Source organism: Ovis canadensis, chromosome 14, assembly GCF_042477335.2.
Source record: "Ovis canadensis isolate MfBH-ARS-UI-01 breed Bighorn chromosome 14, ARS-UI_OviCan_v2, whole genome shotgun sequence".
NCBI lineage: Eukaryota > Metazoa > Chordata > Mammalia > Artiodactyla > Bovidae > Ovis > Ovis canadensis.
Window position 1 is genome coordinate 77,220,566 of NC_091258.1, and position 71,742 is coordinate 77,292,307.

The window sequence follows — 71,742 nt, forward strand, 5'->3', positions numbered from 1 at the left end:
CTCAAATCCTTGGCTTTGGTGAAAAGAAGCAAAAAAGACAAAACATGCAATTATCGATGGATTAACACAACACGTGCAAAGCCTCCCTGGGGCAAGTATTCCCCTGCAGCCCTCAGTGATCTGGAGTGGAATGTCCTGTAGAATTCTCTGTGGTGACGGGACATTTTTAACATCTGTTCTGTCCAGCACCATGGCACCTGGCCTCATGACTCTACTGTTCACGTGAAATGTGGTGGGTGTGACTGAAGAACTGAATGCTTCACTTCATATACGTGTAGAATCATTGTCTGTACCGCGTGGCTGGGTGAGTACTTTATCAGTCAGTGAGGATCCAGACTGAGGGGGATCTTGTTGTCGTATTTCTACCCCTGGAACCACAGCACCCTCACTGCACATGGCTGGGAAAAGGATGAGGGGCTTTCCCTGATGGCTCAGTGGAAAGAATCCACCTGCCGATGCAAGAGACATGAGAGATGAGGGTTCGGTCCCTGGGTCTAGAAGATCCCCTCGAGAAGGGAATGGCAACCCACTTCAGGACCTTGACTGGAGAATCTCATGCGCAGAGGGGCCTTGCGAGCTACACAGCATCCATGGGGTCACAAAGAGTCGAACATGACTGAATCGCCGTAGCATGCAGACACGCCACATGTGGCAAGTGGCACCACACTGGATATCTCAAACAGAATATACTTCATCTTTTTATTTGGCCAACGTGCATTGCTTTTATTATTGTTTCATGGAAAGCATTTTGTTTTAAATATAGCAGTGTGCACATATCACTATTAAACTTCCAATCTATCTCTCCTCTCATCCTTCCCCTCTGTAACTCTGTTTGTTCTCTAAGTCTACAAGTCTGTTTCTGTCTTGTAAACAAGTTTATCCTTGTAAACTATTACTGAACCAGAGGTTTTTTTTTTTTATGGCTTTCTTTTATTTTAAACTGAATAATTTGAAGAATCAACTTGCAAATTTTTATGCTTTACTGGAATTTTCAAAACAGTAGGGTGATCATGGTAACCTACCCTGTATGTGCAATTGATCAGAATACATTCTCCCAAAAGGTTACATAGTTAAAATAGAGTATTAGAATAGCCAGGGGATTACTAAGAGGTCATGGGATTTTTGAAGATGATCCTATAATTCTTGGACTCCACTCTTTTTTTTTTACTTTAATTTACTTTACAATACTGTATTGGTTTTGCCATACATTGACATGAATCCACCACGGGTGTACATGCATTCCCAAACATGAACCCCCCCTCCCACCTCCCTCCCCAGAACATCTCTCTGGGTCATCCCCGTGCACCAGCCCCAAGCATGCTGTATCCTGCATCGGACATAGACTGGCGATTCAATTCTTACATGATAGTATACATGTTACAATGCCATTCTCCCAAATCATCCCACCCTCGCCCTCTCCCTCTGAGTGCAAAGGTCCGCTATACACATCTGTGTCTTTTTTGCTGTCTTGCATACAGGGTCGTCATTGCCATCTTTCTAAATTCCATATATATGTGTTAATATACTGTATTGGTGTTTTTCTTTCTGGCTTACTTCACTCTGTATAATCGGCTCCAGTTTCATCCATCTCATCAGAACTGATTCAAATGTATTCTTTTTAATGGCTGAGTAATACTCCATTGTGTATATGTACCACAGCTTTCTTATCCATGCATCTGCTGATGGACATCTAGGTTGTTTCCATGTCCTGGCGATTATAAACAGTGCTGTGATGAACATTGGGTACATGTGTCTCTTTCTATTCTGGTTGGACTCCACTCTTAACCTCAGAGCTGCTGGGCTGCTTTGGAGGAGGAGAAGGAGTGCCCACGGAGGAACCCCTTTAAAAAGAGATGGAGCTCTTCAATTTATAACTCTATGTGCTCAAAGGATGCAGCCAGGTCGGGGTCAGCATGGTCTCGATTTACATCGAATTCCTCATAGATACTGGGCTTGGTGGAGAGGTGCATGGGACTCAGGGGAGTGAGAGTGAACAGGCTCTCAGAGAGGGTCCCATGGTTCAAGTGAGCGAATATCACATCCTCTGCTGATGGATCCTGAAAGGAAGGAGATGTGAAAGATGGAATGAGATGCGATCTTCAAAACCTGGAGCATTGGGCATTGAAGGGGCTCAGGCTATGGCAAGGGTTTGGGCTGGGAGGATCCACCTCGCTGTTCACTATTCTGTCCTCCTTGGGCTCTCCTTCTGTGATGGCAACATCTGAGAAAGGAAGAGAGTCAAGGCTCTTGGGGTGGGGGCGATTCTCCTAGACTTCCATATCTTTGGTGGGGACATCAAAGCCAAAAAAGCAGGTGTATGCCCCAGGTTGCTGAGTCTGTCTACTCCACTAAATTTAAAAAAAAAAAAATTCCCGTATATAAGCCCAGCCACTGACAGACTGTCTCAGGAATTTGTGCAAACTCACAAAGCCCATCCTACATCTTCTGTTATAGACCATCCTCTAATGTGTATCAGCAGATTCCCAAGATCATAAAGGGGAGAAGCACAGATGGCTGTGGTTGAGGGGAAGAACAGGGCTTGGAATGTCCCTGGTGGCTCAGGGATTAAGGGTCAAGCTTCCAGTTCAGGGAGCGTGGGTTCTATCCTTGGTGGGAGAACTGAGACCCCACATGCCTTGAAGCAACTATCCTCAATGCTGCAACTGCTGGTCTCACAAGCTCTGGAGACTTGAACTTCACCCCAGCACCACAACGAGGATCCCCCATGCTGCAGCTGAGATTTGATGCAGCTAAGAATAAATTAACACATATTTTCATAAAAAGAACAGGGTTCCATGGTTCTCTGGAAGATCTTTCCTCAGGGATTACAGCAATGGAAATCAGTTTTTAACCTACAGGAAGTGAAAACGCCATTCCCTGCTATAAGCCCACCTCCCCCTGGGTCAGATGATGCTGTGCTTTCCTCCTTCAAACTTAACGATTGTGGGTAGAGCACCAGTGACAGTTTGGCTCTTCATACTTACTTTATGGGTAACCAGTGATAGACAAGAACAGCGAGGAAGATGCTGGTATAGATGAAGGCTATGGAGAGCCTAAGGAGAAGGTGCAGCTGGCTGGAGTGGCCTTGAGGAAGCCGTGCTTCTGCCAACAAGCCAAAGGAAGAAGGTCTGGTTATCCGTTGCTTACACCCTGCCCCTACACACAGGAGTTCTTGTATCCTTGTGTCAAAGTGTGTCAGCAGCTCTCAACCTGATCAGTATGATCTCCACTTTCCAGGAGGCACCAAAGCATCCAGGAGAGATGCTTGCAGCAGATGAAGTAAAGAGGTCATGCAAGACCAGCAGTGGTCTGAAACCAGGTCCCCCAGGCACCGATGCAGTTTTCCCCTGTGCCCGTATGACAAGGCATGGTGTTTTTGCATGAATGGGGACTGCTTTAATCGTCCATACATTTCCATCTCCATCCACATATGTCTGGAATGGAATCCTCATGAAGACACGACACTTCTATTTCTGAACTGTGGAATGTTCAGTTCATAAACACTAGCGGAGGAATAGCACATATGAATGTGCTCCCTAAAATCCTCCCCTCGCCCCTGATCCTTCCCCAAAGATGCTCGTGGAGGGAGGGTGAGCAGCTCCCTTAGCATGGGGTCAAGTCACTCTGTCTCGCTTTGTTCAATGTAGAAATTCCCAGTCCTATAGAATGAGAAACTCAGTGGCCTCTCTGGTTCTAATACAGACCATGATCTCAAATGCTGACATGACAAGGAGGTTGAGGAGCCCTAAATCACAGAACTGGGAAGTGGTAGAACCAATGCTCACACAGGAACCCTCTGTCTTCTCAGAAACTTGCTGAGATAGGAGACCGTCTTGCTTACCTTCTGTGGTGTGTGGATCCATGGTTGATGGGCAAGTGCTTGTAGTGGATCCTAGGGGAGAAAAGCCAGAAGGGGTGAACAGGAACCTTCCTCACCCCACCAAAGGAAGACTGTTGTTTCTGGAAGGTTGATCTCCTGCCTGTCCTTGACTCTGTCATCCCTCAGAGCACTGATGGGGGAGGGGAGAGCTTCTGGCCCCTCCCCGTGAATGCACTGAGTAGACCCTCCATCCTGGAGAAGGGATGGTGGAAGGAGGGGGGAACGATATGTCTCGTGGTGAAAGACAGCTGTAAGCTAGAGACATCCTCTCTGCTCTGAGAAGGAGTGTCTGCGCTCTTTAATTGGGAATCACCTGTATGTCAGAGCTGCTTCTGGGAGAATACTAAGAGCAAGGAACCAAGGCAATCTCTGATATTCCCAAATCAGTCCAGCCTCTCCTCCTCCTGGGTCTACCCCGACCCTTTTCTGTATTTGCCTGGGTAGACAGGACCCTGCTGTGGAGCATCCATACAGGAGGTGGAAGAGGGATGAGATGCCATCTACCATCTCTCTCCCTCTCTGGTTCTCATTGCCTCCATTTCCCAGAAATGCTATGGTTCCCCTGACACCAACACGGAGCCCTTGAGATAGAGCTCATGATACAGTAAGATGTTATGCAAAAACACAAATGGACTTTTTGCCTGGTGCAATCTCATTTACTATAATGTAAAGCATGGGACTCATCATCAGTTCTCAATGCAAGAATGCTGGAGTGGGCTGCCATTTTCTCCTCCAGGGGACCACCTTTAGTCAGGACTCTTCACTATGACCCGTCAGCTTGTGTGGCCCTGCACGACTGGCTCATAGGTTCCCTGAGGTATGAAGGCCCCTTCACCACTACAAGGCTGTGATCCACGAGGAGGAGATCGTGAAGGACAGAGGAGTCTGTCGTCCTGCAGTCCATGGGGTCGCAAAGAATTGGACACAGCATAGCAACTGAACAGAAACAACAGAGGATGGGCCAGGAAGAGGTGCCTCACCTGTGACAGACAGGAACAGTGGGTCGCTGGAGTCTGACCACGAATAGGGAGAGTGAGTGAAGGAGCCGTAGCACCTGTAGACCCCGCTGTGGGCTGGGGTCCCAGGACCCAGAGGGAACTCTGCCTGGAGTGCTCCGCGGGGGCCCCACACTTCAGCGAGCGGGCGCCCAAGGTTCTCACCCTCCTTGAGAAGATGGAACTGGTCAAAGGCGCTTTTGGAGCTGCAGACCAAGGTCATATTCTCCCCTGATGTCACCACGGGGCCCCCCTGCGCTGAGAGAGAGGGTTTCCTGGACCGACCTGCAAGGAAGAGACCTTGATCTCAGAGCACAAAGTAACTCTAGTCCTAAATAGACGACTAAAGCCGGAAGTGTGCAACAAGAGAGGCACTGCAGTGAGAAGGCCGCCCACCACCAGGAGAGAAAACCCCACAGCAAGGGATACCTGGCACAGGGAAAACTTCAGAAATAACTGTAAAAATGGAGTGTCATTTATGTTCGATACAGGATACAGAATGCTTGGGGCTGGTGCATGGGGATGATCCAGAGAGATGATATGGAGTGGGAGGTGGGAGGGGGATTCAGGATTGGAAGCTTGTATACCCTGTGGTGGATTTATCTCAATGTATGGCAAAACCAATAAAATATTGTAAAGTAAAATAAAGTAAAAAAATTTTTTTTAATAAAATAAAAATAAAATCCTTTTGAACAAATTAATAATTTTTAAAATGGATTGTCACTTAATGTCCTTTTTTAAAGAAAGAGTATATGTGTATATATATGAATAACTGAACCACTCTGTTGTACAACAGGAATTAACAACATCTTAAATCAACTAGAATTCAACAAACATAAATAAAAAATAAAGTAAAAAAATCAAACGTGCGCTTCTCTTGAAATAAATGGAACTTACTAGCTACTGCTGGGAATATCAGAAAACGTGGCATTGACCCAGAAGAACAGATTATGGAGTAGAAATTGTCAGAATCTCATTTGATCTTTGACCATCTCATTCTTGGGGGGGGGGGTGGGTTCAGGGCTACCATGCCCACCCCCAGGTGCTGGAAGGGACTCCTCAGTGGGAGGGTTGGAGGGACCACTCCCCCCTCTTTGTGCAGAAGGATGCGTAAAACCAAGAGCCTGAGCAACTTCAGAGTATCGACCTCCATCTCGATCACCCAGGGGTTGGACTGCAGGGCGTCTGGTACCACATGTGCTGCTGACAGAGGAAGGGAGCTCTGACATGAAAGCAGAAACCCAACACCTTAAGCAACCATCATTGGCTTCCTGAGCGGGGAATTTCCCGTGTCTCTGCTCTGATACATTTTTCTCCATTGGTCGATCTTTCACGTTCTTGCTGCTTCCCTCTGTCACCAGCTGTGTCTTCCCCTTAGCACACGGCAGGGACTCTGTTCTCTTCTCCCTTCCGTGTTCACACCTCCTCTCTCTGCTCTGTTCCCTCTCCCGAGTTTGTGAGAGTCTCTGCACGCCTGTCATTCTCTCCTGGTACTGATGCTGGACTGGACACCAGACCTGTGACACAGAGAGCAGAAGGGACTGATCTAGTCACACTCACCTGTGATGATGATGTCCACGGGGTCACTGGGCGCTGACCACTCATAGGGGGAGTGGCTGAGAGAGCCGTAGCATCTGTAGCTGCCCACACTCGCCAAAGTCATGGAGCCAATGACGAAGTCAGCTGGGGCATGCCCACCAGTGAGCGTCTCTTCACATCTCTGGAAATGCCCTGTGCTGCTTTTTTTGTGCAGGATAAATTTGTCAAGCAGCATCGATGAGTTACAGCGGAAGGTCACATTCTCTCCCTCATGCACGAGGGGGCCTGGGTGGGCTGAGATGGAGGGTTTTGGGAACACACCTAGGAGCAAAGAGGGTGTGAGCTTCAGTGAGTCACCTCACCTCGGCGCTTCCCCTGACATCTGAAGGTGTTAAAAACCTCCCCATGAAGCAGCAAAGCCAATTACCCTTCCTGTCTGTTCTTTTGCATTTTCTTCAGCCTTGTTCTCGGGCCCTGGCTCATGCTTTTCTGTTTCTCTTTTCTCAAGACCTCCAGCCTCCTCTGTGTTTATTCTAAGCTCTTTAGCTGCTGGATCTGCTCTCAGACTCATTCATGCGTACTCAGTCCCTTCATTGTGTCTGACTCTGTGGGGCCCCATGGACTCTAGGACGCCATGCTCCTCTGTCCATGGGATACTCCTAGTTGAGAATACTGGAGTAGGTTGCAGTGCTCTTAACTTCATCCCATCCCTGTTATGTGTGGTGGGGACTGGGGTGGGTCTCGTTCTCTGGTTGAATACATACCAGGTATAATACATACACTGGGTCCCTTCACACTTGTCTCCGAGAATATGGGTGATGATTGGCAGGAGACTGGGGAGGAGGTGGAGAAAAAAGTGAACACTTCCCCACCTGTGACCCCCACTTCATGTCTCTGGAGACATTCCTGAACTGACAGCTCCCTACTGGCTGGCAGGTGCTGGATCAGGGTCCCCCCTTGGCCTCCCAGTTGACAAGCAGTGGCAGCATCCTGTCTAATTAATGCCTAGGGAGGCTCCTCCTTCCTGAGCCAGGGGAATGCATCCCTCTATTCAACACCCTGAGTTTAAACTCTCAGACTTGGTTCTCTTTCCTTGGTTTGGTTCTGGCTGGGAATCCTGAGGATGTCTTTGGATGCATGGGCACGTGGACCTATAGTAGGATTGCCTGCAGGCACGGGCATGCCGAGCTGGACTTGACCCCTCCTACCTGTGACCACAATCGGCAGGGGATCACTGACATCAGACCACACAAAGCGAGACCTGCTGGCAGAACATGTGTAGGACCCGGCATGTTTTCTGGTCACCGGGCCAAGGGTGAAGTTCTTGGAATGTCCCTGGAGCTTGGGCAAACTTGTCCCATCTCTTTTGAACAGTCTGAATATCACAAATGGACGACTGGAGTGACACCAAAGAGTCACGGTCTGTCCTAATGGAATCACGGGGCTTGGCCAGGCTGACAAAGAGGGCTTCTCATATTCACCTAGGAGAGAAGGAGACATAGGCTTTGAGAGAAAAATAGGAATAATCACCTCTTCCCACTACCCTCGTGGGCGCGTCCCCTTTAATTCTTCCAACTCTCCTCCCCTAAAGTGCACCACCCTGATGCTCAGGGCCACCTGGGGCCTGGGGACAGACAGAGACACAGTCAATACAGGACGGACATCATGAGGTTCTAAGAATACGATTCTTGGAACTGATTCTTCTCCTTGGGTTGACAAAATGTTGAGAAACTTTCTCTCAAAACACAAAACACTGGGGATTCCCTGGCGGTCCAGTGGTTAGGACTCAGCACTTTCTCTGCTGAGGGCCCGAGTTGAATCCCTGATCAGGGAACTACCGATCCTGCAAGCTGCACAATGCAGGCAAAAGAAAACATCACCAAAAAAATTGATGCCTGGACAAGAAGGGAAAGGACTTCCGTGTTGCCTTTGTTGTAGCTCAAATGGTAAAGAATCTTCCTGCAATGCAGGAGAGCAGGGTTCAGTCTCTGAGTTGGCGAGATCCCCTGGTCAAGGAAATGGCAACCCACTCCTGCATTCCTGCCTGGAGAATCCCATGCATAGAGGAGCCTGGTGAGCTACAGTCCATGGGGTCGCAGAGAGTTGGACTCGACAGAGCGACTAACACTAACACAACTAAGCAGTGAGAAAGCCACTTGCCTGCAAAGAAGGAAGTAAACCTTGATCCTGGCTCCTTTGTTAGCTAACCTACATCAGATCTGTGACAAGGTCCAGGTGGCCCTGCCTGAGGTCCAGACCCTTCCCTGGGGTCAGCTCTAGTGGGTGCTCCTGCAGATCCTGTTGTTAAGGCTGGATGGAGAGGCCAGGAGCCACCTTGTTGTGGGAGTGGGGATCTGTGGGGTGTAGCATCTTGCTTCCCTCTCATGTTTGAAATGGCACTCAGTGGGCCCAGCTCCCAGCTCCCAGACTTCATACTGTGCCTTCAGGTCCAGAGTCCAGAGCTGGGCTAACCTCTGGGGAGAGTGAAGATGAATATCAAGGCCAAAGGGGGACCTGGGATCCACAGGGCACACGGTTCTCACTGTACTGACAGGGGGCTCTCCCGGCCCCCAGTGTCATCTGCATCAGCAGGAACTGCTCTGCTCAACAGAGAAATAAGGGATGGGGAGGACTCACCCACAGCTGCCCAGATCCTCAGACTCACACAGAATCCTAGGAGGAAAACTCCGTCAGAGATGGCTTGTTCTGATGGACCCCACGCTCCTTGCACCCACACCAGGAATCTGGTCTGTGGTGCGAGAACCCCCCGATTTCCACCATAAGCCTTTCTGACTCTGTCTTTCCGAACTCACCGAGACTCAGGAGGCTGAGGAGTGTGGGGCACATGGCTCTGCTTCTGTGAGACGGGAGGCAGAACTGAGCAAAGCTGACTGAGTGACAGGATGCGGAAGCGGTCAGTGCTGTTGGTACAGTCAGCCTGGTTCATGTCACATGGGAAGATGGCCAGCCTCTTCTCACGTCAGGGATGAAAGTCTGACCTGAGACGCATCACTGAGCACACCTCATGGTCCGATCTTCACATTTGTTTCCCTAAACACTATAAACCTAAGAGATTCGAACAGATCTTGCTGCCTTTAGGAAGTAGTAACTGTGCTTCAGTGTATACCATGCAGGATGCTTTTCCCAAGCTCATGATAAATCTCATTAACCTTAACTCTTTGCAGAAGAGAAATCACAGGTACTCACATCATAATTCAGGCTCAGTGCATGTTGGCAATTAAAGACTCATTAATAGAGACTTTGATTCTGCATTTTATGAGAAGACCAGACATGTGTATTATGGCTTTTTGAAAATATTACAGTATTCTGCACTGTAATATATGTGATTAAGAAACTAACTGTGTTAGTTTCAGGTGTAGAGCAAAGTGATTCAGTTATACATATGCATGCATCTATTGCTTCTCAAATTCGTTTCCCACTTAGGTAGTTACAGAATGTTAAGTAGAATTCTCTCTTTTATACAGTAAGTCCTTCTTGGTCATCCACGAAAATATAGCCGTGTGTATTTGTCAATCCCAAACTTCAAATCTAACCTCACCCTGAGACTATCTCCTCTGGTAACGATAAGTTCATTCTCTCTGAGTCTGTTTTGTAATAAGTTCACTTTTTCAGACATCACAAGTAAGCGATATCATGTGATATTTGTGTTTCTCTGACTCTTCTTCACCTGAAATTATTTCGTGACTGTGAGTGCAGACTTTGCACACAGACACTCTCTCTGTCTCTCTCTCTTCCTCCCTTTCCAATCCAAGGACTGCACGTGTACACAAAGATAACATGTGTAAAGATGACGGTGGTGTTTTTTTGGGAGGGGGATATGTTCTGCCTAAACACATGGACCACCTTGCTTCCTAGATATTCAGATGAACACAAAATATGTCAAGTAGAGACTTCCAAGCTCTGGAATGCTTGAGTAAGGGGCGTGTCCACAACAATCAACTCCAAACTGGGACACAATGGCCCAGCTGCTTCAGAACTCCAAGGGCAGACATACACCCAGTTCAGCTGTTGTTCATAGACAGGGAAGAACCTCACTAAGGGCAGCGATTCCACACCATTGTGCTGGGGGTGGGGGTTGTTGACATTAGTGATGCTCCCTAAGTAATAAATCAGGTCTCCTCTTGATCATTATGTATGCAATGGAGTAACAGTACAGTCACCCTTCTTAAAATCTCCTTTTATTTACTTAATATCATGTCTCAGAATTGATCTGTATTCTTGTAATTTCAGTTTGTGCATTTTTACTGCCATGTAATGTTTCATTGCAGATATTTAAACCACAAAATTTTTAAATATAAATTTATTTATTTTAATTGGAGGTTAATTACTTTACAATATTGTATTGGTTTTGCCATACATCAACATGAATCTGCCACAGGTATACACGTGTTCCCCATCCTGAACACCCATCCCTCCTCCCTCCCTGTACCATACCTCTAGGGAGTCCCAGTGCACCAGCCCCAAGCATCCAGTATCATGCATGGAACCTGGACTGGCGATTCGTTTCATATATGATATTATACATGTTTCAACAGCATTCTCCCAAATCATCCCACCCTCTACGTCTCCCACAGAGTCCAAAAGCCTGTTCTACACATCTCTTTTGCTGTCTCACATACATATTTTTAAAAATTAAAAAAATGTATTGAAGTATAGTTCATTTCTGCCATACAGCAAATTGATTCAGCTCGACATGTGATTTATGCCAAGATACTGAATAAATTTCCCTGTGCCATACTGTAGGACCTCATTCTTTATCCATTCTCTGTATAAAGAGATTTCATCTGCTCATCCCAAGCTCCCAGTCCTTCCCTCCTTGGCAACCACAAGCCTGTTCTCTATGTGTGTAAGTCTGTTCCTGTTTCATTGATATGTTCCTTTTAGATTCCACATACGGGTGATATCACAGGAATATTGTCTTTCTCTTTCTGTCTACTTCACTTAATATGTTAATCTCCAGGTTCATCCATGCTGCTGCAAATGGAATGATTTCGTTTTTAAAATGTCTGAGTGGCATTCCATTTTCTCTGTGTGTATAATCATATACATCTTCTTTATCTATTCACCTCTCGATGGACAATTAGGCTGTTCTCATGTCTTGGCTATTGTAAGTTTTGCTGCTATGAACATAGGGGTGCATCAATCTTTTCAAGGTATAGTTTTTTACCAGACGTATGCTGAGGACTGGAATTGTTGGATCATATGGAAACTCTGTTTTTACAATTTTGAGGAATAGTCGTACTGTTTTCCACAGTGGCTGCACCAGCTTACACTCCCCCAACAGTGTAAGAGGGTTTCCCTCTTCTCCACACCCTCTCCAGCATCTGTTATTCGTCAAGTGTCTAATGATGGCCATTTTGATCAGTATGAGGTGGTACCTCCTTGCAGTGTCGATTTCCTTTCTCTACTAATTAGCAATGCTGAGCATCTTTTCATATGCCTATTGGCCATCTGTGTATCTTCTTTTAAACCACAGATATCAGTTGTGAGAGTGACCTCTATGGATTTTGTCTAAAATGAATGACACCTCGGTAAATGGCTCATGAATGTGCTCTGAGTCCAACTTCACGTTGCTTGTCAAGGGACAGAGTGATGAGGTCTTCAGGAAAGGAATAGTGACTTTATTTGGAAAGCAGGCAGACCAATGACATCGTGTACTTGTGCCCCAAAGAATCATCGTACCTGACTTAGATGGGCTTTTGGGGAAAGAGAGGGATGGTCCAACACTGTTTACTGAATGTAAAATAACCCTAGACCATTGGGAAGAAAATTCCAAGAAGAGAGAAAAATACAGATTAAACACCCATGTGTGAACTCACACACACACACACACACACACAGAAACACACACTAAAAGAGATGGGGAGGTGTGGCTGGTTGTTGCAGAGTTTTAATTCACTAATTAATGTCTGTGCTGGCTCTTCGTCGCTGTGCACAGGCTTTCTCTAGTTGTGGGAAGGGGCCTGCTCTTTGCTGTGGTGCAGGAGGGTCTCTCATCACCGGGGATTCCCTTGTTGTGTCACACCTGTGCCAGGAGCCAGCGTGAGGAACTCCGCCCATGGCAAAGGTCATGAGGAAGGAGGCTTGGCATACGCAAAGGCGTGATCAAGCCTCAGGAAACCCCCTGTTCCCGAGCATCTAACCCCAAAACCAGAGTCTGTTTTATGCTCTCCTCCATAACCATTTTTCTTGGAGAAGGAGTAAACATGCAGCTCCAAGGCAATAAAAATTCTTGGGCGTGACAAGAGTGTTTCAGCTTACGGACTGCTCTGAAGGTTATCTAGCCCGCCTGTATAGGTTCGTCCGGCGACATGTGATTGTTTACAGCCTCCAAATCTGAGAGGCACAAAATGTTTTAGACTTGCTAAAGGCAAATTCTTTTGGGGAGTTAGAAATTATTAGTATAATGGGTTGGTTAGGAATTATATTGGTGAAGGGTTTTTCATTTGTTGTGTCAATAATTGCTGCTAATTCCCTGCTCTGGGTGGGACAAGGATGTCTCAGGTCAAACCTCTCTGCTGACAGACTAGCTTGTGTGACAGGATTATCCATACTCCTGCCACATGATTGTTTACTACCTCTTAACCATAAATAGCACAGAGAGTTTGGAGTATTTTGAGAGTCTTGACTAGCATAGGGCCTTTTCTTCTTGTTGAGTCAATGATGGCCACCAGGCCTCCATATCCTTAGGCACCTGGGAATATATTAATCAATGTATTTGGAATATAGAAAAGGAAATACAGTAGTTTTTAAGGTTAGCAATACTAGACTTTTTGAGTTAATGGATTTTCTCTTTTGTAATAGATCACTGTACTTTGTTATAAATCACTGTGTCCTTGCTATGTAAAAATGTAACTTTATCATATCTTAAGACTAAATAGATCTTAAGGGAAACATTGGTGAAAGGATTTTCATTTGTTGGGCTGATGTTTGCTGCTAAATCTCCATGTTCCCTACCCTTATAATGAATATAACTAGCGTATAGGAAGAAATAAGTATTAACCTTTAAGCATATAGGAGAAATAAGTATTAACCTTTAAGACTAATCATGTTAACCTTGGGTTAAATAAATTCCTTTCTTGATTGTAACTCACTACACCCTCACCTTATAGGAATGTAACTTTATTTGGAGGGTGGTGCCTGGTTTAAGAAAAAACACCCTTGGAAGAAATAAGTTTTTTGGTTATCAGAAAGAAAGGATCATAAAATGTCAGCAGGTCTCACTCATGGCCAGAAGATGATGTACCTTTTTTATACATTTATGTGAAGCACCTGATTTTGATAAAGGTCAGGCCTGCTGACTCCCGCGTGACTCTGTATTCATCCCTATGTGTAACAAAAGGTATATAAGCAAACCCCAAAATAAAGAAATCGGATCAGTTTCCGGAAAGACTAATTCCCCCATGTGGCTTCTTTCTTGCTCCCGTTTTTCTGGCTGAATTCCCATCTGGAGCATGGATGCTATTCCACATAATCCAAGTTATTCAGCCTCTTTTTCTCCACTAATCTTCCTACTACACTCTCCGTTTCTAATCTCTCTCTATATCTGTAATTAAATATGTATTTTTCCAAAGATGCTGACTCCGTCCCCCCACCTTCGAATCACCCTGGATCCACCGGGCCTGGACCCCGGCACACCTGCTCTAGGCACATGGGCTTGTGGCCCACGAGCTTACCTGCCCCGAGGCATGTGGAATTTTCTCGGTCCTGGGATCAGGCCTGTGTCCTCCACATGGGGAAGCAGATTCCCAATGCCTGGACCTCCAGGGAAGCACTTTTGCAAGCTTTTTTTCCACTTAATTTATTTATTTTTATTATTATCATTATTATTATTATTATTTTTATTTTTACTTTATTTTACTTTACAATACTCTATTGGTTTTGCCATACATTGACATGAATCCACCACGGGTGTACATGCATTCCCAAACATGAACCCCACTCCCACCTCCCTCCCCATAACATCTCTCTGGGTCATCCCTGTGCACCAGCCCCAAGCATGCTGTATCCTGCATCAGACATAGACTGGCGATTCGTTTCTTACATGATAGTATACATGTTTCAATGCCATTCTCCCCAATCATCCCACCCTCTCCCTCTCCCTCAGAGTCCAAAAGTCCGCTATACACATCTGTGTCTCTTTTGCTGTATCGCATACAGGGTCATCATTGCCATCTTTCTAAATTCCATATTGGTGTTTTTCTTTCTGGCTCACTTCACTCTGTATGATTGGCTCCAGTTTCATCCATCTCATTAGAACTGATTCAAATGTATTCTTTTTAATGGCTGAGTAATACTCCATTGTGTATATGTACCACAGCTTTCTTACCCATTCATCTGCTGATGGACATCTAGGTTGCTTCCATGTCCTGGCTATTATAAACAGTGCTGCGATGAACATCGGGGTACACGTGTCTCTTTCAGTTCTGGTTTCCTTGGTGTGTATGCCCAGCAGTGGGATTGCTGAGTCAAAAGGCAGTTCTATTTGCAAATTTTTAAGGAATCTCCACACTGTTCTCCAGCGTGGCTGTACTAGTTTGCATTCCCACCAACAGGGTAGGAGGGTTCCCTTTTCTATTTATTTTTAATTAAAGGACATTGCAGCACTGTGATGGCTTCTGCCACACATCAGCATGCATCAGCCATAGCTATACTTATGTCCCCTCCACTGTGGAAATCTTTTAATCCTGGAATCCTTTGTTCCTGAAGCTGTCCATGCAGGTCTGCTCATAATGTCCCTTTAAGCCCCTGACAAGACAGAAGGTTCTGTCTGTTCTGCCACTTTTTATCTCTATATGAATGGGAAAGTGCTATACCTTTCTAGTTCAGAGCCTTGAGAATAGTTTAGGCCCTCAGTCGTGTCTGACTCTTTGTGTTCCCATGGGCTGCGACCTGCCAGGCTCCTCTGCCATGTGGGTTCTCCAGGCAAGAATGCTGGGGTGGGTTGCCATTTCCTTCTCCAGGAGATCTTCCCAACCAAGGGATCGACTCAGGTCTCCTGCATTGCAGGCAGATTCTTTATCATCTGAGTCACCAGGATAGCTGACCAGTAACATAATGTGATTCAATATTTCCTCCCTCAATTAACATTGGTATTGTTTTCCATTTACTTTTCTCATGGACATGGTGGGATTTTGGCATCATGCTTTCACTCTGTGTAGCATAACACTGACGTGGAATATACCATAAATTTAAAAATAGAAGTGTGAATACAATGCTAGACTTCTAATTAAAAAAAAGACATGCAACAAGCAACGAAGATTTACTGTATAGCATGGGGAGCAATAGTCAATATCTTGTAATAAGCTAAAATGGAAAATAATCTGAAAAATAATGTATGTGTGTTTGTATAACTGAAAACCACCTTGCTGTGCATTGGAAACATTGTAACTCACCTACACTTCAATAAAATATGTATATGATGAAATTAAAAATAGAACCAGTAAAATAAAAAAATTTTAAAAGAAAATGAAAGAAAATGAAGTCACTCAGTCATATCTGAATCTTGGCAACGCTATGGACTGTAGGCTGGCAGGCTCCAATGTCCATGGGATTTTCCAGGAAAGAATACTGGAATGCATTGCCATTTCCTTCTCCAAAGAGTGAAGGCCAGCTTCAGCATACTCCCTGATGGTCTGTGTACTCACTCTCACATTCCAGCTCTGCATATGGTCAATGCATGTGGGCAACCTGAGCTGCCCAAGTGTCTCAGCCCAGATGGTGAGTTTGTGGAAGGTCCCTGGAAGGAAGTCAGAGGCTGAGTCCCAGGAAGTCCCCACCCCTCACTCCCCAGCTCAGCTCAGGAGCCCTTCCAGGTTTCACCAGCATCACTCTAGAATCCAGTGCCCCGACCTTGCCCCCCACTAAGTTCATGGAACTCAAGTGAGATATGGGTCCCAGGAGACCTGAGAGAACCCACCTGCAGGGTTCAGGGGCCTCTGGCCCAGACTCAGCCCTGCAAGTGAAAGATTTGCCATGAAATGCTTGGGCTGATTCTCTCCCCATCAGCATCGCTGGCCCTCAAGTTGTCTGAGCCCTGTGGTTCCCATGAACTGGGGGTAGCGTGGGCGTCCTGTGCCCACCTATGGTCCCCTCCCTGCCCTGCACATCTGTCCTAGGAGGAGAAGCTCAGAGAGGATGGAAGGCATGTCTGTAGCTCTGAGTGCCCAGTCACCCCCATCCCCACCCTGTACAGATGAGGAGACCACGGGGCCCTAGAGGACAAACAGGATGTGGTCCCTGGGGGGGCTGCCGCTGCCCCTCAGGGTTCCCACGGCCATGGACCTGCAGAGGGGGGCGGCACCTCCGTGGACCCAGTGCCGATGTCTCCAGGCAAGGCTCAGGAGGCATCTCAGCCCAGACCTGAGGTCTCAGCTGTTTCTCTTTCTGCCCATTCTGATCACCTACTCTAGAAGTTGGGACCCAGTTTCTTGTCCTGAATCAGCCCTGGACAGTCTGGCTCCAACTATGACTCAGAACTTTATTTTCTCAGTCCACTCCAGAAATGGAATTTACTTCTCATCTTCAGTCCGTTCATAAATTATTGCAGAGCACCTACTCTGTACCAGGCATTGGTGCCACATAGCAGATATGCACCCATGACCCAGTAAACCCATCTTCTGTAGGTGCTTGAAGATTTCAGATTCTGCTGAATGTGGGCATCAAATGGTAACATTCAAATATTTTTTAAAAAGAACATATATGAAAGTAACTGGGGTTCATGTCTACACTGTGAACATTCAGAAAAATGAAGATTATGACATCTGGTCCCTGCACCTAGAAGCCAAAAGAAAAAAAGGATAATTAGGAGAAAAATGGAAACAGCGACAGTAGCAACATGGAGCCTCAGAATGTCTTCACTTTAAGTGATCCTGACATTTCTTGGTAAAAGAGTTCTTGGGCGGTTTAGTTCTAAGCCAGGAGAGACATCACACAGACAGCTCAATGAGCATAAGTCTCTGAGGAGCTTGATTTTCACCCCATTTGCCACCTCACTTCACACCAGGGTCCTCATGGTGTTATCCTGTTCAGCCCTCCGCTTGGTTGAGCCAAGCCAAATTGTGCCACCAGTTGATAACTTAAAAGGCACGAGATTCTCAAATCCTTCGCTTCAGTGAAAAGAAGAAAAAAAGACAAAACATATAAATATCGATGGATGAACACAACACATGCAAAGCCTCCCTGGGTCAAGTGTTCCCTCTGCAGCCCTCAGTGATCTGGAGGGGAATGTCCACTAGAATTCTCCGTGATGACGGGACTTTTTAAACATCTGCTCTGTCCACACCATGGCGCCTGGCCACATGATCCTACTGAGCACTTGAAATGCGGTGGGGGTGACTGAAGAACTGAATGCTTTACTTCATATATGTGTAGAGTCATTGTCTGTACCGCGAGGCTGGGTGAGTACTTTATCGGCCAGTGCAGATCCAGACTGAGGGGGATATTGTCCTGTTTCTACCCCTGGAACCCCAGCACCCTCAGGGCACATGGCTGGGAAAAGTCCGAGGTTCCTTTCCCGATAGCTCAATGGTAAAGTATCTGCCTGCCAATGCAAGAGGCATGAGAGACGTGGGTTCGATCCCTGGGTCAAGATCCCCTCAAGAAGGGAATGGCAACCCGCTCCAGGATTCTTGCTTGGAGAATCCCATGCACAGAGGGGTCTAGTGAGCTACACAATGTCATGGCTTCACAAAGAGTCGGACATGACTGAATCGCCATAGCACGCAGACATGCAGCCTCATGTGGCAAGTGGCACCACACTGGATATCTCAAAGAGAGTATACTTCATCTTTTTATTTGGCCAACTTGCATTGCTCTGATTATTGTTTCATGGAAAGCGTTTTGTTTTAAATAGAGCAGGGTGCACATGTCAGTCTTAAACTTCCACTCTATCTCTCCCCCGTCCTTTCCCTCTGTAACTCTAAGTTCTTTCCTAAGTCCAGAAGTGTGTTTCTGTCTTGTAAACGAATTCATCCTTGAAAACTGTTACTAAACAGAGGTTTTTTTAAAAAATGGCTTTCTTTTATTTTAAACTGAATAATTTGAAGACTCAACTTGCAAGTTTTTACGCTTTACTGGAATTTTCAAAAAAGTAGGATGACTATTGTAACCTACCTTGCATGTGCAATTGATTAGAATACCTTCTCCCTAAAGGTTAGATAGTTAAAATAGAGTGTTAGAATAGCCAGGGTATTACTAAGAGGTGGTGGGTTTTTTGAAGATGATCCTATAATTCTTGGACTCCACCGTTCACCTCAGAGCTGCTGGGCGGCTTTGGAGGAGGAGAATGAGTGCCCACGGAGGAACCCCTTTAGAAAGAGATGTAGCTCTTCAATGTGTAACACTCTGTGTGCTCAAAGGATGGGGCCAGGTCAGGGTCAGCATGGTCTTGGTTTACATAGAATTCCTCATAGATACTGGTCTCAGCGAGGAGGTGCAAGGGGCTCAGGGGAGTGGGAGTGAACAGTCCCTCAGAGAGGGTCCTGTGGTCCAAGTGGACGAATATCACATCCTCTGCTGCTGGGTCCTGAGAGGAAGGAGATGTGAAAGACGGAATGAGATGCGATCTTTGAGGCTGGAGCACTGGGCATTGGAGGGGCTCGGGCTGTGGCAAGGGTTTGGGCTGGGAGGACCCACCTTGCCGTTCACTGTTCTGTCTTCCTTGGGCTCTCCTTCCGTGACGGCAACATCTGCGAATGGAAGAGAGTAAGGCACTTGGGGTGGGGGCGATTCTTCTAGACCTCCATATCTTTGGTAGGGACATGAAAGCCAAAAATGCAGGGGTGTGCCCCTGGTTGCTGAATCTGTCTACTCCACTAAATTAAATAAATAAATAAATAAATAACAAAAACAACAACAACAACAACAAAACCATCTCATATATAAGCCCAGCTACTGACGGGCTCCCTCAGGAATCTGTGCAAACCCACAGAGCCCATCCTACATCTTCCGTTATGGACCATCCTCTAATGCGTATCAGCAGATTCCCAGATCATAAAGGGGAGAACAGAGGACTGTGGTTGAAGGAAAGAACAGGGCTTGAAATGTCCCTTGTGGCCCAGGTACTAAGAGTTAACTTTCCAGTTCAGAGAGTGTGGTTTCTATCACTGGTAGGAGAACTGAGATCCCACATGCCTTGAAGCAACTATCCTCAATGCTGCAACTGCTGAGCCCACGAGCTCTGGAGCCTTAAACTGCACCCCTGCACCACAATGAGGATTCATCATGCTGCAGCTGAGGCCTGATGCAGCTGGTAAGGGGAGGGAGGAGGCAGGGTGGTTCAGGATGGGGAACATGTGTATACCTGTGGCAGATTCATGTTGATGTATGGCAAAACAAATACAATATTGTAAAGTAAACAATTAATTAACACATTCATAAAATGAACATAGTTCCATTGTCCTCTGGTAGATATTCCCTCAGGGATTTCAACAATGTCAATCAGTTTTTAACCTACAGGAAGTAAAAATGCCATTCTCTGCTATGAGCCCACCTCCCCCTGGGTCAGAGGATGCTGAGCTCACCTCTTCAGACTTACGATTTGGGGTAGAACACCAGTGACAGTGGCTCTTCATACTTACTTTATGGGTAACCAGTGACAGACAAGAACAGTGAAGAAGATGCTGGTATAGATGAAGGCTACAGAGAGCCTAAGGAGAAGGTGCAGCTGGCTGGAGTGGCCTTGAGGAAGCCGTGCTTCTGCCAACAAGCCAAAGGAAGAAGGTTTGCTTTCGTTGCATACACCCTGCCCCTACAGACAGGAGTTATTGTATCCTTGTGTCAAAGTGTGTCAGCATTTCTGAACCTGATCAGCATGGTCTCCACTTCCCAGGAGGCACCAAAGCATCCAGGAGAGATGCTAGCAGTGGGTGGAGTAAGGAGCCCATGCAAGACCAGCAGTGGTCTGAAACCAGGTCCCCCAGGCTCCCATGAAGTTTTTCTCTGCTGCCCGTATGACAAGGCATGGTGCTTTTGCATGAATGGGGACTGCTTTAATCATCGATATATTTCCCGCCTTATCCACAAGGACCTGGAATGGAATCCTCAAGAAGACATGACACTTCTATTTCTGAACATTGGAATGTTTCGTTCAGAAAACACTAGCAGAGGAATAGCACATACTGAAGGTGCTCCCTAAAATCCTCCCCTTTCCCCCGATCCTTCCCCAAAGATGCTCATGGAGCGAGTGTGAGCATTTCCTTAAGCATGTGAGCATTTCCTCAAGTCACTCTGTCTCGCTTTGTTCAATGTAGAAATTCCCAGTCCCAGAGTATCAGAAAGTCAGTGCCCTCTCTGGTTCTAGTACAGACCATGATCTCAAATGCTGACATTACAGGGATGTTGAGGAGCCCAAAGTCACAGAGCTGGGAGGTGGTAGCACCGACACTCAAACAGGAGCCCTCTGTCTTCTCAGAAATGTGCTGAGATAGGACACCGTCTTGCTTACCTTCTGTGGTGTGTGGATCCATTGTTGATGGGCAAGTACTTGTAGTGGATCCTAGGGGAGAAAAGCCAGAAGGGGTGAACAGGAACCTTCCTCACCCCACGAAAGGAGGACTGTTTTTTCTGGACGATTGACCTCCTGCCTGTCCTGAACTCTCTCATCCTTCAGAGCACTGATGGGGGAGGGGAGAGCTTCTGGTCCCTCACCGTGAATATGTTGAATAGACCCTCCATTCCAGAGAAGAGATGGCGGAAGGAGGTACGAAGGATATGCCTGGTGATGAAAGACAGCTGTAAGCAAGAGATATCCTCTCTGTTCCTGGAATGAGTATCAGTGCTCTTTCATTGGAAAATCACCTGTATGTCAGAGGTGCTCCTGGGAAAACACTAAGAGCAAGGGGCCAAGGCAAACTCGGATCCTCCTGAATGAGCCCAGCCTCTCCTCCTCATGGGTTTACCCTGACCCTTTTCTTTATCTGTCTGTATAGACAGGACTCTGCTATGGAGCATCGATACAGGAGGTGGAAGAGGGTAGAGATGCCATCTACCATCTGTCTTCCTCTCTCATTCTCATTTCCTCCATTTCTCCTGAAGCCCTAAGGTCCCCTGACGCCAGCATGGAGACCTTGAGAAGGAGCTCAGTGATACAGTAAGATATCATGGGAAAAGCCAAACGGTCTCCTTGACACCACAATGTGATTTAGTGTATTGTAAAGCATGGGACTCTTCGTGGGTTCTCCAGGCAAGAATGCTTGAATGTGTTGCCATTTCCTCCTCCAGAGGACCACGTTTTGTCAGGACTCTTCACTATGGCCCGTCACGCTTGGGTGACCTGCACGATTGGCTCATAGCTTCCCTGAGGTACGAAGGCCCCTTCACCACTACAAGGCTGTGATCCATGAGGAGGAGATAGTGAAGGACAGAGGAGTCTGTCGTCCTGCAGTCCATGGGGTCGGAAAGAGTTGGACACAACGTAGCGACTGAACAGGAACAACAAAGCATGGGCCAGGAAGAGGTGCCTCACCTGTGACAGACAGGAACAGTGGGTCGCTGGAGTCTGACCACCGGGAGAGCGAGTGAAGGAGCCGTAGCACCTGTAGACCCCGCTGTGGGCTGGGGTCCCAGGACCCAGAGGGAACTTTGCCTGGAGTGCTCCCCAGGGACCCTGCCCTCCAGCGAGCCGGTGCACAACATTCTCCCCCTCCCTGAGCAGATGGAACTGGTCATAGGTGCTCTCTGGAGCTGTAGACCAAGGTCACGTTCTCCCCAGACCTCACTACTGGGCTCCCCTTGGGCTGGGAGAGAGGGTTTCTTGGACAGACCTGGAAGGAGGAGAGGCAGTTTCATGAGACAGGCTCTTCCCGAATCCCATGTCTTTCACACCTGAACTGAGAATTCACACCCACGGTTCCTCTCAACTCTCTCTCTCTCTTGCTCTCACTCTCCTATTCTCCCCTGCCTCTCTCCTACTTTCTCTCTCTAGGTCTCTGAAATTGCCTCCCTCCTAATTTTTTTTCTTTTTGTATTTTTTTAAACTCTCCCTACTTCTACTTGGATTGGTTGATTTGATCGGTCTTCTTTCATTCGGAGCCTCTCATTCTCTACCTCATCTCTATCTTTCAACATTATTCATCTATTCTATAATCTGTCTATATCTCCATCCACCGTTCCATCTACCCATCTTATCATCTATCTATATATCCACCCATCGTTCCGCCCTCTATCTGCCTTCCTATGTATGTAGCTCTCTTCCTGTTTTATCATCCATGTACATGTGCATCCATCATCTTACCTATCTATCATCTATTTCCACTCCCATGACTTCCTCAGCCTCTTGGTCTCCCTGGCTCTCTTTTGTAATCCCTATTATCTACCCCCACATCACCAACTTTCTCGATCTTTGCACCCACCCTCCCTCCCAAGTCTCTTATTTTTAGGGCTTCTCTGTCCACTTCTCTCTTTCTCACTAATATCTAACCCTTTTTCTCTCCATTTACCTTTATTTTCTAAATGCTTTTCCCACTGCCCCCGTCCCTCTGGCTTGTTTTCTGTGTGTTCGCACAGCAGCTGTGTTTCTGCCTCTGCTTTCCGTTGACTCTGTTTTCTCTCTGATCCCATCTCTCTGTGGGCTCTGACCTCCATAATCTTACAACGTTTGGTGTGAAGTGGCATGTGGGCCCGAGCATACAGCATGAGAACCCATGAAACACACAACATACAGGAGCTGGCGTTTGGCTCCATCACCAGGGACCTGGTGTCCTGGGGCACAGTGTGGCTCAGCCACCTGGAACGAAGCCACATCTGAGCCAACACAGTCTCTGTGCGTCACCCGGGGCATGGGGACTAGGGCTCCCGGGGAAAGAGCCTGAGACAGACCAACCTGGTCATGAAGCCCTGGGCAGATACATGGTGTATCCTTGGGTTCCTTGAGTAGAGAAGAGAGTGTAGAGTTGAAATGGAAACCAGGCTCCTGAACTGCTTCTGGTCTCTGAACAAAGTCAGGCAGGAAGGGCACCCTCTGCTCCTTGCCCTTCTGTCTGTATCTCTCACTTCACTCTTTATCTCCATCTCTGAGTTCCTCTGTCTCTGCCCCTGCCTGTGTCTCTTCTGTCATAACAGGTGGTCTGTACTTGTTTCTCCTCTTTCTTTGTCTGTCGGATGCAACTCTCACCAAGTCGGTTTCTCTCCATGAAAAGCACCTTTCTCTCATCTCCAACACCGTCACCTGGGGCTTCCACAGCCTGGTATATCCAGTCTGTATGCCAGCTCTTGACATTCTCACCTGTGATCACCATGTGCAGAGGATCACTGAGGGGCTGACCACTCAGAGTGGGAGAGATTGAAAGCACAGAAACACCTGCAGGAAAACCACCTTGTCTCAAGGTCATCTGCTTACCAACCAACCACATGTGGTTTCATTTCCCTTGGAATGGAACATAGCAATTGTAGATTTGGGGTTTTAGGATGCGGGCATCATGGGGTGCCATCATTCTTCACACTGCGGGACCAAATTTCCTCTATTAAGTAGCATTTTATCTAGAATGCTTGGAGCACTTCCTGTCGTTCTGAGTGGACCCTGACTCACACTCCCACCAGAAATCTCTGGGGTCCGGGAAACTGGGACGATGGGTGGCCTCTCTGGACAAGAGCTCTCTGACCTGTGACCACAGTCTCCAGGGCTCGCTGGGTGCTGACCACGCAGCGGGGAGGTGACTGTAGTGACTATAATGCCTGTGGGTCCCCACGTGTGTTTCAGTCATGAGCCACGAAGAAGATCTTCCAGAACATCATGGCCTGGATCTCTGGGACATCAGTTCTGTCACCCTTGTGCAGCCTGAACCTGTCAAATTCAAAAGGGGAGTGACCAGAGAGTCACACGCTGTCCTTGAGGAATCCCAGGGCTTGGCCAGGCTGACAGGGAGGGCTTGTAGTGATCACCTGGGGGAAAAGAATGCATGGTTTACAGTAGAAAACCGGAAACCCTTCCCCTTCCTGGGCTCAGATGACCCACCCCTTTCCCACATCTCTAAGGCTCCTTTTCAAACCAGGGGAACCCATGTTTCATGGAGATTCCCACACCACAGAGGCATAGCACACCCTACACTAAAAACATCTGCTGAGAATCTTGAGCATGTGTGTGTGTGCTCAGGCATGTCTGACTCCTGTGAACCCGTGGACTGTAGCCCGCCAGGCTCCTCTGTCCATGGGGATTGTCCAGGCAAGAATACTGAAGTCGGTTGCCATTTCCTTCTCCAGGGGATCTTCCAACCCCAGGACTGAACCCCCACCTTCTGCAGCCCCTGCATTGCAGGCAGGTTCTTCACCACTGAGCTACCAGGGAAGCCTGAGAATTTTGAGCAAGTGTCAACTAACAGATTCTTCCTGGATGTTGATGATGTAAAATGTGTTTTATAAAACAAGATGGAGTAGACACCCAATGGAAGAACAACCTGTGTGAGTGAAATGATGTCAGCTCACATGAGAAACACAGGACATGATGGAGTCTGCGGTAGAACACTCTGGAATCTCAGGGGGCAGGGCAAAGTTTCTCCCCTTCTTCTGAATGGAGGCCAGCAGCAGCAGTTCTCTGCAATGCCTATCCATGGAGCTGCTGGAGAGCTGGAGCCATCACCTTGTCCTCCAAGGGTCTGTTGTCCCAGGCCCTGCTGCCTTCCCTCAGTCTACAGATAACACCAGTCCCTCCAAGTCACCCCAGCTCTGAGCATCACAGTCTCCTGTAGGTGCCCAGAGAGCCTGGCTCAGCAGAGGGAAGAGTGTCTGGGGGAGGGTCTCTGGGCCAGAACTGGGGACTAGATTTCCCTGAAAGTGTTAGTCAACCAGTCATGTCTGACTCTTTGTGAGCCCATGGGCTATAGCCCTCCAGACTCCTGTATCCATGGAATTGTCCAGGCAAGAATACTGGAGTGCCTTGCCACTTCCTTCTCCAAGGTGATCTTCCCGACCCAGGGATGAAACCCAGGCCTCCCTCACTGCAGGCAGACTCTCTACCATCAAAGCCACACTGGGATCCCATTTTCTACTTCCAAAAGACTCACCCTCATATGGTAATGACTTTCCATGGTTGACCATCACCCTACCTTCTGTGCCATCTCCCCTCTTATTACAAGAGTCTTACTTGAGGTGGATGGCAACCATGGTTTGGGGGAAAGACTCACTCTCTTGTGCCCAGATGCTCTGGATCAAGAAGAATTCTGGAAAGAAAGACTCGTGATGGACAATCCATCTCATGTCAGACCTGGCCTTCTACTCCCCCAGCCTGTTCTATGGGCCTCGTTGGCAAGGACGGTGCTCAGCCTTGATGAACCCAACCATTAAGATCCACTTCACCCCTGTGGAGGCAGGGCTCTCTGTTAAGGTGGACCCAGCCCTCCAGGTCAATATTTGCACCAGGCTTTGTTCCATTCCAGGACTCAAGACATGCCAGGCTGACGATGGTGGACACCATGGCGCTGCTTCTCCTGAGCAGGAGGCAGCAGCTCAGCAGACCTGAAGAGTACACAGGATGTTATGATGACACCCAAACTAACGTCGTGTGCAAGCTGACCACAGGACGGAAAGGTGACTCACACAGGCTCTTCTTACCTTAAAAAAGGCAGAGGATGGGAGACCCGGCTGAGGGAGGAACTGGGCTTCATGGAAAATTTTAAGGCCAGTTCTGCCTCTTCAGATTGTTTAACAAACTTGAACCACAACCTCTGACCCAACCTACCTTTGGCTACATTTTCAAGTTTACCAAAAATGTATGCTGCAATGTCTAATCTGCTATGACTTTGAGGCACTAAAATGTTTTCTGTTTTCATTCTTGATATGATTTTAATATAATTTCTTATTTCATCCCTATATTAAAACATTTTCAAGCATTATATTTTATCTTTAATGTTCATCCATCTCTGTGACATCTGCAGTAAAATTGTCTTTATGGAAAATGCTGGTTTCATGATTTTTTAATATATTAATTTTCCTATACTGTAATTCTTTTCTATGTATGCATGGCCAAGTTCCTTGAAAATGAAACAATTTTTAATAATTTATGTATAGTTGGCTTACAATATTATTTAGCTACATGTCTGTTACGTAGTGATTCAGTATTTTCAGAGACTACACACAATACAAAATTTATAAAATATTGACTATAATCCCTGTGCTGGACATTATAACCCTGTGAGTTATTTATTTTATAAATGGTTGTTGGTGTTTCTTAATCCACTCTGCATACTTTGCTGCCCCTCACCCCCACCCCTCTCCCCTCTCCCCTCTCCTCTCTCCCCTCTGGTAACCATTAGTTGTTCTTTGAATCTGTGAGTCTGATTCTCTTTTGTTATATTTGTTCATCTATTTTTATTTTCTTAATACTTGTTATTGTTTATCTGGATGCATCAGATAAACAGATGTGGAACGTGGTATCTTTTTAGTTGAAGCTTGTGGGATCTAGTTCCCTGACCAGGGATTGAACCTGGAGCCCCTGCATTGTGAACCCAGAGTCTTAGTCACTGGACCATCAAGGAAATCACTATTTTGATGTTTAGATTCCACATATAAGTGAAAACATACAGCATTTCTCTTTCCCTGTCTGACTTATTTCACTAAGCACAATGCCCTCCAAGTCTATCCATGTTCTCAAAAGCCAGGACTTTGTTCTTTTTAGAAAGCTGAGGGGGCTTCCCTGGAGGCTCAGTGGTGCAGAATCCGCCTGCCATTGCAAGAGACATGAGAGACCTGGGTTCGATGGGCCGAAAAAATCACCTGGAGAGGGGAATGGAAACTGATTCCAGCATTCTTGCCTAGAGAATCCCATGCACACAGGAGCCTGGGCAGCTACAGTCCATGGGTCGCAAGAGTCAGAGATAACTGAGTTGACTTAGCATGCATGTATTCAGCCTCATATGGTTAATGGCACCACACTGGCTATCTCAAACAGAGTATTCTTCATCTTTTTATTTTGACAACTAGCATTATTATTTTTTCATAGAAAGCATTTTATTTTAAACATAGCAGTGTTCACACGTCAACCCCAAACTCCCTGTATCTGTCCCACCACTCTTCCCCTCTGGTAACTCTAAGTTGGTTCTCTAAGTCTACAAGTCTGTTTCGGCCTGTAAATAAGTTCACCCCTGTAAAATGTTACTGACAAAGGGTTTTATTTTATTGGTTTTGTTTTATTTTAAACTGAAAAATTTGAAAAATCAACTGGCAAAAGTAGGGAGATCATGATAAGCTACCTAGTATGAGCGATTGATTCTAGCATCTCCCCAAGCAGTGACATAGTTACAATAGAGTTGGAATAGCCAGGAGATTATTAAGAGGGGGTGGGATTTTTGAAGACGATAGTATAATTCTTGGACTCCACTCCTCACCTCAGAGCTGCTGTGCTGCTTTGGAGGAGAAGGAGTGTCCATGAGGAACCCCTTTAACAAGAGATCTAGGTCCTCAGTTTGTAACACTCTGTGTGCTCAGAGGATGGGGACAGGTCAGGGCTCAGCATGGTCTTGGTTTATGTTGAATTCCTCATAGATAATGGGCTCGGCAGAGAGGTGCATGGGCCTCAGGGGAGCAGGAGTGGACCGACTCTTGGAGAGTGTCCTGAGGTCCAAGTGAGCGTATACCATGTCTTCTGCTGCAGAGTCCTGAGAGGAAAGAGGTGAGATGATGGACTGAGAGGTGATCTTCGAAGGCTGGGCCACTGGGCATTGGAGGGGCTCAGACTATGGCAAAGCTTTGGGCTGGGAGGACTCACCTCCCCGTTCACTGTTCTGTCTTTCATGGGCTCTCCTTCCATGATGGCAGCATCTGTGAATGGAAGAGAGTCAAGCCTCTTCAGGGTGGATGCAGCTATTGCAGACCTCCATAACTTTGATAGTTACATCAAAGTTAGAAAAAGGCAGGGATGTCCCCACGTTGCTGAGCCTGTCTTTTCCACTAAATGAAACCAAACAAAACATTCCATATACATTCCATTAAAAATTCCAAAACATTCCATTAAAAAATTTTGGACTGACTCAGGAACCTGTGCAAACCCACTGACACATCCTACGTCTTCTGTTGTGGACCAAGCTCATCTGCATATCAGCAGAGTCCCAAGATCATGTAGGACAGAAAAATGGATGGCTGTAGTTGAAGGGAAGAACAGGGCTTGGAATGTCCCTGGTGGCCCAGGGATTAAGAGTCAACCTTCCAGTTCAGGGAGCGTGGGTTCGATCCCTGGTGGGAGAACTGAGATCCCACATGCCTTGAAGCAACTATCCTTAATGCTGCAACTGTTGAGGCCATGAGCTCTGCAGCCTTGAACTGCACCCCAGCTCCACAATGAGGATTTCCCATGCTGCAGCCAAGACTTGATACCACCAAGAATAAATCAATACATATTTTCATAAAAAGAATAGGGTTCATTGGGTCTCTGGAAGATGTTCCAGCAGGGATTACAACAATGGAAATCAGTTTTTAACCCACAGGAAGTGAAAATGCCATTCTTTGCTACGAACCCACCTCTCCCTGGGTCAGATGATGCTGAGCTTGCCTCTTCAGACTTACGATTTGGGGTAGAACACCAGTGACAGACAAGAGCAGCGAGGAAGATGCTAGTAGAAGTGAAGGCTGTGGAGAGCCCAAGGACAATGTACCACGTGCTGGAGTGTTCCTGAGGAAGCCGTGTTTCTGCCAACAAGCAAAAGGAAGGTCTGGGTATTCCTTGCACCTGCTGTGCCCCTACACACTTGACTTATTGTATTCTTGTGTCAAACTGTCAGTATCTATCAACCTGATCAGTTATGGTCTCCACAACCCAGGAGGTACCAAAGCATCCAGGAAAGATGCTAGCAGTGGATAAAGTAAAGAGGCTGTGCAAAACTAGCAGATGTCTGAACCAAGGTCCCCCAGGCACTGATGCAGTTTTTCTCTGCTGCCCCGTATGACAGGCATGGTGTTTCTGGTTGAAACAGCACATTTCCCCCTCCATCCACATAGGCCTGGAATGGAATCCTGAAGAAGATATGACACTTATTTCTGCCCTCTGGATGCTTAGTTCACAAAACACTAACAGAGGAATAATGCATATTGAAGGTGCTCCCTAAAATCCTCCGCCTGCCCCGCCTGCTTCCCCAGAGATCCTGGGGGAGGGAGGGTGAGCATCTCCCTTAAGCATGGGGTTAGGTCACTCTGACCCCCTTTGCTTAATTTAGAAATTCCCAGTCACAGAGCATGACAAGCTCAATGCCCACCCTGGTTCTAGGCAGTCGACGGTCGCAAATGCTGTAATGACAGGGACATTGAGGAGTCCAAAGCCACAAAGCTGGGAGGTGGCAGAGCCAACACTCACACAGGCATCCTCTGTCTTCTCAGAAATTTGCTGAGATAGGAGAACGTCTTGCTTACCTTCTGTGGTGTGTGGATCCATAGTTGATGGGCAAGTGCTTGTAGTGGATCCTAAGGGAAAAAAGTCATAAGGGGTGAACAAGAACCTTCCTCAGACTCACTGAATGAGGACTGTGTCATCCCTCAGAGCACTGATGGGTGGAGGGGAGGGCTTCTGGTCCCTCCCCGTGAAAGCACTGAGTAGACCCTCCATCCTGGAGAAGGGATGGTGGAAGGAGGCGGGAAGGATATGCCTGGTGGTGAAAGACAGCTGTAAGCTAGAGACATCCTCTCTGCTCCAGGAACGAGTGTCTGTGCTCCTTAATTGGGAATCACCTGTATGTCAGAGGTGCTTCTGGGAGAACATTAAGAGCAAGGGGCCAAGGCAATCTCTGATCTTCCGAAATCAGCCCAGCCTCTCCTCCTCCTGGCTCTAACCTGACCCTATTCTTTATTTGCCTGGATAGACAGGACTCTGCTGTGAAGCATCCATACAGGAGGTGGAAGAGGGCTGAGATGCCATCTGCCATCTCTCTTCTCTGGTTCTCTGGTTCTGGTCTCATTGCCTCCATTTCTCCAGGAACGCTATGGTTCCCCTGACACCAACACAGAGCCCTTGAGATAGAGCTCATGATACAGTAAGATGTTATGCAAACACCCAAATGGACTATTTGCCCAGTGCAGTCTCTTCTACTATAATGTAAACCACGGGACTCTTCATCAGTTCTCAATGCAAGAGTGCTGGAGTGGGTTGCCATTTCTTCCTCCAGGAGACCACCTTTAGTCAGGAATCTTCACTATGATGCGTCAGGGTTGGGTCGCCCTACACGACTGGCTCAGCTTTACTGAGGTATGAAGGTCCCTTCATCACTACAAGGCTGTGATCCATGAGGAGGAGATCGTGAAGGTCAGAGGAGTCTATTGCGCTGCAGTCCATCGGGTTGCAAAGAGCTGGAAACAGCGTAGCAACTGATCAGGAACAACAAAGCACGGGCCAGGAAGAGGTTCCTCACCTGTGACAGACAGGAACAGTGGGTCGCTGGAGTCTGACCAAGAGTAGGGAGAGTGAGAGAAGGAGCCGTAGCACCTGTAGACCCCGCTGTGGGCTGGGGTCCCAGGACCCAGAGGGAACTCTGCCTGGAGTGCTCCGCGGGGGCCCCACACTCCAGCCTGTGAGCGCCCAAGGTTCCCGCGCTCGCTGAGCAGATGGAACTGGTCAAAGGCGCTCTCGGAGCTGCAGACCAAGGTCATGTTCTCCCCTGACCTCACCACAGGGCCCCCCTGGGCTGAGAGAGAGGGTTTCCTGGACCGACCTGCAAGGAAGAGACCTTGATCTCAGAGCACAAAGTAAGTCTAGTCCTAAATAGAGGACTAAAGCCGGAAGTGTGCAACAAGAGAGGCACTGCAGTGAGAAGGCCGCCCACCGCCAGGAGAGAAAGCCCCACAGTAGGGACACCCGGCACAGGGAAAAATCAGAAATAACTGTAAAAATGGAGTGTCACTTAAAATCCTTTGACACAAATTAATAATTTTTTAAATGGATTGTCATTTAATGTCCATTTTAAAAGAAAGAGTATATGTATCTATATGAATAACTGAACCACTCTGTTGTACAACAGGAATTAACAACATCTGAAATCAACTAGACTTCAACAAACATAAATAAAAAATAAATTAAAAAAATTAAACATGTGAGATTCTCTTGAAATAAGTGGAACTTCCTAACTACTGCTGGGACTATCAGAAAACATGGCATTGATCCAGGAGAAGAGATTATGAAGTAGAAATTGCCAGAATCTCATTTGATCTTTGACCATCTCATTCTTGAGAGCATGTTCAGGGCTGCCATGCCCACCCCCAGGGGCTGGAAGGGACTCCTCAGTGGGAGGGTTGGAGGGACCACTCGCCCCTTTTTGTGCAGAAGGACTCGTTAAAACAAGAGCCTGAGCAAATCCAGGGTGTCAACCTCCATCTCGATCAACCAGGGGCTGGACTGTAGGGCGTCTGGTACCACATGTGCTGCTGACAGAGGAAGAGAGCTCTGACATGAAAGCGGGAAACCAACCACTTAAGCAACCATCACTGGCTTCCTGAGCAGGGAATTTCCCGTATCCCTGCTCTGGTACATTTTTCTCCGTGGGTCGTCATTTCACATTCTCGCTCCTTCCCTCTGTCACCGGCTGTGTCTTCCCCTTAGCACACGGCAGGGACTCTGTTCTTTCTCCCTTCCATGTTCACACCTCCTCTCTCTGCTTTGTTCCCTCTCTCGAGTTTGTCAGTGTCTCTGCACGCCTGTCATTCTCTCTCAGTATTGATGCTGGACTGGACACCAGACTGTGACAGAGAGAGCTGAAGGGACTAGTCTGACCACACTCACCTGTGATGATGATGTCCATGGGGTCGCTGGGGGCTGACCACACATAGGGGGAGTGGCTGAGAGAGCCGTAGCATCTGTAGGTGCCTGCACTCGCCAAAGTCATGGGGCCAATGATGAAGTCAGCTGGGGCATGCCCACCAGTGAGCATCTCTCCACATCTTTGGAACTGCCCCGTGCTGCTTGTTTTGTGCAGGATAAATTTGTCAAGCAGCATCGATGAGTGACAGCGGAGGGTCATATTCTGTCCCTCACGCACGAGGGGGCCTGGGTGGGCTGAGATGGAAGGTTTTGGGAACACACCTAGGAGCAAAGAGCTTGTGAGCTTCAGTGAATCACCCCATGTCAGCAATTCCCCTGACATCTGAAGGTGTGAAAAACCTCCCCATGAAGCAGCAAAGCCAACTGCCCTTCCTGTCTGTTCTGTTGCATTTTTTTTGGCCTTGTTCTTGGGCTCTGGCTCATTCTTTTCTGTTTCTCTTCGCTCAAGACCTCCAGCCTCCTCTGTGTTTATTCTAAGCTCTTTAGCTGTTGGATCTGCTCTCAGCTTCAGGCATGCATACTCAGTCCCTTCAGTCGGGTCTCACTCTGTGGGGCCCCATGGACTGTAGCCCGCCATGCTCCTCTGTCCATGGGATTCTCCAGCTGAGAATCCTGGAGTGGGTTGCAGTGCTCTTAACTTCACCCCATCCCTACTATGCGTGGTGGGGGGCTGGGGTGGGTCTGCTTCTCTGTTAGAATACATACCAGGCATAATACAAACCCTGTCTCCCTTCACACTCGTCTTGAAAATGTGGGTGATGATTGGCAGCAGGTTGCGAAGCAGATGGAGAAAAAAGTGAACACTTCCCCACCTGTGATCCCCACTTCATGCATTTGGAGACATTCCTGGGCTGATTTGGTCTTAACTGGGACCCCAGCTCCTATATATGGGATTACAGCTCCCTACTGGCTGGCAGGAAACACCCACAGAAATGGGTACCCAGCACAGGGAAAAATTCAAAAATAACTTTAAATATCGGGTGTCATTTAAAATCCAATTAAAAAATAATTTTTTAAATGGAGTGTCATTTAACATCATTATTTTAAATCTGCCTCCACAACTGAGATTTTTAAAAAAAATTTTAATATAAATTCATTTTTTTAATTAGGGGCTAATTACCTTACAATATTGTATTGGTTTTGCCATACATCAACATGAACCTGCCATGGGTGTACACGTGTTCCCTATCCTGAAGCTCCTCCCACTTCCCTCCCCATACCATTCCTCTGGACATCCCAGTGCACCAGCCCCGAGCATCCTGTATCATGAATTCAACCTGGACCGGGGATTTGTTTCACATATGATATTATACATGTTTCAATGCCATTCTCTCAAATCATCCCACCCTCACCCTCTCCCACAGAGTTCAAAAGACTGTTCTATACATCTGGGTCTCTTTTGCTGTCTCACATACAGGGTTATCATTACCATCTTTCTAAATTCCTTTTATATGCATTAGTATACTGTATTGGTGTTTTTCTTTCTGGCTTACTTCACTCTGTATAATAGGTTCCAGTTTCATCCATCTCATTAGCACTGACTCAAATGTATTCTTTTTAATATCTGAGTAATACTCCATTCTGTATATGTACCACAGCTTTCTTATCCATTCATCTGCTGATGGACATCTAGGTTGCTTCCATGTTCTGGCTATAATAAACAGTGCTGCGATGAACATTGGGGTACACGTGTCTCTTTCAATTTTGGTTTCCTCGGTATGTATGCCCAGCAGTGGGATTGCTAGGTCATAAGGCAGTTCTATTTCCAGTTTTTAAAGGAATCTCCACCCTGTTCTCCCTAAAGTCAGGAACAAGACAAGGGTGCCCACTTTTAGCACTACTATTCAACATAGTTTTGGAATTTTTGACCACAGCAATCAGAACAGAAAGAGAAATAAAAGAATCCACATTGGGAAAGAAGAAAAACTCTCACTGTTTGCAGATGACATGATCCTCTACATAGAAAACCCTAAAAACTCCACCAGAAAATTACTAGAGCCAATCAAGGAATATAGTAAAGTTGCAGGATATAGAGTCAACACACAGAAATCCCTTGCATTCCTGTACACTAATAATGAGAAAATAGAGAAATTAAGGAAACAATTCCATTCACCATTGTAATGAAAATAATAAAATACTTAGGAATATATCTACCAAAAGAAACAAAAGACCTATGTATAGAAAACTATAAAAGACTGGTGAAAAAAATCAAAGAGGACAGAAATATATGGAGAAATATACTGTGTTCATTGGTCAGAAGAATCAATGTAGTGAAAATGAGTATACTACCCAAAGTAATCTATAGATTCAATGCAATTCCTATCGAGCTATCAAGGGTATTTTTCACAGAGCTAGAAGAAATAGTTTTACAATTTGTATGGAAATACAAAAAACCTCGAATAGCCAAAGCAATCTTGAGAAAGAAGATTGGAACTGGAGGAATCAACCTGCCTGACTTCAGGCTCTACTACAAAGCCACAGTCATCAAGACAGTATGGTACTGGCACAAAGACAGACATATAGATCAATGGAACAAAATACAAAGCCCAGAGATAAATCCACACATTTATGCACACCTTATCTTTGACAAAGGAGGCAAGAATATACAATGGAGAAAAGACAATGTCTTTAACAAGTGGTGCTGGGAAAACTGGTCAACCACTTGTAAAAGAATGAAACTAGAACACTTTCTAACACCATTCACAAAAATAAACTCAAAATGGATTAAGATCTAAAGGTAAGACCAGAAACTATAAAACTCTTAGAGGAGAACATAGGCAAAACACTCTCTGACATAATCACAGCAGGATCCTCTATGACCGTCTCCCAGAATATTGGGGAACATAGGCAAAACACTCTCCGACATAAATCACAGCAGGATTCTCTGACTCACCTCCCAGAATATTGGAAATAAAAGCAAAAATAAACAAATGGGACCTAATTAAAATTAAAAGTTTCTGCACAACAAAGGAAACTGTAAGCAAGGTGAAAAGACAGCCTTCGGAATGGGAGAAAATAATAGCAAATGAAGCAACTGACAAAGAATTAATCTCAAAAATGTACAAGCAACTCCTGCAGCTCAATTCCAGAAAAATAAACGACCCAATCAAAAAATGGGCCAAAGAACTAAACAGACATTTCTCAAAGAAGACATACAGATGGCTAGCAACCACATGAAAAGATGCTCAACATCGCTTATTCTCAGAGAAGTGTAAATCAAAACCACAATGAGGAACCATTTCATGCAGTCAGAATGGCTGCTATCCAAAAGTCTACAGGCAATAATGCTGGAGAGGGTGTGGAGAAAAGGGAACCCTCTTACACTGTTGGTGGGAATGCGAACTAGTGATATCCTTTTTTAAAAAAAACCCAATACAATATTTAAAGTAATTAGCCAAAATAAATAAATTCAAATTAAAAAAAGAATATATGTATATGAGTAGCTGAACCATTCTGTTGTACAACAGGAATCAACAACATCTTAAATCAACCGAACTTCAACAAAAATCAATAAGATTAAATATATTTAAAATATCAACCAGATTGGGCTGCTCTTGAAAAACGTAACATACTAATTACTGTTGGGACCATCAGAAAACATGGTATTGACCCAGAAGCAGACATTACAGAGTGGAAATTGCGAGAATCTCACAATGAGATTCTCACAATGAGGTGGATCTTTGACCACCTCATTCTTGAGGGAGTGTTCAGTGCTGCCCTGTCTGACCCCAGGGGCTGGACGTGACTCCTTAGTGGGAGGGTTGGAGGGACCACTCCCCACTCTTTGTGCAGAAGGATGCATTAAACCACAAGGTTGAGCAACTTCAGGGTGTCAACCTCCATGTAGATCACCTAGGGGCCAGACTGCAGGTGGACCGGTACCACAGTGTGCTGCTGACAGAGGAAGGGAGCTCTGACAAGAAAGCAGGAAACCAACCCCTTAACCAGCCATCAGTGGCTGCCTGAGCAGGGAACTGCCCACGTCCCTGCTCTGGTACATTTTTCTCCGTTGGTCGTTCTTTCACTTTCTCGCTCCTTCCCTCTGTCACTGGCTGTGTCTTCCCCTTAGCACACGGCAGGGACTCTGTTCTCTTTTCCCTTCTGCTTTCACACCTCCTCTCTCTCTGGTTTGTTCCCTCTCCCGAGTTTGTGAGTGTCTCTGCACGCCTGTCATTCTCTCCCGGTACTGATGCTGGACTGGACACCAGACCTTCTGTGACACAGAGAGCAGAAGGCACTGGTCTGGCCACACTCACCTGAGATGATGATGTCCACGGGGTCGCTGGGAGCTGACCACACATAGGGGGAGTGGCTGAAAGAGCCATAGCATCTGTAGGTGCCCGCACTCGCCAAAGTCATGGGGCCAATGGAGAAGTCCGCTGGGGCCTGCCCACCAGTGAGCATCTGTCCACATCTCTGGAAATTCCATGAGCTATTTTCTTGGTGCAGGATAAACTTGTCAAACCACAACAGTGACTGACAGCGGAGGGTCACATTCTCTCCCGCAAGCATGAGGGGGCTGGGGTGGGCTGAGATGGAGGGTTTTGTGAACACACCTAGGAGCAAAGAGCTTGTGAGCTTCAGTGAGTCACCCCACCTCAGCGCTTCCCCTGACATCTGAAGGTGTGAAAAGTGTCCCTGTGAACCATCAAAGCCAGTTAACCTTCCTGTCTGTTCTGTTGCATTTTCTTTAGCCTTGTGTTCGGGCTCTGGCTCATGCTTTTCTGTTTCTCTTTGCTCAAGACCTCCAGCCTCCTCTGTGTTTATTCTAAGCTCTTTAGCTGTTGGATCTGCTCTCAGCTTCAGGCATGCATACTCAGACACTTCAGGCCTGTCCAACTCTGCAAACCCATGAACCATAGCCTGCCAGGCTCCTCTGCCCATAGGATTCTCCAGGCAAGAATACTGGAGTGGGTTGCCATGCTCTCAGCTTCATCCTGTCCCTAATATGTGTGGTGGGGAGCTGGGTGGTTTTGACGATGCATTCCCTGCCTCCATTCACACTTATCTAGAATGTGGGTGATGACTGGCAGGAGATTGGAAAGGAGGTGGAGAGAAAAGGGAATATTTCCCCATATATGACCCTCACATCATGCCTCTGGAGACATTCCTGGGACTCCTCCCTGGGGCTCCAGCTCCTTCATATGGGATTACAGCTCCCTCCTGGGTGGCAGGTGCTGGATCATAGTCGTTCCCAATCCTCCCTGCTGACAGGTAGCAGCAGCATCCTGTCTAACTAATGACTAGGGAGGCTCATCCTTCCTTTGCCAGAGCACCCCATCTATTCAACACCCTGACTTTAAACTCTCAGAGTGGGTTCTCCTTCCTGGTTCATGCCTGGCTGGATATCCTGAGTAAATCTTGGACCACATAAGGAACTTAGACCTAGGATGGGATTGCCTGCATAGACGGCTGTCCCAGGCTGGGCTGGACCCCTCCTACCTGTGACCACAATCTGCAGGGGGTCACTGTGTCTGGACAATGCAGGGAGAGACCTGGCAAATCCAGAACATGTGTAGGACCCGGCATGTTCTCTGGTCACCGGGCCAAGGGTGAAGTTGTTGAAATGATTTCCATGGAGCTCGTGCATTCTGGCCCCATCTGTTTTGAACAGTCTGAATCTCTTAAGTGGAGAACGGACGTGACACTGAAGAGTCACAGTCTGTCCTAAGGAAACCATGGTGCTTGGCCAGGCTGACAAAGAGGGCTTGTCATATTCACCTAGGAGAGAAGGAGTCACAGGTTTTGAGAGGAAAATAGGAATGGTCCCCTCTCCCCACGGGTCTTGTTGCAGTGCTTCCCCTTCAATTCTTCCAAGGCACCAACCCTAAAGTGCATCACCCTGATACTCAAGGACACCTGGGGCTTGGGGACAGACAGAGACACAGTCAACCCAGGATAGACATCACAGATATTCTAAGAATATGATTCTAAGCAGTGATTCTTATCAGGAGAAGAATAACTCCTTGGGTTGACAAAATGTTGAAAACTCTATCAAAACACAAAACACTGGGGAGTCCTGGGTGGTTCGGTGGTTAGGACTCAGCACTTTCTCTGCCAGGGGCCTGAGTAGAATCCCTAATCATGGAACTGAGATCCTACATGCTGTACGATGCAGGCAAAGAAACACCACAAAAAACTGATTCATGGAAAAGAAGTGAGAGGGCTTTCCTGTTGGATTTGTTGTAGCTCACACGGTAAAGAAACTTCCTGTAATGCAGAAGAGCAGGGTTCAGTCCCCAGGTAGGGAAGATCACCTGGAGAGGAAATGGCAACACTGTCCAGTATTCTTGCCTGAAGAATCCCATGGACAGAGGAGCCTGGTGAGCTACAGTTCGGGGGTATCAAAGATTCAGACATGAGTGAGCAACTAACAGTAACAGAGGTAACAAGTGAAAAAGCCACTTGACTGAAAAGAAGGAAATAAAGCTTGAACCTGGCTCCTTTGTTCGCTAACCTGGATCAAATGTGTGACAAGGTCCAGGTGGCCCTGCCTGAGGAGCAGACCCTTCCTTGGGCTCAGGTCCAATAGGCTTCCTGCAGATCCTGCTGTTAAGGGCCAGCTGGAGATGCCATGAGCCAGCTTGTAGGGGAGGGTCTGTGGGCTGCACCCTCTTGCTCCCCTCTTATGATAGAAATGGCACTCACTGGGCCTAGCTCCCAGCTCCCAGACTTCATACTGTGCCTTCAGTTCCAGAGTTCAGAGCTGGGCTAAAATCTGGGGAGAGTGAAGATGAGTATCAAGGCCAATAGGAGGACCTGGGATCCACAGAGCATGCGCCTCACTGTACTGACACAGGTCTCACCCTGGCCCCCAGTGTCATCTGCATCAGCCCCAACTGCTCTGTTCAACAGAGAAATAAGGGATGGGGAGGACTCACCCACAGCTGCCCAGGTCCTCAGACTCACACAGAATCCTAGAAGGAAAAACACGTCAGAGATGGCTTGTCCCAATGGACCCCACTCTCGTTGCACCCTCATGCAGGGAACCTGGTCAGTGGTGTGAAGACCTCCTAATTTCCACCACAACCCTCTCCAACCGTGTCTTTTCGGACTCACCGAGACTCAGGAGGCTGAGGAGTGTGGGGCACATGGCTCTGCTTCTGTGAGACAGGAGGCAGAACTGAGCAAAGCTGACAGAGTCAGCTGACCTGAGCCGCATTACGGAGCATCCCTCATGACCCAATCATCCCTTTTTGTTTACCTCAACACCGTAAACCTAAGAGGATTCGAACAGATCTTGCTGCCTTTAGGAAGTAGTAACTCTGCTTCAGTATATACCATGCAGCATGCTTTTCCCAAGCTCATGATAAATCTCATTCACCTTAACTCTTCACAGAAGAGAAACCACATGTTCCCACCTGGTATGTCAGGCTCAGTGCAGGTTGCCAATTAAAGATTCATTAATAGAGGCTTTTATTCTGCATTCTTATGAGAGGACCAGACATGCATATTATGACTCTTTGAAAATATGAAAAAATTATGCATTGTAATATATGTGATTAAGGAGCTAACTGTGTTAATTTCAGGTGTACAGCAAAGTGACTCAGTTACACATATACATGCATCTGCTGCTTTTCAAATTCTTTTCCCACTTAGGTAGTTATAGAATATTAGGTAGAATTCTGTTTTATACACTAGGTCCTTGTGGTCATGCATTCTTAATATAGCCTTGTGTATATGTCAGTACCAAACTTACAATATAACCTCCCCCTGACATTTCCCTCCTGGTAACCGTAAGTTCATTCTCTGTGACTCTGTATTGTAAATAAGTTCATTTTCTTCAATGTCACAAATAAGCAATATCATGTGATATTTGTCTTTCTCTGACTCTTCTTCTTCTGAAATTATTTCATGACTGTGAGTGGAAACTTTGCAGACACAACACTCTCTGTCTCTCTCTCTTTCTCCCTTTCCAATCCAAGGACCACACATGTACACAGAGATAATGTGTGTAAAGGTGACTGTGGTGTTTTTTTGGGAGGGGGATTTGTTCTGCCTGAAAAAGTGGACCACCTTGCTTCCTAGATACTCTACTGCTGCTGCTGCTAAGTGGCTTCAGTTGTGTCCGACTCTGTGCAACCCAATAGACGGCAGCCCAGCAGGCTCCCCCATCCCTGGGATTCTCAGATGAACACAAAATATGTCAAGTAGAGACTTCCCAGCTCCAGAATGCTTGAGTGAGGGGCGTGTCCGCAACAATCAACTCCAAACTGGGACAAAATAGCCCAGCTGTTTCAGGAGGTCAAAGGCAGACACATACCCAGTTCAGCTGTTGTTCATAGACAGGAATGAACCTCAGTAAGGGCTGTAATTCCACACCATTGTGCTGGGGGTGGGGGTCATTAACATTAGTCATGCTCCCTAAGTTATAAATCTGGTCTCCTCTTGAACATTAAGTATGTAATGGAGTAACAGGACAGCCACCCGTCTTAAAATGTCCTTTTATTTACTTAATATCATGTTTCAGAATTGATCTGTATTGCTATTTCAGTTCGTGCATTTTTACTGCCATATAATGTTTCATTGCAGATATTTAAACCACAAATTTTTTTTAATATTTATTTTTACTTTATTTTACTTTACAATACTGTGTTGGTTTCGCCATAGATTGACATGAATCCACCACGGGTGTACATGCGATCCCACACATGAACCCCCCTCATACCTCCCTCCCCACAACATCCCTCTGGGTCATCCCCATGCACCAGCCCCAAGCATGCTGTATCCTGCATCAGATATAGATTGGTGATTCGATTCTTACATGATAGTATACATGTTTCAATGCCATTCTCTCAAATCCTCCAACCCTCTCCCTCTCCCTCTGAGTCCCAAAGTCCGCTATACACATCTGGTTCTTTTGTGCTGTCTTGCATACAGGGTCATCACTGCCATCTTTCTAAATTCCATATATATGTGTTAGTATACTGTATTGATGTTTTTCTTTCCGGCTTACTTCACTCTGCATAATCAGCTCCAGTTTCATCCATCTCAACAGAACTGATTCAAATGTATTCTTTTTAAAGGCTGAGTAATACTCCATTGTGTATATGTACCACAAATTTTTAAAAATTAAAAACATTATTGAGGTATAGCTCATTTATGCTGTACAGCACACTGATTCCGCTCGACATGTATATTCTTTTCCATTATGATTTATGGCAAGATACTGAATAGAATTCCCTGTGCCATACTGTAGGACCTCATTCTTTATCCATTCTAGGTATAAATAGATTTCATCTGCTCATCCCAAACCTCCAGACATCCCTCCTTGGCAAACACAAGCGTGTTCTGTATGTTTGTGAGTCTCTTCCTGTTTCATTGATCTGTTCCTTTTAGATTCCACATACGGGTGATATCACATGAAAATTGTCCTTCTCTTTCTGTCTCCTTCCATTAATATGTTAATCTCCAGGTCCACCCATGCTGCTGCAAATGGCATGATTTCATGTTTTAAATGTCTGAGTGGTGTTCATTCTCTGTGCGTATAAGCATATACATCTTCTTTATCCATTCATCTCTCGATGGACAATTAGGCTGTTCCCATGTCTTGGCTATTGTAAGTTTTGCTGCTATGAACATAGCGGTGCATCAATCATTTCAAGGTAAATTATTTTTCCAGGTATATGCTCAGGATTGGAATTGTTAGATCATATGGAAACTCTGTTTTTACTTATTTTGAGGAACTGCCCTGCTGTTTTCCACAGTGGCTGCACCAGCTTGTGTGCCCCTAACAGTGTAAGAGGGTTTCCCTCTTCTCCACGCCCTCTCCAGCATGTTATTTATCAACTGTCTAATGATGGCCATTCGGATCGGTCTGAGGTGGTACCTCCTTGCAGTGTTGATTTGCCTTTTTCTACTAAGTAGCAATGCCGAGCATCTTTTCATAAGCCTGTTGGCCATCTGCATATCTTGTTTTAAACCACAGATATCAGCTGTGAGACTGACGTCTATGGATTTTGTCTAAAATGAATGACACCTCTGCTAAAGACTCATGAATGTGCTCTGAGTCCAACCTCACATTGTCTGTCAAGGGACAGAGTGATGAGGTCTTCAGGAAAGGAATAGTGACTTTATTTGGAAAGCCAGCAGATCAACGAGATAGAGAACTTTTGCCCCAAAGAATCATCTTATTTGAGTTAGATGGGCTTTTAGGGGAGTGAGAGGGATAGTCAGTGTTTGCTGAATGTAAAATAACCCTAGCCCATGGGGAAGAAAATTCCAAGGAGAAGAGAGAACAATACAGATTAAATACCCATGTGTGAACTCACACTTTCACACTTACACCCACACACTAAAAGAGGAGGGGGTGTGGCTGGTTGTTGCAGTGTTTTAATTAACCGTTAATGTCTGTGCTGGCTCTTCCTCGCTCTGCACAGGCTTTCTCTAGGTGTGGGAAGGCGGCTGCTCTTTGCTGTGGAGCAGGGTCTCTCATCGCCGTGGCTTCTCTTGTTGTGGAGCACCCGCTCTAGGCACATGAGCTTGTGGCCCACGGGCTTAACTGCCCCGAGGCACGTGGAATCTTCCCATTCCCGGGATAGGGCCCATGTCCCCCACATGGGCAGGCAGATTCCCAATGACTGGACCAACAGGTAAGTCCTGTAGCAAGCTTTATTCCCCTTAATTTACTTATTTTTAATTTGAGGACAATTTCAGTACTCTGATGGCTTCTGCCACACATCAACATGGACCAGCCATAGCTATACTTACATCCCCTCCACTTGGAAATCCTTTAATTCTGCAATCCTTTGTTCTTGAAGCTGTCCATGCAGGCCTGTTCATAATGTCCCTTTAAGCCCCTGACAAGACAAAAGGTTCTGTCTGTTCTGCCACTTTTTATCTCTCTACGAATGGGAAAGTGTTATACCTTTCAATTCAGAGCTTGGAGAATAGTTTAGTCCCTCAGTCGTGTCTGACTCTTTGTGATCCCATGGGGACCTGCCAGGCTCCTCTGTCCATGGGGCTTCTCCAGGCAAGAATGCTGGGGTGGGTTGCGATTTCCTTCTCCACGAGATCTTCCCAACTGAGGGATTGACTCAGGTCTCCTGCGTTGCAGGCAGATTCTTTATCCTCTGAGTCACCAGGAATGCCCACCAGTAACATAATGCAATTCAATATCTCCTCCATCAATTAACATTGCCATTGTTTTCCATTTACTTTAACGTGGAGATGGTGGGATTTTGGCATCATGCTTTCACTCTCAGTGCAGCATAACTGACGTGGAATATACCATAAATTTAAAAATAGAAGTATGAATACAAAGCTAGATTTCTAATTTTAAAAAAAGATATGCAACAAGCAGCAAAGATTTATTCTATAGCACGGGGAACTATAGTCAATATCTTGTAGTAACCTAAACTGGAAAATAATCTGAAAACTAATGTATGCATATTTGTGTAATTGAAAATCACCATGCTGTGCAACTGAAACATTGTAAGTCAACTACACTTCAATAAAATATGTATGTGATGAGATTAAAAATAGAATATGTAAAACAAACAATTTTTAAAATAAGATGAAGAAAATTGAAGTCACTCTGTCGTCTCTGACTCTTTGCAACCCTATGCACTGTAGGCTGGCAGGCTTCAATGTTCATGGGATATTGCAGGCAAGAATACTGGAAGGCATCACCATTTCCTTCAGCAAATAGTGCAGGCCAACTGCAGCATACTCCCTGATGGTCTGTGTGCTCACTCTCACATTCCAACTCTGCATAAGGTGTATGCACATGGGCACCCTGCGCTGCCCAGAAGAGTCTCAGCCCAGATGGTGAGTTTGTGGAAGGTCCCGGGAAGGAAGTCAGAGGCTGAGTCCCAGGACTTCCCCACCCCTCCCTTCCCAGCTCAGCTCAGGAACCCTTCCAGGTTTCACCAGCATCACACCAGAATCCCAGTGTCCCGACCTTGCCCCCAACCAAGTTCCAGGGACTCAAGTGAGCTATGGGTCCCAGGAGACCCGGGCGAACACACCTGCATCGTTCAGGGTCCCTTGGCCCAGACTCAGCCCTGGAAGTGAGAGAGTTGCCACTTAAAGCTTGGGCTGAATACTGAATACTCTCCATCAGGATCCCTGGTCCCTCCAGCTGCCCGAGCCCTGTGGTTCTCGTGAGCTGGGGGCAGGGTGGGCATCCCGTGCCCTCCTGCCGTCCCCTCATGCCCTGCACATCTGGCCGAGGAGGAGAAGCTCAGAGAGAATGGAAGGCATGTCTGCAGCTCTGAGCATGCAGCCGCACCTGGCCCTGCCCTGTACAAATGAGGAGACCACGGGGCCCTAGAGGACAAACAGGATGTGGTTCCTGGGGTGTATCGCAGCCCCTCGGGGTTCCCACGGCCATGGACTCGCAGCAGGGGGAGGCCCCTCCTTGGACCCAGCGCCGATGTCTCCATGCAGGGCTCAGGAGGCATCTCAGCCCAGACCTGAGGTCTCAGCTCTTTCTGTTTCTGCCCAGTCTGATCGCCTACTCTAGAGGGTGAGACCCAGGTTCTCGTCCTCAATCAGCCCTGGACAGTCTGGTTCCAACTAGGACTCATAATTTTATTCTCCCAGTCCCCTCCAGAAATGGAATTTACTTCTCGTCTTTGGTCAGTTCATAAATTGTTATTTATTTTGGAAATTTTATTAAAATTTTTTATTTTAATTTTTAATTTATTTTTTAAATGTAAATTTTTAATTTTAATTGGAGGTTAATTGCTTTGCAGTATTGTATTGGATTGTTTTTTCCATTTACTTAGAGTTTATTTAATTTTTTCCCACACTGTTTCATCATCTTCTAGACATAGATATGTACACATTGTGTTAGATGTATAATTAGGTATTTCAGTTTTTGGTGCTATTGTAAATGGTATTTTTAAAAATTTCAGTTCTAAATACCTGGAACCAACATAATATTTTTTTTCAACTTTACAATGTTGTATTGGTTTTGTCATACATCAACATGAATCTGCCACGGGTGTACACATGTTCCCCATCCTGAGCACCCCTCTCACACCTCCCTCCCCATACCATCCCTCTGGTCATCCCAGTGCACCAGCCCCGAGCATCCGTATCATGCATCACACCTGGACTGGCGATTCATTACTTATATGATATTATACATGTTCCAATGCCATTCTCCTAAGTCTTCCCACCCTCGCCCTCTCCCACAGAGTCCAAAAGACTGTTCTATACATCTGTGTCTCTCTTGCTGTCTCGCATACAGGGTTATCATTACCATCTTTCTAAATTCCATATATATGCGTTCAGTTCAGTTCAGTCGCTCAGTGTGTCTGACTCTTTGTTACCCCATGAATAGCAGCACGCAGGCCTCCCTGTCCATCACCAGCTCCTAGAGTTCACTCAAACTCATATCCATCGAGTTAGTGATGCCATCCAGCCATCTCATCCTTGGTCTTCCCCTTCTCCTCCTGCCCTCAATCCCTCCTAGCATCAAAGTATTTCCCAATGAGTCAACTCTTCGCATGAGGTGGCCAAAGTATTGGAGTTTCAGCTGCAGCATCATTGCTTCCAAAGAAATCCCAGGGCTGATCTCCTTCAGAATGGACTGGCTGGATCTCCTTGCAGTCCAAGGGACTCTCAAGAGTCTTCTCCAACACCACAGTTCAAGCCATCTGTATGTCTTCTTTGGAGAAATATCTATTTAGTTCTTTGGCCCATTTTTTGATTGGGTCATTTATTTTTTTGGAATTGAGCTGCATGAGTTGCTTGTATATTTTTGAGATTAGTTGTTTGTCAGTTGCTTCATTTGCTATTATTTTCTCCCATTCTGAAGGCTGTCTTTTCACCTTGCTTATATGTATAGGAACAACTGAAACACTCTAATGTACAACAGGAATTAGCAACAGTAAAAATCAACTAGACTTCAACAACATAAATAAGAAAAAAATATACTTTAAAAATCAACGAGACGTGGGGTTGTTGTGAAAAATGGAACGTACTAGCTACTGCTGGGACCATCAGAAAACATGGCATTGACCCAGAAGCAGACATTATGGAGTGAAAATTGCCAGAATCTCACAGGATCTTTGACCACCTCATTCTTGAGGGCATGTTCAGCGCTGCCCTGCCCACCCCCCAGGGGCTGGAAGGGACTCTTTAGCGGTGATGGTTGGAGGGACCACTCCCCCCTCTTTGTGCAGAAGGACCTGTTAAACCACGAGACTGAGCAACGTCAGGGTGTCGACCTCCATCTCCATCACCCAGGGGCCGGATGCAGGGCGTCTGGTACCACATGTGCTGCTGACAGAGGAAGGGAGCTCTGACATGAAATCAGGAAACGAACCCCTTAACCAGCCATCGTTGGCTGCCTGAGCGGGGAACTGCCCGCATCCCTGCTCTGGTACATTTTTCTCCGTTGGTCGTTCTTTCACATTCTTGCTCCTTCCCTCTGTCACCGGCTGTGTCTTCCCCTTAGCACACGGCAGGGACTCTGTTCTCTTACCCTTCCGTGTTCACACCTCCTCTCTCTCTGGTTTGCTCCCTCTCCCGAGTTTGTGAGTGTCTCTGCACGCCTGTCATTCTCTCCCGGTACTGATGCTGGACTGGACACCAGACTATCTGTGACAGAGAGAGCTGAAGGGACTGGTCTGGCCACACTCACCTGTGATGATGATGTCCACAGGGTCGCTGGGGGCTGACCACTCATAAGGGCAGTGTCTGAGAGAGCCATAGCATCTGTAGGTGCCTGCACTACCCACAGTCATGGGGCCAATGAAGAAGTCAGCTGGGGATGCCCAGCAGGGAACGTCTCTCCACATCTCTAGAAATGCCCTGTTCTGCTTTTTTTGTGCAGGATAAATTTGTCAAGTAGCAGCAGTGAGTGATAGTGGAGGGTCACATTCTCTCCCGACCGCACGTGTGGGCCTGGGTGTGCTGAGATAGTGGGTTTTGTGAACACAGCTAGGAGCAAAGAGGTTGTGAGCTTCAGTGAGTCACCTCGCCTCGGTGCTATTCTTGACATCTGAAGGTGTGAAAAATGTCTGTGAACCATCAAAGCCAACTACCCTTCCTGTCTGTTCTGTTGCATTTTCTTTAGCCTTGTTCTCAGGCTCTGGCTCATGCTTTTCTGTTTCTCTTTGCTCAAGACCTCCAGCCTCCTCCGTGTTTATTCTAAGCTCTTTAGCTGTTGGGTCTGCTCTAAGCTTCATGCATAGATACTCAATCACTTCAGTTGTGTCTGACTCTTTGGGGCCCCATGGACTGTAGCTTGCCATGCTCTTCTGTCTATGGGATTCTCCTAGGTGAGAACACTGGAGTGGTTTGCCATGCTCTCAGCTCCATCCCATCCCTAATATGCATTTCAGGGGCTGGGTGGTTCTGAGGATTCATACTCTGGCTCCCTTCACACATATCTCCTAAAACATGGGTGATGACGGGCATGAGATTGGGAAGGAGGTGGAGAAGAAAGGGAACATTTCCCATCTGTGACCCCCACCTCATGCCTCTGGAGAAATTCTTGGGTTGACTTGGTCTTAACTGAGACCCCAGCTCCTTCATATGGGATTACAGCTCCCTACTGGGTGGCAGGTGCTAGATCGGGGTCTCACCTTGGCCTCCCAGCTGGCAGGCAGTGGCAGCATCCTGTCTAACTAGTGCCTAGGGAGGCTCCTCCTTCCTGTGCCAGGAGAACACCTTTCTCTGTTCAACATCCTGAGTTTAAACTCTCAGTCTGTTCTCTTTCCGTGGTTTGGTCCTGGCTGGGAATCCTGAGGACGTCTTTGGCTGCACTGCCAGGTGGACCTAGGGTAGGACTGCCTGCAGGCACGGGTGTCCAGGGCTGGGCTGGACCCCTCCTACTTATGACCACTATCTGCAGGGGGTCACTGACATTGGACCACACAGAGAGAGACCTGTAGAATCCAGAACACATGTAGGACCGGGCATGTTCTCTGGTCACTGGGCCAAGGGTGAAGGTATTGAAATGATATCCCTGGAGCTCGGGCAAACTGGTCCCAACTCCTTTGAACAGTCTGAATATTCAAATGGAGGGCCAGAGTGACACCAAAGAGTCAAAGTCTGTCCTAAGTTAACCATGGGTCTTGGCCAGGCTGACAAAGAGGGTTTGTCATATTCACCTAGCAGAGAAGGAGGCAGAGGCTTTGAGAGGAAAATAGGAACAGTCTCCTCTCCCACTGCCCCCATGGGCACTTCCCCTTCAATTCTTCCAACTCTCCTCCCCTAAAGTGCATCACCCTGATGCTCAAGGGCTCCTGGGACTTGGGGACAGACAGAGACATAGTTAACCCAGGATGGACATCATGGAGATTCTAAGCATATGATTCTCAGAAGTGATTCTTATCACTCCTTGGGTTGAGAAAATGTTGAAAAACTTTCAAAACACAAAACACTGGGGATTCCCTGTTGGTCCAGTGGTTAGGACTCAGCACTTTCTCTGCCAAGGGCCTGGGTTGACCCCTGATGAGGGAACTAAGATCCTGCAAGCTGCACGATGTAGGCAAAAGAAAACACCACAGAAAAACTGATGCCTGGAAAAGAAGTGAAAGGACTTCCATGTTGCATTTCTTGTAGCTCAAAATGGTAAAGAATCTTGCTGCAATGGAGAGCAGGGTACAATCCCTGAGCTGGCAAGATCACCTGGGCAAGGAAATGGCAACCACCTATAGTATTCTTGCCTGGAGAATCCCATGCATAGCGGAGCCTGGTGAGCTACAGTCCGTGGGGTCCCAGAGAGACAGAATCCACAGAGCGACTAACACTAACACAACTAAGCAGTGAGAAAGCCACTTGCCTGCAAAGAAGGAAGTAAACCTTGACCCTTGCTCCTTTGTTAGTTAACCTACATCAAATGTGTGACAAGGTCCAGGTGGCCCTGCCTGATGGCCAGCCCCTTCCCTGGGGTCAGGTCTAGCGGGCACTCCTGCAGATCCTGTTGTTAAGGGCAGTTGGAGATGCCACAAGCCACCTTGTTGGAGAGGGGTCTGCAGCGTGCAGCCTCTTGCTCCCCTCTCATGATAGAAATGGCACTCAATGGTCCTGGCACCCTTCTTGAGGATTCGGAATGTCCCTTCAGATCCAGAGTCCAGAGCTGGGCTAACCTCTGGGGAGAGTGAAGATGAGTATCAAGGCCAATAGAAGGACCTGGGATCCACAGGGCATGCGGCTCTCACCGTACTGACACGGGTCTCACCCCGGCCCCCAGTGTCCTCTGCATCAGCCCCAACTGCTCTGCTCAACAGAAAAATGAGGGATGGGGAGGACTCACCCACAGCTGCCCAGATCCACAGACTCACAGAGAACCCTGGAAGGAAAACCCCGTCAGAGATGGCTTCTCCAGATGGACCCCATGCTCCTTGCACCCTCATCCAGGGAGCCTGGGCAGTGGTGCGAGGACCCCCCGATTTCCACCATAACCCTCTCCAACCGTGTCTTTCCAGACTCACCGAGACTCAGGAGGCTGAGGAATCTGGGGCACATGGCTCTGCTTTTGTGAGACAGGAGGCAGAGCTGAGCAAAGCTGACTGAGTCACAGGATGCGGAAGGCGGGTGGTGCTGTTGGTCAGCCTGGCTCATGTCAGATGGGAAGATGGCCAGCCTCTTCTCACGCCAGGGATGGAAGTCTGACCTGAGCCGCATCACAGAGCACGCCTCATGACCTGAGCATCACTTTTTGTTTCCCTAAACACTATAAACATAGGAGGATTTGAGCAAGTCTTGCTGCCTTTAGGAAGTAGAAATGGTGATTCAGTGTATACCATGCAGGATGCTTTCCCAAGCTTGCCGGGAGCCAGTGTGAGGAATCCCGCCCGTGACAAGGTCATGAGGAAGGAAGCTGACATATGCAAGGCGTGCTCAGACTTCAGGGACCCCTCTGGAAATTCCTAAGCATGTACCCCAACAAAAATCTGCCGGCTTTTGTGCTCTGCTTTTCCACTCTTCTGACATTTTCTGGAAAAAGTCAATTCAGGGCTTTAGTCTTCTGCATTTAAAAGAGTGTTTCAATCCAAAAAACCCTCTGATGGCTTTCTAGCCTGCCTGCAGGACTCCTACAGCTGTGCATGTGATTGTTTGAGGCCTCCTGACCGCAGGAGGCACAGGAAGCTTAAAACATCCTAGGAATGTAGGAGCTTCCGAGGAGTCAAAATCTTTAGAATAGGACTGATTAAAGGTTTCATTTGTTGAGTCAATATTTGCTGCCAAATTTTCACATCCTTTAGTTGTAGATATAGTTAGAAAAACAAGTAGTAGACCTTGTGTTAGCAACATTAGATCTTTGAGTTAAGTACCTTCTTTGTTGTGTCCCACTGCACCTTTGTTCTATAGAGATGTAACTTTAATGTTAATGCTTTAAGGAGATGTAGATTAAAGAAAAACACTTCAGGGGAAACAAGATTAACATTCATTAAGGAAGAGAGCCAAAAAGTGTTAACAAGCCTCTTGGCCAGAAGATAATGTAAATCACCTGAGACCTTTTGTATACCAAATGATGTATAGAAAGAGCCTGAGCTGCGAACGCTACATAATCTTGTGTTACCCATTGATCTCTGTGTTTTATCAAAAGTATAAAAGGCCTTCTGAACAATAAAAGACGGGGGCCAGCTCCGGGGGCCAGCTCCAGGGGCCAGCTTCTTGGACCAGCTTCTCTAACTAGTCTCCCGGCCTGGTTTCTTGGCACTCTGGCTCCCCCCGTGTCTCTCTCTCTCTTTCTTCTCCTCTCTCTTTCCCTCTCTCTGCTCTTTACTTTAATTTCGGGTTGAATTTCCACCTGGAGCGCGGAGGCTCACCAGGTCTACTTACTTGCCCCGGCTGTTAAGACCCGCGAGAAAGGGAGCTTAAAGCGAGGCACCATTAGATATTCAAGCGGGTGCCGGTGGCCCAACGTAGATGGTGCAAATTCCTTGTCTGGAATTTTATTGGCCTTCCGCGTAAACCAAGCTATTCAGCCCTCTTTCTCCACTTAATCTTCTTACTACACTATAGTTTCTTAATCTAATCTTTCATTAATAAATAAACAAGTCTTTCCACGCCGACGCCGTCCACCCTTCGAATTCCCTGGATCCACCGGGGCTGGACCCCGGCAAGAGCTCATGATAAATCTCATTAACCTTAACTCTTCGCAGGCGAGAAACCACATATTCCCACCTCGTATGTCAGGCTCAGTGCAAGTTGCCAATTAAAGACTCATTAATAGAGACTTTTATTCTGCATTTTTATAAGAGAAGGAGACATGCATATTATGGCTTTTAGTAAATTAAAAAAATTCTATAGTGATGTATATGTGATTAAGAAACTGTGTTAGTTTCAGGTATATTACAAGGTGATTCAGTTATATATTAATCTATTGCTTTTCAAATTCTTTTTCCACTTAGGTAGTTACAGAATATTAAGCAGAGTTCCCTATGCTGTACAGTAGGTCCTTGTTGGTCATCCATTTTAAATATAGCCATGCATATATGTCAAACCCAAGCTGCCAATCTATCCCTGCCCCCAGCCACCATCCCCCCCACCAGTAACCGTAAGGTCATTCTCTTTCTGTCTGTTTTTAAATAAGTTCATTTTTAAGATGTCACAAATAAGCAATATCATGTGATATTTGTCTTCCCCTGACTCTACTTTATCTGAAACTATTTCCTGACTATGAGTGGAAACTGCACACACACACTCTCTGTCTCTCTTTTCCCCTTTCCAATCCAAGGACCACACATGTACACCAAAAAATGTGTGTAAGATGATTGTGGGGGGTTTTGGGGGGAAGGAAATTGTTTTGCTAGAAAAGGTGGACAAACTTGCTTACTACATAAAAATGTACAAGCTAGAGACTTCCAAAGTCCAGAATGCTTGAGTGAGAGGGCTGTCCAGAACAATCAACTCCAAACTGGGACAAAGTAGCCCAGCTGTTTCAGGACTCCAAGGGCAGACATACACCCAGGTCAGCTGTTGTTCATAGACAGGAAAGAACCTCAGTAAGGGCAGTGATTCCACACCATTTTCCTGGGGGTGAGTCATTAACACTAGTGATGCTCAGTAAGTAATAAATCTCGTCTCCTCTTGATCATTATGTATGTAATGGAGTAACAGTACAGTCACCCTTCTTAAAATTACTTTTTATTTTCCTAATATCATGTTTCAGAATTGATCTGTATTCTTTGTCATTTCAGTTTGTGCATTTTCAGTTCAGTTCAGTTCAGTTCAGTCGCTCAGTCGTGTCCGACTCTTTGCGACCCCATGAATCCCAGCACTCCAGGCCTCCCTGTCCATCACCAACTCCTGGAGTTCACTCAGACTCATGTCCATCGATTCGGTGACGCCATCCAGCCATCTCATCCTCTGTCATCCCCTTCTCCTCCAGCCCCCAATCCCTCCCAGCATTAGGGTCTTTTCCAATGAGTCAACTCTTCACATGAGGTGGCCAAAGTATTGGAGTTTCAGCTTCAGCATCATTTCTTCCAAAGAACACCCAGGGCTGAGCTCCTTTAAGATGAACTGGTTGGATCTTGTTGCAGTCCAAGGGACTCTCAAAAGTCTTTTGCAACACCACAGTTCAAAAGCATCAATTCTTCAACACTCGCTTTCTTCTCAGTCCAACTCTCACATCCATACATGACCACTGGAAAAACCATAGCTTTGACTAGACGGACCTTTGTTTGCAAATTAATGTCTCTGCCTTTGAATATGCTATCTAGGTTGGTCATAACTTTCCTTCCAAGGAGTAAGCGTCTTTTAATTTCGTGGCTGCAGTCACCATCTGCAGTGATTTTGGAGCCCCCAGATAAAGTCTGCCACTGTTTCCCCATCGGTTTGCCATGAAGTGCTGGGACAAGATGCCATGGTCTTAGTTTTCTGACTGGTGAGCTTTGTCATCTGCATTTTACTGTAGATTACTGCACAATGGTGTCATTGTGCATTTTACTGCCATGTAATATTTCATTGCAGATAGATAACCACACATTTTAAAAAGTTAAGATAAAATTTTGAAGTTAATTCATGTCTGCTGTACAGAAAATTATGGTTGACACATATATTCTTTTCCATTATGTTTTATGGCAAGATACTGAATAGAAGTCCCTGTGCCATACTGTAGGACCTGATTGTTTGTCCATTTTATGTCTAAATAGATTTCATCTGCTAATCCCAAACTCCCAATCCTTCCCTCCCCCCTGGCAACCACAAGCCTGTTCTCTATGTCTGTGAGTCTGTTCCTGTTTCTTTGATACATTCCTTTTAGATTCCACATATGAGTGATATCACATGATAATTGTCTTTCTCTTTCTGTCTACTTCACTTAATATGTTAATTTCCAGGTCCATCCATGCTGCTGCAAAAGGCATAATTTCATTTTTAAAATGTCTGAGTAGTATTCCAGTGTGTGTGTGTGTATAGGCACATACAATATCTTCTTTATCCATTCATCTGTCGATGAACATTTAGGTTGTTTCCATGTCTTGGATATTGTAAGTTGTGCTGCTATGAACATAGAGGTGCATGAATCTTCTCAAGGTATAGTTTTTTTCCAGATATATGCTCGGGATAGGAATTGTTGGATCATATGGAAACTCTGTGTTTGGGTTTTTGAGGAACTTCCATGCTGTTTTCCACAGTGGCTGCACCAGTTTACACCCCACCAACAGTGTCAGAGGGTTTCCCTCTTCTCTACACCCTCTCCAGCATCTATTATTCATCAACTGTTTAATGATGGCCATTCTGATCGGTATGAGGTGGTACCTCACTGCAGTGTCGATTTGCCTTTCTCTACTAATTAGCAATGTTAAGCATCTCTTCATATGCCTGTTGGCCATCTGCGTCTCTTCTTTTCAACCACAGGTACCAATTGTGAGAGTGACGTCTATGGATTTTGTCTAAAATGAATGGCACCTCTGCCAATGTCTCATGAATGTGCTTTAAGTCCAACCTCACATTGGGTCATTGGGCAGAATGATGAGGTCTTTGGGCAAGGAATAGTGACCTTATTCGGAAAGCCAGCAGACCAACAAGATGGTGAACTTGTGCCCAAAGAATCATCTTATCTGAGTTAAATGAGCTCTTTTTGAAGGGGTGGGATGGTCAAACAGTGTTTACTGAATGTAAAATAACCCTAACCCATGGGGAAGAATTTTCCAAGGAGAGGAGAGAACAATACAGATTAAATACCCATGTGTGAACTCACACTTTCACACTTACATACACACACTAAAAGAGGAGGAGGTGTGGCTGGTAAGTGCAGTGTTTTAATTAACTAGTTAATGTCTGTGCTGGCTCTTCATCGCTGTGCACAGGCTTTCTCTAGGTGCGGGAAGGGGGCTGCTCTTTGCTGTGTAGCAGGGTCTTTCATCGCCGTGGCTTCTCTTGTTCTGGAGCACCCGCTCTAGGCACATGGGTTTGTGGCCCATGGGCTTAACTGCCCCGAGGCATGAGGAATCTTCCCATTCCAGGGATCAGGCCCTTGTCCCCCACATAGGCAGGCAGATTCCCAATGACTGGACCAGCAGGGAAGTCCTGTTGCAATCTTTTTTCCCCTTTATTTATCTTTAATTTTAGGACAATTACAATACTGTGATGGCTTCTGCCATGCATCAACATGGATCAGCCATAGCTATACATATGTCCCCTCCACTGTGGAAATGTTTTAATTCTGGAATCCTTTGCTCTTGAAGCTGTCCATGCAGGCCTGTTCATAATGTCCCTTTAAGCCCCTGACAAGACAAAAGGTTCTGTCTGTTCTGCCACTTTTTATCTCTATACGAATCAGAAAGTGTTATGTCTTTCAAGTTCAGAGCCTTGAGACTAGTTTAGTCCCTCAGTCGTGTCTGACTCTTTGTGATCCCATGGGCTGCCACCTGCCAGGCTCGTCTGTCCATGGGGGTTCTCCAGGCAAGCATGCTGGGGTGTGTTGCCATTTCCTTCTCCAGGAGATCTTCCCAACTGAGGGATTGACTCGGGTCTCCTGCATTGCAGGCAGATTCTTTATCCTCTGAGTCACCAGGAATGCCCAACAGTAACATAATGCGATTCAATATCTCCTCCCACAATTAACATTGCCATTGTTTTCCATTTACTTTAATGTGGACATGGTGGGATTTTGGCCTCATGCTTTCACTCTCAGTGCAGCATAACTGATGTAAAATATACCATAAATTTATAAATAGAAGTATGAATACAAAGCTAGATTTCTAATTTTAAAAAACAATATGCAACAAGCAGCAAAGATTTACTGTATAGCATGGGGAGCCATAGTCAATATCTTGTAATAACCTAAACTGGAAAATAATCTGAAAAATAATGTATGCATATTTGTGTAATTCAAAATCACCATGCTGTGCACCTGAAACATTGTAAGTCAACTACACTTCAGTAAAATATGTATATGCAAAATGAAAAAAAGATGAAGTCACTCAGTCATCTCTGACTCTTTGCAACCCTATGCACTGTAGGCTGGCAGGCTTCAATGTTCATGGGATATTGCAGGCAAGAATACTGGAAGGCATTGCCATTTCCTTCTCCAAAGAGTGCAGGCCAACTGCAGCATACTCCCTGGTGGTCTGTGTGCTCACTCTCACATTCCAACTCTGCACACTGTGTATTCACATGGGCATCCTGAGCTGCCCAAGAGAGTCTCAGCCCAGATGGTGAGTTTGTGGAAGGTCCCTGGAAGGAAGTCAGAGGCTTAGTCCCAGGACTTCCCCACCCCTCACTCCCCAGCTCAGCTCAGGAACCCTTGCAGGTTTCACCAGCATCACTCTAGAATCCCAGTGTCCTGACCTTGCCCCCCACAAAGCTCCTGGGATTCAAGTGAGATATGGGTCCCAGGAGACCCGGGAGAACACACCTGCAGGGTTCAGAGTCCCTTGGCCCAGACTCAGCCCTGGAAGTGAGAGATTTGCCACCAAAAGCTTGGGCTGATTCTCGCCCCATCAGGATCCCTGGTCCCTACTGCTGATGGAACCCTGTGGTTCCCATGAACTGGGGGCAGGGTGGGCGTCCCATGCCCTCCTGCGGTCCTCTCCCTGCCCTGCACATCTGGCCGAGGAGGAGAAGCTCAGAGAGGATGGAAGGCATGTGTGCAGCTCTGAGCGCCCAGCCGCCCCCGCCCCCGCCCTGTGCAGATGAGGAGACCACGGGGCCCTAGAGGGCAAACAGGATGCGGTCCCTGGGGGGCTGCCGCCAACCCTCAGGGTTCCCACGGCCGTGGACTCGCAGAGGGGGGCAGCGCCTCTGTGGACCCAGAGCCGATGTCTCCAGGCAGGGCTCAGGAAGCATCTCAGCCCAGACCTGAGGTCTCAGCTCTTTCTCTTTCTGCCCAGTCTGACCGCCTACTCCAGAGGGTGAGACCCAGGTTCTCGTCCTGAATCAGCCCCGGACAGTCTGGCTCCAACTAGGACTCGTAAGTTTATTTTCCCAGTCCCTTCCAGAAATGGAATTTACTTCTTGTCTTTGGTCAGTTCATAAATTATTTTTTTTGGAAATTTTATTTATTAAAAAAAGCTTTTTATTTTAATTCTTAATTTATTTTTAAATGTAAATTTATTTATTTTAGTTGAAGGTTAATTACTTTACAATATTGTATTGGATGTTTTTATTTTTTTTCCATTTACTCAGATTTTACTTGATTTTTTCCCACACTGTTTCATCATCTTCTAGACATACATATGTACATATTATGTTAGATGTATAATTAGGTATTTCATTTTTTGGTGCTATTGTAAACGGTATTTTTAAAAATTTTAGTTCTAAATACCTGGAACCAACATAATATTATTTTTTCAACTTTGCAATGTTGTATTGGTTTTGCCATACATCAACATGAATCTGCCATGGGTGTACACATGTTCCCCATCCTGAGCCCCCCTCCCACCTCACTCCCCATACCATCCCTCTGGTCATCCCAGTGCACCAGCCCCGAGCATCCTGTATCATGCATCAAACCTGGACTGGTGATTCATTTCTTATATGATATTATACATGTTTCAATGCCATTCTCCCAAATCATTCCACCCTTGCCCTCTCCCACAGAGTTGAAAAGACTGTTCTATACATCTCGGTCTCTCTTCCTGTCTCGCATACAGGGTTATCATTATCGACTTTTAAAATTCCATGTATATGCGTTAGTATACTGTATTGGTGTTTTCCTTTCTGGCTTACTTCACTCTCTATAATAGGCTCCAGTTTCATCCATCTCATTAGAACTGATTCAAATGTATCTTTTTAATGGCTGAGTAATACTCCATTGTGTATCTGTACCACAGCTTTCTTATTCATTCATCTGCTGATGGACATCTAGGTTGCTTCCATGTCCTGGCTATTATAAACAGTGCTGTGATGAACACTGGGGTACACTTGTCTCTTTCAATTTTGGTTTCCTTGGTGTGTATGCCAAGCAGTGGGATTGCTAGGTCATAAGGCAGTTCTATTTCCAGTTTTTTAAGGAATCTCCACACTGTTCTGCATAGGGGCTGTACGAGAATGCATTCCCACCAACAGTGTAAGAGAGTTCCATTCATTCCACAACTCTCCAGCATTTATTGCTTGTAGATTTTTGGATAGCAGCCATTCTGATATGGAATTTACTTCTCATCTTTGGTCACTTCATAAATTATTGCACAGCACCTACTGTGTACCAAGCATTGGTGCCACACAGCAGAAACACACTCATGACCCAGTAAACTCATCTTCTGTAGTTGGGTGAAGAATTCAGATTCTGTAGAATGCAGTCATCAAATGCTAATATTCTAATATTTTTTTAAAAGAAGATATATGAGAATAACTGGGGTTCATGTCTACACTGTGAACATTCAGAAAAATAAAGATTATGAAATCTGCTCCCTGTACCTAAAGGATGAAAAAAAGAAAAAAGCATAATTAGGGGAAAATGGAAACAGTGACAGTAGCAACACAGGAGCCCCAGAATGTCTTCACTTTAAGTGATCCTGACATTTCTTGGTAAAAGAGTTCTTGGGCGGTTTAGAGGGAGGGAAAGATGGCGGAGGAATAGGACGGGAAGATCACGTTCTCCCTCACAAATTCCTCAAAAGAACATTTCAACGCCGAGCAAACTCCACAAAACAACTTCTGTAGGCTGGCAGAGGACATCAGGCAACCAGAAAAGCAGACCATTGTTTCAAAAACAGGTAGGAAAAAATATAAAAGACGAAAAAGGAGACAAAGGAGGTGGGGCGGGAGCTCCGTCCCGGGAAGGGAAGCCCGTCCCGGGAAGGGAATTTTAAGAAGAGAGGTTTCCAAACACCAGGAAACACTCTCCCTGCCGAGTCTGTGGCGAGCCTTGGAAACACAGAGGGCAACATAACAGGAAGGAAAAATAGATAAATAATTAAAACCAAGAGATTACAAGCCCACCAGTAACTCCCCCAGCGGAAAAGCAGCACAGACGCCTGCATCCGCCATTGGGAAGTGGGGGCAGGGCAGGGACGCGCGGGAGGCGCGGGCTGCAGAGCTTTGTAAGAATCGGGCAGGAACGCCCCACGCTCCACCAGAACGATCTAACTTGGGCTAGCAAACCAGACTGTGGGATAGCTACCACGCGAAAAGCTCGAACATAAGACACCGCCAGGACCCAGCACAGAACAAAGGACGGAACGGAAAAAGCCGGCTGCAGACCATTCCCCGCCGGGGACAGGCAGCCAGAGCCGTAAGGACTGGAAAGGGGCAATTGCAGACCCGGAGAGACTTTACTTACCTAACTGCAAGCAGGCTCCTTTGCTAAGACTTCTGGGGGTGCTGGACAGTCACAGTCTGCCTCACGGGGTGCGCCAGCGGTCCACCCAGAGAGCTGAGCGGTAGCGGCGGAAAAGGTGACAAGCCCCGGCGATCGCGCTCGCCAAACTCCTGAGCTACTCGGACCTGGGAAGGGCACAAAGCGCAGTCCCAGCCGCATTTGTGCCTCTGAGGGCTGCCTGAGGGCCGAACCTGAGCGGCTTGGACCGGGGAAGTGCACGCAGCCTAGGGCCGGCCCCAGACGGTTCCCGGCTGAGCATCGTAGAGCCGGAGCGGTTTGTGCGCCGCGAGGAAGGACAGGTCAAGCGGGGCAGAGATACTGTGTACACACGACAGTGCTATTTGTTTGCAGCATCCCCCCTCCCCACAGCGCGACTGAACTAGTGAGCCTAAAAACCAGCAAACAGAAGAAGTTAAACAGAGGGAACCACCTTGGAAGTGAGCCCACACGGCCCATAACATCAGAGAAGAGCCAGATATATTTTTAATTTTTTAATATTTTTAAAATCATTCTTTTTTTTTTTTTGCCTTTTGCTTTTTTTTTCTTTTTTTTCCGAGCTTTTTTTTAATTGTTAAATCTTCTATTTCTCCTCTAATTTTTATTTCTATAACCTAGTATTACTATTTTTTAAAAAAAAAGACTTTTTTTTTTTTTTTTTTTTTTTTAAGGCAAACACCATATATACTCTTTGGATGGTTGTTGGTGTTTTGTTTTGTTTTTTTGTTTGTTTGTTTTTTAATAATTCTTTTTTTTTCTTTCTTCCTTTTTCCTTCTGCTTTTCTTTAATATTGTATCTTTGAAAATCCAACCTCTACTCCAGATTTTTAATCTTTGTTGTCAATTTTGTACATTTAAAAACCCAAACTTCACTACCCAAGTTTACCTGAGAGCGAGATTACTGGCTTGTCCACTCTCTCCTCCTCTGGCCTCTCCTTTTTCTCCACCAGGTGGCCTCTGTCTCTTTTCTCCCCCATCTCTTCTCTATCCAACTCTGTGAATCTCTGTGTGTTCCAGACGGTAGAGAACACCTAAGGAACTGGTTACTGGCAGGATTTGTCTCTCTCCTACTCATTCCTCTCTCTTATCCTCCTGGTCACCTCTGTCTACTTCCTCCCTCTCCTCTTCCCCGTATAACTCTGTAAATACCTCTGAGCGGTCCAGACTATAGAGCGCACATAAGGAAGTGACTACTGGCTAGCTTGCTCTCTCCTTTCTTGATCTCACCACATCTCATTCCAGTTACCTCTAACTACCCCCTCCATCTTCTCTTCTCCTTGTAACTCAGTGAACCTCTCTGAGTGTCCCTCAAGGTGGAGAAACTTTTCATCTTTAACCTAGATGTTTTATCATCGGTGCTGTATAGATGGAGAAGTCTAGAGGCTACTGTGAAAATAAAACTGAAAACCAGAAGCAGGAAGCTTAAACCCAAAGCCTGAAAACATTAGAGAACTCTTGAATTCAGGGAACATTAAGCAATAGGAGCTCATCAAAAGCCTTCATACCTACACTGAAACCAAGCTCCACCCAAGGGCCAACAAGTTCCAAAACAAGACATACCACACAAATTCTCCAGCAACACAGGAACACTCCCCTGAGCCTCAATATACAGGCAGCTCAAAATTATTCCAAAACCTTTGATGTCTCATAACCCATTACGGGTCACTCCACTGCACTCCAGAGAGAAGAAACCCAGCTCCACCCACCAAAACTCCAACACAAGCCTCCCTAACCAGGAAACCTTGACAAGCCACTGATAGAACCCCACCCAAAGTGAGGAAGCTCCATAATAAAGAGAACTCCACAAATTATCAGAATATAAAAAGGCCACCCCAAACGCAGCAATATAACCAAGATGAAGAGACAGAGGAATACTCAGCAGGTAAAGGAACAGGAGAGTTGCCCACCAAATCAAACAAAAGAGGAAGAAGTAGGGAATCTACCGGAGAAGGAATTCCAAATATTGATAGTGAAAATGATCCAAAATCTTGAAATCAAAATGGAAACACAGATAAATAGCCTAGAGACAAGGATTGAGAAGATGCAAGAAAGGTTTAACAAGGACCTAGAAGAAATAAAAAAGAGTCAAAATATAATGAATAACACAATAAATGAGATCAGAAACACTCTGGAGGCAACAAAGAGTAGAATAACGGAGGCAGAAGATAGGATTAGTGAAATAGAAGATAGAATGGTAGAAATAAATGAATCAGAGAGGAAACAAGAAAAACGAATTAAAAGAAACGAGGACAATCTCAGAGACCTCCAGGACAATATGAAACGCTCCAACATTCGAATTATAGGAGTCCCAGAAGAAGAAGACAGAAAGAAAGATCATGAGAAAATCCTTGAGGAGATAATAGTTGAAAACTTCCCTAAAATGGGGAAGGAAATAATCACCCAAGTCCAAGAAACACAGAGAGTCCCAAATAGGATAAACCCAAGGCGAAACACCCCAAGACACATATTAATCAAATTAACAAAGATCAAACACAAAGAACAAATATTAAAAGCAGCAAGGGAAAAACAACAAATAACACACAAGGGGATTCCCATAAGGATAACAGCTGATCTGTCAATAGAAACTCTTCAGGCCAGGAGGGAATGGCAAGACATACTTAAAGTGATGAAAGACAATAACCTACAGCCCAGATTACTGTACCCAGCAAGGATCTCATTCAAATACGAAGGAGAAATCAAAAGCTTTACAGACAAGCAAAAGCTGAGAGAATTCAGCACCACCAAACCAGCTCTCCAACAAATTCTAAAGGATATCCTCTAGACAGGAAACACGAAAAGGGTGTATAAACCCGAACCCAAAACAATAAAGTAAATGGCAACGGGATCATACTTATCAATAATTACCTTAAACGTAAATGGGTTGAACGCCCCAACCAAAAGACAAAGACTGGCCGAATGGATACAAAAACAAGACCCCTCTATATGCTGCTTACAAGAGACCCACCTCAAAACAAGGGACACATACAGACTGAAAGTGAAGGGCTGGAAAAAGATATACCACGCGAATAGAGACCAAAAGAAAGCAGGAGTGGCAATACTCATATCCGATAAAATAGACTTTAAAACAAAGGCTGTGAAAAGAGACAAAGAAGGCCACTACATAATGATCAAAGGAACAATCCAAGAAGAAGATATAACAATTATAAATATATATGCACCCAATATAGGAGCACCACAATATGTAAGACAAATGCTAACAAGTATGAAAGGGGAAATCAACAATAACACAATAATAGTGGGAGACTTTAATACCCCACTCACACCTATGGACAGATCAACTAAGCAGAAAATTAACAAAGAAACGCAAACTTTAAATGATACATTAGATCAGTTAGACCTAATTGATATCTATAGGACATTTCACCCCAAAACAACGAATTTCACCTTTTTTTCAAGTGCTCATGGAACCTTCTCCAGGATAGATCACATCCTGGGCCATAAATCTAAACTTGATAAATTCAAAAAAATCGAAATCATTCCAAGCATCTTTTCTGACCATAATGCATTAAGATTAGATCTCAATTACAGGAGAAAAACTATTAAAAATTCCAACATATGGAGGTTGAACAACACACTTCTGAATAACCAACAAATCACAGAAGAAATCAAAAAAAGAAATCAAAATATGCATAGAAACTAATGAAAATGAAAACACAACAACCCAAAACCTGTGGGACACTATAAAAGCAGTGCTAAGAGGAAAGTTCATAGCAATACAGGCATACCTCAAGAAGCAAGAAAAAAGTCAAATAAACAACCTAACTCTACAACTAAAGCAACTAGAAAAGGAAGAGTTGGAGAACCCCAGAGTGAGTAGAAGGAAAGAAATCTTAAAAATTAGGGCAGAAATAAATGCAAAAGAAACAAAAGAGACCATAGCAAAAATCAACAAAGCCAAAAGCTGGTTCTTTGAAAGGATAAATAAAATTGACAAACCATTAGCCAGACTCATCAAGAAGCAAAGAGAGAAAAATCAAATCAATAAAATTAGAAATGAAAATGGAGAGATCACAACAGACAACACAGAAATACAAAGGATCATAAGAGACTACTATCAGCAGTTGTATGCCAATAAAATGGACAATGTGGAAGAAATGGACAAATTCTTAGAAAAGTACAATTTTCCAAAACTGAACCAGGAAGAAATCGAAAATCTTAACAGACCCATCACAAGCACGGAAATTGATACTGTAATCAGAAATCTTCCAGCAAACAAAAGCCCAGGTCCAGATGGCTTCACAGCTGAATTCTACCAAAAATTTCGAGAAGAGCTAACACCTATCCTACTCAAACTCTTCCAGAAAATTGCAGAGGAAGGTAAACTTCCAAACTCATTCTATGAGGCCACCATCACCCTAATACCAAAACCTGACAAAGATGTCACAAAAAAAGAAAACTACAGGCCAATATCTCTGATGAACATAGATGCAAAAATCCTCAACAAAATTCTAGCAATCAGAATCCAACAACACATTAAAAAGATCATACACCATGACCAAGTGGGCTTTATCCCAGGGATGCAAGGATTCTTCAATATCCGCAAATCAATCAATGTAATTCACCACATTAACAAATTGAAAAATAAAAACCATATGATTATCTCAATAGATGCAGAGAAGGCCTTTGACAAAATTCAACATCCATTTATGATAAAAACTCTCCAGAAAGCAGGAATAGAAGGAACATATCTCAACATAATAAAAGCTATCTATGACAAACCCACAGCAAACATTATCCTCAATGGTGAAAAATTGAAAGCATTTCCCCTAAAGTCAGGAACAAGACAAGGGTGTCCACTTTCACCGCTACTATTCAACATAGTTCTGGAAATTTTGGCTACAGCAATCAGAGCAGAAAAAGAAATAAAAGGAATCCAAATTGGAAAAGAAGAAGTAAAACTCACTGTTTGCAGATGACATGATCCTCTACATGGAAAACCCTAAAGACTCCACCAGAAAATTACTAGAGCTAATCAATGAATATAGTAAAGTTGCAGGATATAAAATCAACACACAGAAATCCCTTGCATTCCTATACACGAATAATGAGAAAGTAGAAAAAGAAATTAAGGAAACAATTCCATTCACCATTGCAACGAAAAGAATAAAATACTTAGGAATATATCTACCTAAAGAAACTAAAGACCTATATATAGAAAACTATAAAACACTGATGAAAGAAATCAAAGAGGACACTAATAGATGGAGAAATATACCATGTTCATGGATTGGAAGAATCAATATAGTGAAAATGAGTATACTACCCAAAGCAATTTACAAATTCAATGCAATCCCTATCAAGCTACCAGGCACATTTTTCACAGAACTAGAACAAATAATTTCAAGATTTGTATGGAAATACAAAAAACCTCGAATAGCCAAAGCAATCTTGAGAAAGAAGAATGGAACTGGAGGAATCAACTTGCCTGACTTCAGGCTCTACTACAAAGCCACAGTCATCAAGACAGTATGGTACTGGCACAAAGACAGACATATAGATCAATGGAACAAAATAGAAAGCCCAGAGATAAATCCACACACATATGGACACCTTATCTTTGACAAAGGAGGCAAGAATATACAATGGAGTAAAGACAATCTCTTTAACAAGTGGTTCTGGGAAAACTGGTCAACCACTTGTAAAAGAATGAAACTAGATCACTTTCTAACACCGCACACAAAAATAAACTCAAAATGGATTAAAGATCTAAATGTAAGATCAGAAACTATAAAACTCCTAGAGGAGAACATAGGCAAAACACTCTCAGACATAAATCACAGCAGGATCCTCTATGATCCACCTCCCAGAATGCTGGAAATAAAAGCAAAAATAAACAAATGGGATCTAATTAAAATTAAAAGCTTCTGCACAACAAAGGAAAATATAAGCAAGGTGAAAAGACAGCCTTCGGAATGGGAGAAAATAATAGCAAATGAAGCAACTGACAAACAACTAATCTCAAAAATATACAAGCAACTTATGCAGCTCAACTCCAGAAAAATAAACGACCCAATCAAAAAATGGGCCAAAGAACTAAATAGACATTTCTCCAAAGAAGACATACGGATGGCTAACAAACACATGAAAAGATGCTCAACATCACTCATTATTAGAGAAATGCAAATCAAAACCACAATGAGGTACCACTTCACACCAGTCAGAATGGCTGCCATCCAAAAATCTGCAAGCAATAAATGCTGGTGAGGGTGTGGAGAAAAGGGAACCCTCCTACACTGTTGGTGGGAATGCAAACTAGTACAGCCACTATGGAGAACAGTGTGGAGATTCCTTAAAAAATTGCAAATAGAACTACCTTATGACCCAGCAATCCCACTTCTGGGCATACACACCGAGGAAACCAGAATTGAAAGAGACACATGTACCCCAATGTTCATCGCAGCACTGTTTATAATAGCCAGGACATGGAAACAACCTAGATGTCCATCAGCAGATGAATGGATAAGAAAGCTGTGGTACATATACACAATGGAGTATTACTCAGCCGTTAAAAAGAATTCATTTGAATCAGTTCTGATGAGATGGATGAAACTGGAGCCGATTATACAGAGTGAAGTAAGCCAGAAAGAAAAACACCAATACAGTATACTAACACATATATATGGAATTTAGGAAGATGGCAATGACGACCCTGTATGCAAGACAGGGAAAGAGACACAGATGTGTATAACAGACTTTTGGACTCAGAGGGAGAGGGAGAGGGTGGGATGATTTGGGAGAATGACATTCTAACATGTATACTATCATGTGAATTGAATCGCCAGTCGATGTCTGACGCAGGATGCAGCATGCTTGGGGCTGGTGCATGGGGATGACCCAGGAAGATGTTATGGGGAGGGAGGTGGGAGGGGGGTTCATGTTTGGGAATGCATGTAAGAATTAAAGATTTTAAAATTTTAAAAACTAAAAAACTAAAATATTTTATCTTAAAAAAAAAAAAAAAGAGTTCTTGGGCGGTTTAGTTCTAAGCCAGGAGAGACATCACACAAAAGGAGCTCAATGAGCAACTAAAGCTCCGTTAAGCTTGATCTTCACCCTACTTGCCAGCTCGGTTCACACCGAGGTCCTCATGGTGCTATACTCCTCAGCCCTCCACTTGGTTGAGCCAAGCCACATTGTGCCACCAGTTGATAACTTAAAAGGCACAAGATTCTCAAATCCTTGGCTTTGGTGAAAAGAGGCAAAAAGGACAAAACATGCAAATATTGATGGATGAGCAGAACACATGCAAAGCCTCCCTGGGGCAAGTGATCTCTCTGCAGGCCTCAGGGATCTGGCATGGACTGTCCAATAGAATTCTCTGTGGTGATGGGACGTTATAAATATCTGCTCTGTCCAGCACCATGGCACCTGGCCACATGACGCTACTGAGCACTTGAAATGTGGTGGGTGTGACTGAAGAACCGAATGCTCTACTTCATATACTTGTGAGTCATTGTCTGTAACATGTGGCTGGGTGACTACTTTATCAGTCAGTGTGGATCCAGACTAGGGGCATCTTGTTGTCCTGTTTCTACCCCTCGAACCCCAGCACCCTCAGGGCACATGGCTGGGAAAATGATGACGGGCCTCCCCGGATGGCTCAGTGGTAAAGAATCCGCCTGCCATTCAAGAGACATGAGAGACGAAGTTTCGATCCCTGTATCAAGAAGATCCCCTCGAGAAGGGAATGGCAACCCACTGCAGAATTCTTGCCTGGAGAATCCCATGCACAGAGGAGTCTAGCGAGCTACACACCAGCCATGGGGTCACAAAGAGTCACACATGACTGAATCGCCATAACATGCAGACACGCAGCCTCATGTGGCAAGTGGCACCACACTGGATATCTCAAACAGAATATACTTCATCTTTCTTTGGCCAACTTGCATTGCTTTTATTATTCTTTCATGGAAAGCATTTGTTTTAAATATATCAGTGTGCACGTGTCAATCTTAAACTTCCAATCCATCTCTCACCGCATCCTTCCCCTCTGTAACTCTAAGTTTGTTCTCTAAGTCTACAGGTTGGTTTCTGTCTTGAAAACAAGTTAATTTTTGTAAACTATTACTGAACTGAGGTTTTTTTCATTGGCTTTCTTTTATTTTTTAAACTGAATAATTTGAAGACTCAACTTGCAAATTTTTATGCTTTTCTGGAATTTTCAAAAAAGCAAGATGGTCATGGTAACCTACCCTGTATGTGCAATTGATTGGAATAACTTCTCCCTAAATGTTACATAGTTAAAATAGAGTACTAGAATAGCCAGGGGATTACTAAGAGGTGGTGGGATTTTTGAAGATGATCCTATAACTCTTGGACTCTGCTCTTATCTTCAGAGCTGCTGGGCTGCTTTGGAAGAAGAGGAGTGCCACGGAGGAACCCCTTTAGAAAAAGATGCAGCTCTTCAATTTATAACTCTGTGTGCTCAAAGAATGGGGCCTGGTCAGGGTCAGCATGGACTTGGTTTACATCGAATTCCTCATACACACTAGTCTCGGTGAAGAGGTGCATGGGGCTCAGGGGGGTGGGAGTGAACACTCCCTCAGAGGGTCTTGTGGTTCAAGTGGACGAATATCACATCCTTCACTGATTGGTGCTGAGAGGAAGGAGATGTGAATCATGGAATGAGATGTGATCTTCGACGGCTGGAGCATGGGGCATTGGAGGGGCTCGGGATATGACAAGGGTTTGGCTGGGAGGATCCACCTTGTCATTCACTGTTCTGTCTTCCTTGGGCTCTCCATCCGTGATGGCAACATCTGCGAATGGAAGAGACTCAAGGCTCTTGGGGTGGGGGTGATTCTTCTAGACCTCCATATCTTTGGTGGGGACATCAAAGCCAAAAAAGCAGGGGTGTGCCCCAGGTTGCTGAGTCAGTCTATTCCACTAAGTTAAAAAAAGAAAAAGAAAAAAACCATCCCATAAATAAATCCAGCCACTGACAGATTCTCTCAGGAATCTGTGCAAGCCCACAGAGCCCATCCTACATCTTCTGTTATGGACCATCCTCTAATGCCTATCAGCAGATTCCCAAGTTCATAAATAGGAGAAGAACAGATGGCTGTGGTTGAAAGGAAGAACAGGGCTTGGAATGTCCCTGGTGGCCCAGGGATTAAGAGTCAACCTTCCAGTTGAGAGAGTGTGGGTTCTATCCCTGGTGGGAGAACTGAGATCCCACATGCCTTGAAGCAACTATCCTCAATGCTGCAACTGCTGAGCCTGCCAGCTCTGGAGCCTTGAACTGCACCCCAGCACCACAATGAGGATCCCAAATGCTGCAGCTGAGACCTGATGCAGCTAATAAATTTACACATATTTTCATAAAAAGAACATGGTTCCACCTCTGGAAGATTTTCCCTCAGGGATTACAACACGAAATCAGTTTTTAACCTACAGGAAGTGAAAATGCCATTCTCTGCTATAAGCCCACCTCCCCCTGGGTCAGATGACGCTGTTCTTCCCTCCTTCAGACTTATGATTGTGGGTAGAACATCAGTGAGAGTTTGGCTCTTCATACTTTGTGGGTAAGCAGTGACAGACAACAACAGTGAGGAAGATGCTGGTATAGATGAAGGCTACGGAGAGCCTAAGGAGAAGGTGCAGCTGGCTGGAGTGGCCTTGAGGAAGCCGTGCTTCTGCCAACAAACCAACAGAAGAAGGTCTGGTTATCCGTTGCATACACCCTGCCCCTATACACAGGAGTTCTTGTATCCTGTGTCAAAGTGTGTCAGCAGCCCTCAACCTGATCAGCATGGTCTCCACTTCCCAGGAGGCACCAAAGCATCCAGGAGAGATGCTAGCAGTGGATGAAGTAAAGAGGCCATGGAAGACCAGCAGCGGTCTGAAACCAGGTCCCCCGGACTCCCATGCAGTTTTTCTCTGCTGCCGATATGAAAAGGCATGGTGCTTTTGCATGAATGGGGACCGCTTTAATCCTCCAAGTATTTTCCGCTCCATCCACATATGCCTGGAATGGAATCCTCAAAAAGACACAACACTTCTATTTCTGAACTGCGGAATGTTTAGTTCATAAAACACTAGCAGAGGAATAGCACATACTGAAGGTGCTCCCTAAAATCCTCCCCTTGCCCCCCAAAATCCTCCCCTTGCCCCCCATCCTCCCCCCAAAGATGCTCGTGGAGCGAGTGTGAGCAGCTTCCTTAAGCATGGGATCAAGTCACTCCGTCTCGCTTTGTTCGATGTAGAAATTCCCAGTCCCAGGGAATCAGAAACTCAGTGCCCCCTCTGGTTCTAATACAGACCATGACCTCAAATGCTAACATGACAGGGACTTTGAGGAGCCCAAAGTCACGGAGCTGGGAGGTGGTAGAATCAACATTCACATAAGAACGCTCTGTCTGCTCAGAAATTTGCTGAGATAGGAGACCGTCTTGCTTACCTTCTGTGGTGTGTGGATCCATGGTTGATGGGCAAGTACTTGTAGTGGATCCTAGGGGAGAAAAGGCAGAAGGGGTGAAGAGTAACCTTCCTCATACCCACTGAATGAGGACTATTCTTTCTGGAAGGTTGACCTCCTGCCTGTCCTCGACTCTGTCATCCCTCAGAGCACTGATGGGGGAGGGGGGTACTTCTGGTCCCTCCCCATGAATGCACTGAGTACACTCTCCATCCTGGAGACGGGATGGTGGAAGGAGACGGGAAGGATGTGCCTGGTGGTGAAAGGCAGCTGCAAGCTGGAGACATCCTCTCTGCTCCAGGAACGAGTGTCTGTGCTTCTTAGTTGGGAATCACCTGTGTGTCAGAGCTGCTTCTGGGAAAGCACTAACAGCAAGGAGCCAAGGCAATTTCTGATCTTCCCAAATCAGCCCAGCCTCTTCTCCTCCTGGGTCTACCCTGACACTTTTCTGTATTTGCCTGGATAGACAGGACTCTGCTGTGGAGCATCCATACAGGAGGTGGAAGAGGGCTGAGATGCCATCAACCATCTGTCTTCCTCTCTTTTTCTCACTGCCTCCATTTCTGCAGAAATGCTATGGTTCCCCTGACACCAACACGGAGCCCTTGAGATACAGCTCATGATACAGTAAGATGTTATGGAAAAACCCAAATGGACTATTTCCCCAGTGCAATCTCATTTACTATAGTGTAAAGCATGGGACTCTTCATCAGTTCTCAATGCAAGAATGCTGGAGTGGGTGGCCATTTCCTCCTCCAGGGGACCACCTTTAGTCAGGACTCTTCACTATGACCCATCTGTCTTAGGTGGCCCTGCACGACTGGCTCATAGCTTTACTGAAGTATGAAGGCCCCTTCACCACTACAAGGCTGTGATCCATGGAGGAGATCGTGAAGGAGAGGGAAGTCTGTCGTGCTGCAGTCCACAGTATCACAAAGAGTTGGGCACAACATAGCAACTGAACAGGAACAACAAGGCATGGGCCAGGAAGAAGTTCCTCACCTGTGACAGACAGGAACAGTGGGTCGCTGGAGTCTGACCACAAGTAGGGAGAACGAGTGAAGGAGCCGTAGCACCTGTAGACCCCGCTGTGGGCTGGGGTCCCAGGACCCAGAGGGAACTCTGCCTGGAGTGCTCCAAAGGGGCCCCACACCCCAGTGAGCGGGCGTCCAGGGTTTCCCCCATCCTTGAGCAGATGGAACTGGTCAAAGGCGCTCTCGGAGCTGCAGACCAAGGTCACGTTCTCTCCTGACCTCACCACGGGGCCTCCCTGGGCTGAGAGAGAGGGTTTCCTGAACAGACCTGGAAGGAAGAGACCTTGATCTCAGAGCACAAAGTAAGTCTAGTCCTAAATAGAGGACTAAAGCCCGAAGTGTGCAACAAGAGAGGCACTGCAGTGAGAAGGCTGCCCACCGCCAGGAGAGAAAGCCCCACAGTAAGGGACACCTGGCACAGGGAAAACTTCTGAAGTAACTCTAAATGTGAGGTGTTGTTTAAAATCATCTTGAACAAATTAATAATTTTTAAAATGGATTGTCATTTAATGTCCTTTTTAAAAGAAAGAGTATATATGTATATGAATAACTGAATCACTCTGTTGTACAACAGGAATTAACAACATCTTAAATCAACTAGACTTCAACAAATATAAATAAAAAATAAATGTAAAAAATCAAACATGTGCGGTTCTCTTGAAATAAATGGACCTTACTAACTACTGCTGGGACTATCAGAAAACGTGGCATTAGAACAATAGAAGAGATTATGGAGTGGAAATTGCCAGAATCTCATTCGATCTTAGACCATCTCTTTCTTGAGGGCATGTTCAGGGCTGCCCTGCCCACCCCCAGGGGCTGGAAGGAACTCCTCAGTGGGAGGGTGGAAGGGACCACTCCCCCCTCTTTGTGCAGAAGGATGAGTTAAACCACAAGGCTGAGCAACCTCAGGGTGTCGCCCTCCATCTCGATCACCCAGGGGCTGGACTGCAGGGGCGCCGGTACCACAGTGTGCTGCTGACAGGGGAAGGGAGCTCTGATGTGAAAGCGGGAAAACAACCCCTTAACCACCATCGGTGGCTGCCTGAGCGGGAACTGCCCGCATCCCTGCTCTAGTACATTTGTCTCCGTTGGTCGTTCTTTCACGTTCTTGCTCCTTCGCTCTGTCCTCGGCTGTGTCTTCCCCTTGGCACATGGCAGGGACTCTGTTCTCTTTGCCCTTCTGTGTTCACACCTCCTCTCGCTCTGCTTTGCTCCCTCTCCCGAGTTTGTGAGTGTCTCTGCACGCCTGTCATTCTCTCCTGGTACTGATGCTGGACTGAACACCAGACCTTCTGTGACACAGAGAGCAGAAGGGACTGGTCTGGCCACACTCACCTGTGATGATGATGTCCACGGGGTTGCTTGGGGCTGACCACTCATAGGGGGAGTGTCTGAGAAACCCATAGCATCTGTAGGTGCCCGCACTCGC

The 71,742-nt window shown here is 45.9% G+C and overlaps 2 protein-coding genes and 1 pseudogene across 10 annotated transcripts in view; all 3 read right to left on the reverse strand.

Moving 5' to 3' along the window:
- Nucleotides 1–685: 685 nt before the first annotated feature.
- On the reverse strand, nt 686–39,267 carry LOC138419301 (putative killer cell immunoglobulin-like receptor like protein KIR3DP1). 9 transcript variants are annotated; one of them, XM_069552015.1, is made up of 10 exons: nt 9,228–9,296; nt 9,052–9,087; nt 7,623–7,895; nt 6,436–6,735; nt 4,861–5,160; nt 3,842–3,892; nt 3,008–3,102; nt 2,940–2,970; nt 2,169–2,221; nt 1,770–2,057 (listed from the first exon to the last, which is right to left on the reverse strand). In XM_069552015.1, exons 1-10 carry the CDS (start codon nt 9,259–9,261, stop codon nt 1,869–1,871), a joined length of 1,362 nt encoding a protein of 453 aa, XP_069408116.1. In that variant the 5' UTR covers nt 9,262–9,296; the 3' UTR covers nt 1,770–1,868. The 9 variants fall into 9 exon arrangements, with proteins under 9 accessions (XP_069408112.1, XP_069408110.1, XP_069408116.1 ...); XM_069552006.1 differs by lacking the exons at nt 1,770–2,057; nt 2,169–2,221; nt 2,940–2,970; ... (5 more) ...; nt 9,052–9,087; nt 9,228–9,296 and adding exons at nt 27,534–28,022; nt 28,133–28,185; nt 28,882–29,049; ... (5 more) ...; nt 39,043–39,078; nt 39,221–39,267; XM_069552011.1 differs by lacking the exons at nt 2,169–2,221; nt 2,940–2,970 and having other exon boundaries at nt 686–2,057; nt 2,985–3,102; nt 9,228–9,306.
- On the reverse strand, nt 18,746–25,626 carry LOC138418534 (killer cell immunoglobulin-like receptor 2DL4; annotated as a pseudogene).
- A 27,461-nt stretch (nt 39,268–66,728) lies between the features above and the next one.
- Nucleotides 66,729–71,742, reverse strand: part of LOC138419306 (putative killer cell immunoglobulin-like receptor like protein KIR3DP1) — a 7,830-nt gene continuing 2,816 nt past the window's right edge. The window contains exons 4-7 of the mRNA XM_069552025.1: nt 71,649–71,742; nt 70,279–70,578; nt 69,259–69,309; nt 66,729–68,494 (exon numbers count right to left, since the gene is read on the reverse strand). The exon at nt 71,649–71,742 is cut by the window's right edge and continues 206 nt beyond it. Of these exons, the coding sequence (XP_069408126.1) occupies nt 68,352–68,494; nt 69,259–69,309; nt 70,279–70,578; nt 71,649–71,742 (588 nt within the window). The 3' untranslated portion in view covers nt 66,729–68,351. The remainder of the gene's footprint in view (nt 68,495–69,258; nt 69,310–70,278; nt 70,579–71,648) is intronic.

Coding starts and splice junctions, on each gene's coding strand:
- LOC138419301 (XM_069552006.1), bottom strand. CDS start 39,254: ATGTGCCCCACACTCCTCAGCCTCCTGAGTCTCG. Junction 37,883..39,042: donor GAGGACCTGGGCAGCTGTGG/GTGAGTCCTCCC, acceptor CTTCTCTCCTAG/GTGAATATGACAAGCCCTCT. Junction 31,059..32,122: donor CATGGACATCATCATCACAG/GTGAGTGTGGTC, acceptor TCTTCCTTGCAG/GTCGGTCCAGGAAACCCTCT.